Source organism: Sylvia atricapilla, chromosome 27, assembly GCF_009819655.1.
Source record: "Sylvia atricapilla isolate bSylAtr1 chromosome 27, bSylAtr1.pri, whole genome shotgun sequence".
Taxonomy (NCBI): Eukaryota; Metazoa; Chordata; class Aves; order Passeriformes; family Sylviidae; genus Sylvia; species Sylvia atricapilla.
This window is the reverse complement of record NC_089166.1, coordinates 3,111,810-3,180,379: the sequence shown is the minus strand read 5'-3', so window position 1 is coordinate 3,180,379 and position 68,570 is coordinate 3,111,810. Positions and strand designations below refer to the sequence as shown.

The 68,570-nt window shown below is 49.7% G+C and overlaps 6 protein-coding genes across 8 annotated transcripts; 3 read left to right on the top strand and 3 right to left on the bottom strand.

Annotated features, from left to right (window-relative positions):
• The first annotated feature begins 22,237 nt into the window (after window positions 1–22,237).
• Window positions 22,238–37,325, top strand: GOSR2 (golgi SNAP receptor complex member 2). Of its 3 annotated transcripts, none has more exons than XM_066336939.1 (6): window positions 22,241–22,309; window positions 23,933–23,997; window positions 26,013–26,121; window positions 27,399–27,531; window positions 30,305–30,445; window positions 34,465–37,325. In XM_066336939.1, the coding sequence occupies exons 1-6, from the start codon at window positions 22,281–22,283 to the stop codon at window positions 34,624–34,626; spliced, it is 639 nt and encodes a 212-aa protein (XP_066193036.1). In that variant the 5' UTR covers window positions 22,241–22,280; the 3' UTR covers window positions 34,627–37,325. The 3 variants fall into 3 exon arrangements, with proteins under 3 accessions (XP_066193035.1, XP_066193036.1, XP_066193034.1); XM_066336937.1 differs by lacking the exon at window positions 22,241–22,309 and adding an exon at window positions 22,474–22,513; XM_066336938.1 differs by lacking the exon at window positions 30,305–30,445 and having other exon boundaries at window positions 22,238–22,309.
• LOC136372342 (feather keratin 1-like) lies at window positions 26,040–58,984 on the top strand. The gene is made up of 2 exons (XM_066336940.1): window positions 26,040–26,121; window positions 58,480–58,984. Exon 2 carries the CDS (start codon window positions 58,501–58,503, stop codon window positions 58,804–58,806), a length of 306 nt encoding a protein of 101 aa, XP_066193037.1. The 5' UTR covers window positions 26,040–26,121; window positions 58,480–58,500; the 3' UTR covers window positions 58,807–58,984.
• LOC136372135 (gametocyte-specific factor 1-like) lies at window positions 42,497–52,444 on the bottom strand. Its single transcript, XM_066336605.1, has 7 exons — window positions 52,144–52,444; window positions 49,362–49,459; window positions 47,025–47,151; window positions 45,491–45,577; window positions 44,742–44,802; window positions 43,868–43,948; window positions 42,497–43,079 (listed from the first exon to the last, which is right to left on the bottom strand). The coding sequence occupies exons 1-7, from the start codon at window positions 52,442–52,444 to the stop codon at window positions 43,028–43,030; spliced, it is 807 nt and encodes a 268-aa protein (XP_066192702.1). The 3' UTR covers window positions 42,497–43,027.
• Window positions 55,044–55,340, bottom strand: LOC136372134 (feather keratin Cos1-2-like). Its single transcript, XM_066336604.1, has one exon. It carries the CDS (start codon window positions 55,338–55,340, stop codon window positions 55,044–55,046), a length of 297 nt encoding a protein of 98 aa, XP_066192701.1.
• Window positions 58,985–62,472: 3,488 nt separating the features above from the next.
• Window positions 62,473–65,960, bottom strand: LOC136372388 (feather keratin 1-like). The gene is made up of 3 exons (XM_066336982.1): window positions 65,936–65,960; window positions 63,107–63,144; window positions 62,473–62,799 (listed from the first exon to the last, which is right to left on the bottom strand). The coding sequence occupies exons 1-3, from the start codon at window positions 65,958–65,960 to the stop codon at window positions 62,473–62,475; spliced, it is 390 nt and encodes a 129-aa protein (XP_066193079.1).
• Window positions 62,777–66,255, top strand: LOC136372390 (feather keratin 1-like). Its single transcript, XM_066336983.1, has 3 exons — window positions 62,777–62,801; window positions 65,543–65,580; window positions 65,938–66,255. The coding sequence occupies exons 1-3, from the start codon at window positions 62,777–62,779 to the stop codon at window positions 66,253–66,255; spliced, it is 381 nt and encodes a 126-aa protein (XP_066193080.1).
• The last annotated feature ends 2,315 nt before the right edge of the window (window positions 66,256–68,570 follow it).

Genomic DNA, 68,570 nt, shown 5'->3' with positions numbered 1-68,570 from the left:
GCACTTTGGACCCTGTCTGGAGCTGTGTGGGCTGAGGAAGTGTGCTGCCTGATTGGCATGCTGCACACCCTGCCCTTCAGCTGGGATCCACAGCTTTACAGTAGGCCTCCAGTTCACAGCCATTTTTGGGCAATTAGAAAAAGAAGAGCAGAGGACAAGATTCATCCAGAGTACAGTGCTAGATCAGAGTTATATCCATGAAGTAAAGGTGGCACTCCTCATACCTTCTGGCAAGAACTTCAAGGATAATCTATTTCAAGACCTGCCATTTAGTCAGGGATCCTTCCTAAGGAGTCCTGACATGAAGAAGGAGAGGTTTAGGTTGGGTATAAGGGAAAGGTTCTTCCCCCAGAGGGTGCTGGGCACTGCCCAGGCTCCCCAGGGAATGGTCCCAGCCCGAGGCTGCCAGAGCTGCAGGAGTGTTTGGACAGCACTGCCAGGGATGCCCAGGGTGGGGCTGTTGGGGGGTCTGTGCAGGGCCAGGAGTGGGACTGGATGATCCCTGTGGGTCCTGTCCAGCTCAGGACATTCTGTGGTTCTGTGATTGTATGACACAGTGAGGGCTCTTGGTCAGAGCTTCCTCAGCTCATTCAATGGCCCCACCTGAGCTCTGGGCTCCCTTTCTGGCTGGAAGGGAAGAATCAGGCCCACAAAGGATGAACATTATCTAACAAGGGCCATGTGAGTTGCCCTGAGCCTTTTTCCTTCTCTGAACATGAGCAGAGCCCAGGGCCACTGGCTGATCCTTGACTTCCCAGCTCCAGAAGGGAGCTGAATCCCATCCCCACAGTGTCAGGCCCTGGGACTCACCTGAACTCTCCCCAGGGGGTGATGTTTTCAATGGCAAGAATTACATTAATTGAAAAAAATTTTAGCTCTGCTGATCATCTAGGATTGCTTTGGATCATAACACTTTTTGCTCTTCATCTGGGCTGATTGTAAAGCTCCCTCTCAACAGGCTCCCACCCGAGTTTGCCAGAAAAGCTGCTCAGAACATGTGCTGCCGTGGCTATTTTTATCAAGTGAGCTTTATGTATTTTGTGTGATACATGGGAAGTGTTATTCATTTACTGGAATTATCCTTTTATCAAGTCAGTTTCCTATTGCATTTCACCCTTCAGTGCACTGGCAGTTCATTCTTTTAACAAGGCTGTTTCTATTCTTGAAAGTGTATTTAAGAGGTTTTGTAATTTCACTGTGAGATACAGAGCATTTCCTTTTCTTTTAAGGAATGTGTTCCAAGCATCCTTAAATCATGGAGAACTTGGAGCAACAGTGAACAAATGTATCAAGAAATTAAAAGATAACAACCTCATGAAAACTTTCCCTAAATTATCTTTGAAGAAAATCTGCTATTGTGTGTTAATTTTAAGCCATTTTCACTTGTCAGATTTTGTTTTCTGCTTCCTGTTGGAGTCTTTGTTTCCCCCAGACCTGACTTGTGTTGGAAATCTGCTCGTGGGTCTTTTTGTAAACTTCTGGTGAGATTTCTGAGAGCCTCAAGGAGTGGTGACTGAAGTGTGCAAATGTGCGCTTTGGGGTTTGTGTCACTCACAATCCCAAATTCAGCATTTTTGAGGAATTGCCCACAAAGCAGGACATTGTGGGATGATTGATCAGACAACAGGCAATGGTAGGGCAGAGAGGTGAGGCTGAATTCTGTCTCTCTGGGGTCATAGGCCATGGGACAGCACTGAAACCATGAGCCAAGTCAGGACAGGAATCAGGAAGGGCACTGAAATCCAAGAGTGAAACCACAAACTGTCTTGGCATTTCCCAGCAGGTCGTTGGGAATTAGCAGCAGAAGTGCCCCTGCAGTGGGTGTCCATGAATCAGTGAGGAGAAGGAGTTGCAGAAAGGGCAGAGTTGTGTTCAGTACAACCCTAAACCCTCAGAAGCTCCACGGACTCTGCTGGGACCCACTGAGAGGGCTCAGAATGAAGATGTGGAAGGCTCCACATGGAGAGATTCCTCCATCACATCTGCCCTCAGCTCTTCCATAGGAGCCCCTTTTGTTCCTGGGCTCATCCTGCTCCATCACAAACTGTCATTTGAGTAATTTTGTTTTCAGGTTCAATCACTCAGAGGTCTGGGTGGGGGAGTCATTTGTGTGGGCCAAGGCTTGCCATGGAAGGTTTGAACAATTCAATTTAGGTGTATCTTCATGGAGGAATCAAAGGTAAGAGGGTCTTTTATAACCTAAAGTTTTTATGATGGATCAACATGGTAGAGAGCAGACTTTTGGAGATTTTGGGAGTGATCTTCAGTTCTGGCAGACAAACCATAATCAATGCTGTGGATCTCAATCTGTACTTTTTGCAGTCCTTCTTGGACCATGTCTGAGTTCCCTCAGCCTCCTCAAACACTGCATCACATAAGCAGAAGCAAGAAAGCTCGCTTTAGAACATTTGAACCCACAAGTAAAACTCTCACTTGAAATAAAACCTGGCTTGTAGCACAGAAGAATGCAATTATAAAAAAATTCAGCTAGAACGCAGCTAAGAATTCAATCTGTGGCATTCTTTAAATAACCAAATTAACCTAAGACAATTATTCTGCATGGGATGATGAGATACAGACAAATTTTTCTCCCAAGGACTAAAAACAACCTGTACATGTGCTTGTCAGAATAAGTTTTGTGAGTTTACCAAGCAAACAAGAACCTTACAGTTACCTTGGACTAAAAGGACACCTACAGATCTCAGGGATGAATATGTGAGCAGGGCAAGCAGGTGGGAGACTTGCACAGGTTGATCTTCCAGTCTCCAGAACTTCCAGTTGAGGGGCTCAAGGAGGAAAACATTTCTAGAGTAAGTGAAACCTTGTCATTGAAGAGTAAAAATAGATCACAATGATCAGACATGGGCAGGTGCAGTGAAACTGCCTCTGAAAGTCGATGTTAAGAACTGAATTATTCACTGGTGGTGGTCAGGGAGTGTGGAGAAGGGCAAGAGGAGATGGTTTGTATCAAGTCGTTCTGCACTTGCAGAAGCAGAGCAGGAGGTCAGCCCTGGGTCACTGGGGCTGTGTCACCAGCCAGGCTTTGGGTGAGGTTGGATCAGAGCAGCTACAACAGGGTGGGTGACCAGCTTCATTCTTGAGGTGGCAGCTGCCAGAGCAGCTCCTCATCCTGAACTCCTACTGAGGAACCTCCCCAGCAGTGTCCCAGAACAGAGGGGTTGTCCTCCCTGGAAACAACCACATGGAAATAGGGAGAGACTCATGGTATGAGCACAGAGACTTCAATCTCAGTGCAGCCATCCAGTTCTCTCTGTTAATTCAAACAGGACTCTAACCCCTCCCAGGGTGTGAGAGGGCTGTGCAGAGGGCACCAGGGTGTACCCACAACCAGACACTGTGGGGCATGGTTCACACCACGGGGATTGACTGTTCTTCTGTGTGGGTGTTTCTGGAGGGATGGGGTCCTGCCTGCAGGGACAGGTCTCTGCTCACACCTGGGGCCCTGTTCTGCACTGGCTCTTTCTCAATTACACACTCACTGCATTTATGGAGGCACCAAACTCACAGCTCCTCCTGGTTTCAGCTGGGATGGATTTGATTCTCCTCTTGGTGCTGTGTTTGGAGTTCAGTGTGAGAGTAATGTTGATTTGATGAGTAATGTTTTAGCTGCTCCTGAGCACTGCTTACCTCAAATCAAAGTCTTTTCTCCTTCCCAGGCTCTGCCAGCAAGGAGGTGCTTAAGAAACTGGGAAGGAGCAGAACTGGGACAGGTGACCTGAACTGGCCAAAGAGATATTTCACACCACAGAACACAATTTCCAGGATATAAACTGAGGGAGCTGCCCAGGAGCTGATGCTTGCTGTGGGTCATGGGCTGGGCAGTGGGTGATGAGTAATTGTCTTGTGCATCACTGGTTTTTCTTGGGTTTTATTCCTTTGTCCCCTTTTCATTACTATTATTATCATTATTATTGCTTATATTTATTTTGTTTCAATTATTAATCTGTTCTTATTTCAACCCATGAATTTTTTACTTTTTTCTATTCTCCTCCCCACTGGGGGTGTGTGTGTGGGGGGAGTGAGAGGCTCTGGGGCATTTATTTGCTGTCTGGGGTTAAAGCACAACATGGGTACCTCCTGCTACATAAATGTCCTGGCACTTTGACTGACTTCATTCTCTAATCAACTTGCTCCTGTCACCTACCTTGGGGATTTCAGCTGGGCAGAGCCAGGGACACAACACTGAGCTAAAAGGATCTTGGGCTTCATTGAGATTTGACAGTCCTATGTCCTCCTGTCTAAACCAGCAGGGCTCTGTACAGCCTGTGCATCTCTCAGCTATATTTAGGTGTAATGTACACACTTCATGTAATTCTGGGAAAAACCAGACAGCTGTCATGCTGCCCAGGATTGGATGAAATAGCTTTTAAGAACATCTAATTTGTGATGTAGTTCAGTAAACAAAACCAGTGACCAGATGAAATATATTCCACTGTGTCTAAATGAGGGTGAATGGCTTAGTTGGGAGTGAGAGTGAAAGAGAAGAGTCCTTCAACTGAATTGTATAAAAACATAAGAGTTAAAGAGAAAGTAGGTTCTTAGCAAGACAAATTGAAGCTCCCACATCTACATTTCAAAGCCTTCATTGTCCCAAGGCAAGATAAACAAAGTGGCATTTGCATATTCACTGACACTGGAGCAGTGTCCAAAGGCATCAGCCAAATGGAAGAAACTGAGAGGAGGGAGGTGAAATTACCATACAATGATTTCCCTCAAATTGAAAAATGAGATAGGAGGAGTAGGAGGGGAAGCTCCTAAGAGAATCCTTTGATGCTTGCTTTTTCTGAAAGGAAGGCATACATGGGAGGTTATGATTTACAACTGCAGTTCAGTGATAGCTAAATCTGACTTGAGGGCTCTCAGTGATCCAGACTCCTGACTCAGGGAGCTGAGCTGGAATAAACTTCTTGTGCCAGCTCAGGTTTGCTCAAATAGGGCTGATTGGTTAACTTTGTGCCAGCCTGTTTCATGTCAGCTGTGCCATCAGCGTGCAAAGAGAAGCAGAGTTTTGTTGGACCTTGCTCAGCCTGTCTGGGGGCTTTTCCATCAGCCTTTGGTGCTCTCCTCCCACCCAAGGAACCTTCAAGTCGCTGCCTCCACACATCATCACCTGCCCCAGATGTAGATCACAGCCTCCTGTGGTTTTTTTCCACTTTGCATATCATGGACCTTCCTTGTCTGTATCATGGACCTTCACATGGGCCTTGCCTGGCTTGGTGCTGCCATGTCACCTCCACTGTCACAACACCACTGACCTTCCCGTGTCCTCCCCAAGCCAGATTGCCACTCCCAGCCACAGTGAGTCCCACTGTGAGCAAAACACCCCTCTTTCACCTCCTGCAGACAGGATTCTGCTCCCTGATGGCATCTAGGCAGTGTCTCATGTGTGGGTGCTGCTGTGGGGCCACACTGGAGAAGTGCAAGACCAAGGTGGAACCTGTGGGAAAAGCCTGTAGGAAAGACAAGGATACTGGTGGCCCCTCATTACTGTCTGTGCAACAAGGATCTTAGATGGAATTAGTGACAGGGTGGAGATCTTGCATGGAGAATGTGTGGGAAGCCTTGCAAGCGTGTTAACAAAACTGCTTCCCCTCCATGAAAGAGTGGCAACCCGGGGAAGAGTGCGCATCCATGGGAAAGCAACTCTCAAAAAAACTGAGCCATAGGTATCAAAACAGTGCTGGTGGAAAGAGAGCCTTGGAAGTGTCCAGCCCAGCCTTCCCTGGAGCAGGACGAACCCAGGACCAGATCAGGATAACCAGGGCTCTGTACAGCTGAACCCTGTAAACACTGGGGGATAAAGACTCTTGGCAATGGGCCCAAGGCTGCACCACCCTCCTGGACAGTGAGTGTTTCCTAAAGCCTAACTTGAACCACCTAAGCTGCAGTTTGTGTTTGTTGACCCTTCCTATACTGTCTGGCATCAGTGACAAGAGTTTGGCTCTGTCATCCTTGTGTATTGGCCCTTCAAAAGGTCACAGGCTGCTCTAAGACATTCTGAGTTTCCTTTCAGCCAGCAGAAGAGGTGATGCCTTCCCTCCACCTCTCTGCCAAACCACTCTCTGCTTCCACCTCTCCTGGCACATCATGTGCCCCAGGCTTTGACCATCTCATTGTCTTGCCTGATCCTCCCCAGTTTCTGCCCATTGTTTCTGAACTGGCAGCTCACAACTGAACGCAGTGTTCCAGGGGCACTGAGCACTGACAAGAACTTCCTCCTGCTTTCAGCTGCTCTCCTCCACACAGATTTCAGCAGGCAGCTTGTCTTGTTTGCAGTGAATGACTGCCAGCTCATTTTCAGGCTGGCATCCTCCATCACCACCAGCCTTTGGCAGCAGGATTGCATCTCAGCCAGTCTGCTCCAGGTTCAGCTGAGTTTTCTGCTTTTCCTGCCCAGATTTTCCCAGACTGCCACTGCCACTGTTGGGAACGATGATGCAAAAGCCTCTTTAGTTGTTCCCAGCCAGATGTGTTCTCCTGTTTCATCATTTTGCATGCTCTGTTCAGATCTTTGTGTGCTTTGCTGCTCCCAGGGCCTGTGCCAGGCTTGGAGACTGGGCTTCTGTTCCTTTCCAGGCTTTGGTCAGGGCTGTGCCACATCCCACTGCCTCCCACCACAGTGAGCAATTCCAGACTGAGAGCACTGAGAGCTCTGCTGAGAGCTTTACTTGTCATCCTTCTCCCAGAAAAGCTCCTCTTTTCTTTTCCAAAACGTGCACATTGATGCCTGTGCACAAATGCAGGCATGGCTGCACACACACACACCCACACACACCCCTGCACGTGTATTTACACACGTGCACACCACACATCTGCACGTGTGCAGCCACTCATATCTCACATGCACACAGCACATGTCACACCACAGAATGGCCTGGGTAGGAAGGGACCTTAAAGCTCATCTCACTCCAACTCCCTGCCATGGCAAGGACACACTCCACTGTCCCAGGCTGCTCCAAGCCTTGTCCAACCTGGCCTTGGACATTTCCAGGGATCCAGGGGCAGCCACAGCTGCTCTGGGCACCCTGTTCCAGGGCCTACCCACCTTCACAGGGAATAATTCTTTCCTAATATCCCATCTAACCCTGCTGTTGGTCAGTGGGAAGTCATTCCCCTTTATTCTGTCCCTGTCCAAAGTCCCTCTCCAGCTCTCTTGGAGTCCCTTTAGACACTGGAAGGGGCACTAAGCTCTCCCTGGATCCTTCTTTTCTCTGAATAAAACCACAAACCTGCAAACCTGTGAAGTGTCCAGCAGCAATGCCCATGGGATTCCTGGGACAGGACATATTCTTATCCTGGTCATCTATTCACCATGCTGCCGTTAGTTTGGACCAGGGCCATGGCATCCAGCCCCTGGGGATCCCTGAGTGGCTGAGGTGTCAGGGCAGTGGCTGTGTGGTGACATCTGTGTCCCACCAGGGATCCATCCCAGGACTCATCCTGCAAGCACAGCTCCAAGGTCCAGGCCAGGTACAGACTTTCCCATACCTGACAGAGGTTTACCTGTTTCAGGGACATCCAAACAGGACCTGCTGCCAGCCCAGCTAGAAACAGAGCAAAAAAGGTCATGATGATCTTGTTGACTACCTGGAGGAAAGATTAGTTTCCCAAGCCATGAAGGTTCTGGTGACCCCTTTCATTCTCTTGTTAAAGACCTGTGACACCTGTGGCTGGGCTCCTGGGGATAGGGATGCCCTGTCCCAAAGTGGAGGTACAGTCTGTGTGGAGAACCTCTGGAGTAAGGAAGAAGCTGCCTGTGATGATGAGCCCATGGGAAGGTGAACCTACACTGCTTCTGGAAAAGGTGGAGGATTTCAGAGCTGTTTGAATCTGACTCAGCTTGGCCTCAGACTGTGATACAGCCTCTTATGGGATATTTCCATAGGACCATCACCCTCCGTCTCCCCAGTATCTCATGTGCCTCCCACTGTGAGATCTGGCTTGGGCTCAGAAAACAAAGTCAGACAACACAAAGCTCTGTGCTTTCATTGCAGTGACTCTTGCAGAACCCTTCAGGCTCTTTTCTCCCCTCCAGTCAACTTCTGGGCATAGCTTTGGTTCTAGCATTGCCATGACAGTAAATACCTCAATCCCATGAGAATTGAGATTATTTCTGTGACTGGGATTTTAAAAGTCACAAGGATTCAGTTGGCAGAACCTGCAGGGTTGATCCAGGGGCCTGCAAGGGAAAATACTACCTGACAATAAGAAATGTAGCAAAATCACAAGTTTATTATTTCTGTTTGCTCCATGCAAAATGTCAGGTTATGGTAGGATTCATCAGGGTGTCTCTGTAAATGACCTATAATGATTTTTCTTCCTTGTTCTCAAACCAGAGACACTCAACCACAGCTTGTGTAGTTGCTGGGAGTTATGAGTGAATTCCCTGACCCTAATCCGACCTCTTGTTTTTGGTCCTATAGTGGCACTTCAGAAGAATCACAGAATCTCTCTCCTATTCCCAAGGCAGCAGGACCATAGAAAATTGGGAAAAGGATCATGAACCCACACAGTGATCTGCAACCACAGAGAGAGGACAAATCCAGGATTTGCTTCAAGGGGCTCTTGAGGAACTGGCCCAAGGCCTGAAGCCTTGTTTCTGCTGTTTCATTTTCATTTTAATCACATTTCCTCCATGATACATCATCATGTAATGTGGTGCCTTCTTTCCCAATCATTCCTAGTGAGCCATTCACAACTCCCTTTCTGTGAAATATTTCCCCCTGAAACTCCTCGTGGAAGACACTGGGCAGAAAGCCATGAAGGCTGCTGTCCCATCAGTCCTCACAGCCACAGGATCACCACTGGAGCCCTCCTTGCCCTGTGGACACTGCTTGGCAATGGGGGACAAGGACACTCATTTTCCATCAATAGCTTTGCCCCAGATGATCAGAATTGTTTTTGCCAAGCTGAAAGTCTCTTGAAAGAGTTGAGATTTTTAAAGAAGAAAATACTGAAATGTCTGACATAGAAAAATAGTGAAGAGAGCACCAAAAGAGGGCTACTGTGAGGAATGTCTTACCTAGGAGCTCCAGGAGTTTCCAGTTTGACCAAAATATAGGCTCTGCTGCAGAGAATACTGTGAATATTTTCAGGGAATGCTGAACATCCTAAAGTGTGAGATTCTCAGGGGAATTTGAGCCCAATGGTGTATGCTAAGGACACAAGAAGCAAAATGCCTCCATTCATGCCTTCCTCGGAATGACCCAGACAGGATCCAAGTCTTCCACACTCACTGATTTCTTGTCTTTGCCAGAGCAGATGAAGCTACTGACAATGTCCAGGGCTGAAACAAATGTGGATGCTTGAAAAATCAGTTAAAAATGAATTTTTGGAGGCATCTGAAGGTATTCCTGTACCTTCTCCAACTCGGCATGGTGCTCTGGGCTGGTTTGATGGTTGGACAGAACAAGGGCGACCCAAAGCCAGGTCTCACCCCATCGATACCTGCTCAGGGAGCACCTGAGGGGCAGGAGGGCCCGGGCAGGGGGGTTAAACAGGAGGTTTGACAGTTATTGTTCACTAAAGTGAGCAGCCCAGCCTAATGCGGGTCATTCACTCCTCACTCCTGCCCGGTCAGCTGCAGTATTAGCACTGGTCAAAGGTCTCCCCAAACATTTACCATCCATTAAAAGCTAACCTTTCCATGAGATGTTTGGGCTTTGAGTGGCTGGATAGCTGCAGGCGATGCACAGGGCTGGCTGCCTCTCCGGGGGCTCTGGCTGTCCAGCCCGTGCTGGGAGAGCAGCATTCCAGGAGTGGATGTTCCCTCCGCCTCCCATCACTCCTCCAGCAGCCCCACAGCGTGAGCAGCTTGCTGGCAGCTGGACATTCCTTGTGGGCACTGTCAAGTTTGCTGGTCTTCTCCCTCCGAAAATAAACAGCAAAATGTATTTGAGATCAGAGCTTAGTAGGAAATGGTTTTAAAGGGGTTTTCTTCCCTTTGCAGGGCAGGTTTTCAAAGATTTGGAATTTTTCCCATCATATATTGTGATCAAAGCAGAGATCATGGAGTGTCAGTTTGATTTTTCAGTGGGGTGTATCAGATTTGTCATTTAAATTTAACTTGGTGGATGGTAAGCACATCAGGACAGTGCTTTACGTCCAGCAGTGAGAAGGAGAGAAAAGGAAAATGCTTATGAGAAAGATCCTAAAGGATCTGACAAAGCTGCAGAGAGCTCAGGGAGGGCTTTGTTGCACTCAAGACTGAACAAGAAACTCAAGATCTGACTCAGTATCAGAGTTAAATGTTTAAGATTAGGCTTATGGCTCCATTAAAGCCTTTTACTGTATGGGATTGGATATGGCAACAAAGCAGAAGCCTTGGCCTAAAGAAAGTTATAATAACAATAGCAATAAGAACAGTAGTTTGTTGCTATGATTGTTATTAATGTCATTGTGATGATTGTATTTCAGTCAAAATAGAAACATGGTTTAATTAAAATACATGCTAATCTCTAACCTGTAGAAACAAAGAAACCTTGTGGAGAGTCAGAATTAAGAATTTAACACTGAGTTGGATCCAGTTCCAACATTTTAACTGACATGATAAGAACTTCTGCTCAAAACCTGGGGAAATGTTGCTCTAAGGGCAGTGATTTTATCACAGCCTGTTCCATCTACACCCTCAGACAACCCCTGACTGTCAGTGCTGGGTTCCTCCTCCTTTTCTCCAACCCCAAAGTTTACAGAGCAGAAGCAGCAGCCCTGGTTCACTCTCTCATGCTCTCAGCTTTGCTTTGTTTTTTAAACCCCATGTGTAAATGCACACTACTCCCTTTTGCTTGACAAAAGGCATTCGTTACATTTTCCTCTTCCTTCTCTTTCTCTCCTATTTCCCAGTTCTCTCTCCTTTAACCACTTCTGTCCTACCTCAAGGTTTTAGAGATGCTCCTGGCATACACCTGATGAGTCTCGCTTTGCTGGCAGCCCTGCTCACCTCTGATTTCATGGCTTCTACTTTGGAGACACTTTCCATTTGTGATTTTGGCTTGAAGTGTTGCCATAACAAACCAGTATTTTCCTGAAAACAAAGCATAATATTTCCTTAGGAGTGTTTACATGGGAGAAAAGGGATTTTTTTTTCCTGACACTTATTAGTGCTCAGATTCTGGCTGCCTCTAGAGGAACCAGGGTTCTGTGCATTCCCACTATCTGATATGCAATGGTTTTCTTATTTAGGTCCTCAGACCCTCAGAGCTGGTGGATTTGGGTCTGAAACTTCGAGCTGATTATTTTCTGGATTTCAAAACTTTTGGACTTGAACTTAAACATTTCCATCTGTGAGTAGGTACAGAAAGAATGAATTGGGGTTTAAAGTTGCTGAAGGAGTGCTCCTTACACTGCTGCTGCTTTTACCTTCACAAGGAGAGAAGGCAAAACTGAATTCCAAATCCTTTGTACAAAAGCTTTCCATTATTATTGCTCTGGATTAAGTGAGCTCTATGGAGTTTAAAAAAGGATGAACATGGGAAATGGAAACTGAAAGGGACAGAAAGCTTTTTCCTGTTGAGGAAGGCTCTTCCAGGGGATCAGCACCTCCTGGGTAAGGAGGCATCAGCCAGCATGAGCATCTCTCAGAGCTGTGGCCAGGAAAGATCAGCAGAGCTTGACTGCGGGGACAGCTGAGACAGCCCCTGCATTAAATCAGCCTCACAAAATAAGTAGAAACTGCCTTAGAATGTCCCCATCAAAGCCTAATTATCTGCTGACTTCTTAGACATAAGAGAATTTTCTTTGTCTATTTAATTTCATGCTTATCATCAAACTAGTCATTAAATAGCTGAGTATTAGGGGAAAAATGCAAAGCTTTCTGGTCTGTCTTGTTTAATCCTTCAGCCCCTCCCTTCCCTCCTCCCCGTCCCACTTTCTCTCTGGCACAGTCAGGAAGAGGGGAGAGCAGGTGGGGGGTCCTGCTGGGCACTGTGGCAGCCCTGGGTGCTGGTCTCCAGGTGGACAGGGATGTGGGAGTCCTGGGAAAGGCTGGGATGGAAAATCCCCCAGTTCCCTGCCAGAGGCCAGCTCTGGTTGCTGGCAATTTGGACTTGGCATCCCATGGGATGTAGCAGAGATGCAGAAGCGACTAAGACTGAGATGAGACCCAGAGGTCTGATCATTACAAGGAAAATGAATTGTCTGTGAGTCAGGTGAATCATTTAAACAGAACTGAAATGATTGAACAGCAAATGGTGCTGGGCTTTCCTGTCTCCTAACATATTAGTGGGGGACATTACCTGAAATTGGAAAATAAAAAATTGTCAGTCACTGGGAGGCTTTTGTATGTCAGATGAATCAAGGATGTGGAATTGCTGCTTTGGGCTATATTTGAAATCAGGAACATAGAAACATTTAAGCAATGACTGGCTACTTAAACTGATGCCAGCCTTGTCTCACTGGGATGAGGTCCTGCTTTAGGTCCTGGCTGCTCCTCAGCTGGGCTGTGTGGAGGGAACAGGGCAGCACTGAGCCTGCAGCAGCTTTCTGCAGCCTGCTTGATAAACCTTCTTCTGGCCATGGCAGGATTTTGGCTCAGCTAACCCAGGACACACCCAGGGAGGAAATTCCCAGCTTCAGGAGGATTTGTGGCAATGTCCTGTCTGCTTCTCCAGTTCAGTATCTCTGCTGCTGAGGGCACATCACTGTCTGGGCAGCCTATACAGCAAAGACAATCCCATCCAAAAGACCCTTGATTAAATGTTTTGCCTTGATGCCAATTCCTGCTTTCTGCAGTTTGGTTTCTAATGTCCAGGAGGAACCATTCCCTAGCAGCAGCCTCCAAGCTGTAAACTTTTGACCTGAGCTAATTACTGAATTCACTTTATAGAAGTAATGAGGTTCTGAGCCTCTGCAATGCCTTGGAGGCTCTAGGGAGTCCGAGCCAAAACCTGAGCTCCCTAATCAGTTCTGACTCTGTTTTTTTTATTCATTTACCGAGTGCCCCGAGGCACTGCCGCTCCTTGAGCTCCCTGGGAGGAGCTGCAGCGCTGCTCTCCCCAGTCTGCCACTGGGCAAAACATCCCAGTCAGGGCTGCAGGTACACCCAGCACCTCAGTGATGAGAGGAGGAGACACCAGTGGTCAGAGCAGCAGGGCCAGGAGAGTTGTGCTCAAAGTCTTTCCTCAAATCTACTATTGAGCAACTGGGATCTCCTCCTTCTGCCTCAAAACTTCCAATAAAGAAGCTGATAGAATTTTGCTATCTTTGTGAGAGCACATTGATGGCTGTGGACAGTGTAATGATGACAGGAGGGGAGGTGTGGCTGTACAGGACCATTCATGGACACTGGCAGCAGCAGCAGCACAGCAGGAACAGGCAGTGGGAACACTGCAGAGACGTTCCCGTGCTCTGGGCAGCTGTGAAATCCCATCTCCTCACTTTGCTGGGTTCTTCCCACCCAGTACAGGCAGGCCTTAACCAGCAGTCCAAAACTAAGGCCAGAGAAGCTGTGGATGCCCCATCCCTGGATCTGTCCAAGGCCAGGTTGGACGGGGCTTGGAGCAATCTGGATATTTTGTACTGCAAGGTGTCCCTGCCCATGGCAGTGGATTGGAAGTAGATGAGCTTAAAGGTCCCTTCCAACCCAAATCATTGTAAGATTCTATCACTCTGATTGTGCCTTTCCCTAGGAACACTCAGGAGCTGTCAGCAGCTGAAGGAGAGCCAGAGACCTGCAACGCACCCCTCAGCCCCAAGCCCACCACTGGTCTCCAGTTGCTCACAGAGCTGATGGTCCCAACTTCCCCTCTCAAAGGCTTCCCCTTGCCCTTGTCCTTGCTCTGTTTGTCCCTCTCTCTCACGTGCTGAGGCACCCCCAGGGCTGACACTGGGGGGAAGGTGACGGTGTCACCCAGGTCAGGACACTGCTGACCAGCTCCACCTCCAGCAACCTCCCACCCTGGGGCTGTGTGGTGAGAGGAGCATCCCCACTGCCCAAGCTGGGAACGGAGAAGGGAAGGTGTGCTGTCCCTGGCCACCCTCATGATCAGTCTGAGGCATGAATATCTCTGCAGGCAGATGTGACCTCCTGATGTGACCTCCTGTGCTGCCATGGTGGGCTCCTGCTGAGCCCCACTGGGCGGTGGGGGACCCCAGGGTGATCTCTGCCCCACAGAGACACCCCAGGGTGAGCTCTGCCCCATGGAGGGACCCCAGGGTGAGCTCTGCCCCATGGAGGGACCCCAAGGTGAGTTCCACTCCACCTTGGGCAGTGGGGGACCCCACCCTGAATCACCCTCAGCCACATCCTGCCCACTGCTGGCAGAGTCCAGGCAGACAGAGCTTTGCCTGCCCGGCCTCTCTGTGCCCAGCCCTGCAGTGTGGGCAGGAGCAGGGTCAGCTGGGGCACAGGGAAGGCAGAGCTGCCAGAATGCAGGGATGGCCCTGCTGCTGCTTCTGCTGCTGCTGTGGATCCCGGGGAGGCAGTGCTGGCAGGAGCAGGGACAGGGATTTACATTGCAAATCCACACAAGGCTGAGCTCGAGGGCCAGTGCAATCATTATCATGGTCTCCTCGATGAGGGTGATGTGCTTGGTAATTACATAAGATTGGCACATCTCTTTCTGCTGTTCCTCTGTCTCTTTTCAGACTGAGGGCTGGTGATTCAAACTGGAGACTTTGTGAGCATCCTTTGTTCAGCCTGACAACTCAGATAATGCCATTTATCACACAGGTTTGAGGCATCACCTCACCTGACACAGGCCAGAGAAATTACCTGCAGTGCAAATGATATTTTGATTTTGAGTATAAAAATTTCCAAAAAATACATATGATAACTCTACTTTTAGCTCATAGTCAAATTTTAGCGCAAGTGAAGGCTGTGGCATCTCAAACACTCAAAAATGGAGTGTTTTAAAACAGCTGTAGCAGAAAAGTAAAGTGGCTGGGGGAAGCAAGAGTGGTTCTCTCAATCAGCTCATGCTATGGACACTGGGGAAGGGGTATTGGCAGGTGGAAATGCACCAAAGTCTTTTGCCATCACTGGAGATGGGCTTATTTTGCACCACTTGCTGTGAACAAAGAACTTACTTATTTTGGAGGCTGCAGGGATGAGATGCAGAAAATCTGTCACTGGACAGATAGAGATAAGCTGTGGGTGCCTGTTACCAACACACATTTATAACATTCTACAGTAATATAATTAGAGCATATACTTTTATAATATTATATAATTTTTATAGTTCATCAGATCATCCAGGAGGAGTTAAAACTTTATCTTGGAAAATTCAGATTGACAAGGATAGCAAGTTATAGCAAATCCAGTGGTGGATGTGGCCAACAGAGAGTGTTCTTGAATTTCAGATACCTTTCCAAAAATAAGAACAAAAAAATTATAAGAACTATGTTAAAAAAATCAATCTCTTCATGATGCATGGTCACTTTGCTATCAATAAAGTGATTTATTGATATATTTAATAAATAAGTGATTATTGATCATGCTGGCTGTAGGCAGCATGACCAGGGAAGGGAGCACTCCTGAGTAAGCTTAGGACACATTGGTTTTCCAGGGACTAAAATGATTATGGGATAATCCAAAACTCTTGGAGAGAGCAATAAAATCTTGGAGCTCTTGTGCCACCTCTCATGTCCCCAGCTGCTGCACCATCATGCTTGGGAGAGTGGGACAGTGTTGGCAAACTTGAAGGAGCTATAAAGGAAATCCATTTCATTAAAACAGGGAGGAGTGGTAGATGTAATTTTGCAGATTTCATTCGATGTTAAACGCACCTGACTTTTAGTGGGGCAGATAAAACCCTGCTGCCAGTGGAATCAGTAACTGGAGTGGGAAATGCAACTGGACCTGGGAGGAGTATGAAAAGTGAGGTAAGAGGTGCAAGGCTGGCTGCTGGAGGTAGATTTTTTGTGATTAAACCATTTAGTCTGGTCAGAAACAGCAGATAAGCTTTAGGGAAAACAAGCCCTTCTCTGAATTTGAAATAGAAGCAGCAAATTGACAGATGGCTCAGGATAGCAGGAGCAGCACGGCGGGGCCAGCTAATCACTGGAGATAAGATCTGCAGCACAGGCAGACTCCCAGCCCCCGCTGTGGCACCGTCCCTGTCCCTGCAGACATCCCGGCAGGTGGGGAAATGCCACCGCACCAAGGAGTGACCTCATGTCCCGGGGGACACGTGCAGCTCCAGCTGTGGCAGCAGTGCCTGGTGCAGCCCTGCTGCCAGGGAGGCTGAGCCAAACCACTGCCGAGCTCAGCCTTTGATGGGAGCCTCCATCTTAGGGAATAAAAAAGCTCATGAGACGCAATCTGCCTCTCCATCCCTTGGCAGGTGATTTCCAGCCCCAAGGAAATATGATTCATGTTACCCACGGGTATCAGAACCGTCTTGTGAGAAGATGGCAGAATTGAATTCCTGAGGAAAATGTTTGTGAGAGCATCAGGAGAGCCAGTGCTAGAGCTGGATCTTCTCTTCGGTGGGGTGTGTTGGGTACTGTGTGCAAGCTTGGTAAAGAGATCCACTCCAAAGGGATCCCTGTCTCCAGCTGGGCTGTGCATTCCTGAGTGTCACTGCAGCCCAGAGCTTCCTGAGCTATCAGAAACTCCTGGGACACCTCTCACAGAGCACTTGACTTAGCTGGGTGTTGGGAAATGGCCTGGAAATCAGCACCCTGCTGTGGTTACACTGAGCAACACCAGGCTGGTTACTATGGACTCACAGTAGTTACCCAGAGAAGCTGGGGCTGCCCCTGGATCCCTGGAAGTGCCCAAGGTCAGGTTGGACGAGGCTTGGAGCAGCCTGTGACAGTGCAAGGTGTCATGCAAGCCCATGGCTAGGGTGGCACTGGGTGAGTTTTGAGGTCCCCTCCCACCCAAACTATCCTGGGATTCTGTGATGCTGTGACTGGCACAGGAGCTGCCAGGCAGGACTGAATGGTGAATTCCATCTTTTATGCCTCCATCCCATCCCCACACTTTTTCCTGGTCTTCATTAACACAAGAGCCTTGGGAAAGTTTTGTTCAGATTACTGGGGACGGTTTTAGGAAAATTCCTCTATGACATTCCTGAGAAAACTCTCCCCCTCATCACTGCAGACAATCCCATTTTCCCTCTTGGGGGACTGGGGCTGGATTGACAGGAGCCGACATCCATCCTGTGGGTGCTTGCAGCTCCCGGGGCCTCTTTGTGTCAGGCTGCTTTAACAACAAACAGAGCACAGCCCCTGCAGCATCCCTGGGGAGACACGGGGAGAGGGACCCAGCACGGCCAGCTCCTCATGCCTGAGCTACCCCGTGGATGGAATGCAGATGAAAATTTTTTTCGCTTTTTTTTTTTTTTTTTTTTTTTTTTTCCATTTTAAGATCCCCCATATTGACCAAATGTGAGTATGAGGCAGATTGACATCCAGATTTGACTTGGGAAACAGTTCAGCATTAACGTATTAAGCTAATGAACTCCAGTTATCCGGATTGGTTTGCCAAAATTAAACCCAGGAAATGGCAGTTTATTCAGTGGGAAAGAGAACATAAAAGATTTGCCCCTAAAATTTCCCAAAGCAGCTGATGATGTTGTCTAATTTCAATGGAATTCTTAACCTGACACATTTCAGAGAGACTGACTATCACGGAACTGACCTCTGGAAAATTCAGGATAATGGCACATGGTATTGCTCACAGATTTTAAGATTTTTCTATGTAAGTGTTACATTATTCATCCAGTCTGGGGTTAATAGTGCCCAGACAGAATCTGCCATAATACACTTATATATCAAACAAGGTTGCCCAGTAAATAAATTCAAAAGATTTTCACAGCCAGAGCTTTTAAGGCCAAACCTCAGAGATTTCTGTGGGATTTGGAATTGAGGGGGGATGCCATTTCAATTGAAGGCAGCTGAGGCTCCTAACAGGTTCCTGATGCTGGGCAATAGGAAGGAGTAGTGGCAAGATTATTGGAATTTCATTTGTGCACTGTCTGGGGAAGGCAATGTAATTTCTTGCCCCTTCTGCCTCCTTGGCTCTGTTGGAGGAGGCTCTTTGCTCTTGTTTCCTGAATTTCATTGATAAGGTCAAACAGGCAGGATCAGCAGGGAAAAGGCACGAGAAACTCAGTCCTACATGGTGAACTGAGTTGTGTTTAATCATTATTATGATAATATAACATTTATAGTGCAGTGGAGGCGTGGGGCTACTAACAGAGCCATGAGGTGCCTGCACCAAAAATCCATCAAGGTCAGTATTTCACCTCCAGCAGCCCCGTGTGGCTGCCACCAGGGAAGGATGAAAGCATGAGGAAAATATACTCTCCCAGGATATTCTCCAAGCCTCCAGCCATTTGTGTCTCAAAGATCCCCCAGGCTGGGGAATGCTGCAGTGCTCCTCACCACTGGGTATATTTTGGTTTTATTCCTATTCCTGCCTTATTTCCCTGGCATCATTACAGAAGGGATGGAGGGAGTGAAATTGCAGAGATGCTCCTTGAGTCCTTCTTCCCTTGGCCTGGCCTTCCCCATCCTTTCCATATCCCTTTCCCTGGGATATTTGTGCAGGAAGGAATGATGGTCTGAGCTTTTGTGACTCTTGTGGCCACAGATCAGTCTCAAAACTGACTGAGATAGTCGTGCAGAAACATTATTAATTTGGGAAGATGAGCAGGAAGCTGCAATGTGTCTTTAAAAAGCTCCTTGCCCAGGGAGACCTGGATCCAGCACATCACCCAAAAGCCCAGGAAATTTGATAGATGAGTCTCCAACATTCTTGTCATGTCTCCCCTTCTCGTTTTGCCCCCTTCCCCAGGCTGGAAGTGCTGAGAGGCGTGCTGTGAGGTCTGCCTTGTGTCCGGGAGCCTGTCAGAGCTGGGACACGCAGCCCATGGCCTGCAGCTGGACTCACAGGAGTCTCCATCAAGCACTCATCCAAACGTCTCTCCCGGGCGGAATGCCCTGGGGTTCGGCACTCCTTTGTTTTGAAAGCCACAGTTATTTGTATCAGCAAAGCATGCAAAGAGTGCCCCAAAATGAGAGGGAGGGGGAAGAGAAAGAGGGAGGGGGACAGAGAGTTTCTGTGCCTGATGGGATCACACTCAGAGAAACAGGGAGGGATGCATTTCTGGGGGCTGATATTAAACAGACCATCAGTGTTTTTGGAGAGAACCCCAAGGCTGTGAGGGGGACCTGGGCTGGTGCAGGCAGAGCAAAGGAGACCCCGTGAGGATCCAGCTCTCCCTTGGGTGCTGCCAGGCTTCACAAGGCAGAGGAGAGCAATGGGGAGGAGCAATGGGGTTTGAAATCTGCTGCTGAATGCACACGTAGTCTGCAGATTGTGTGATAGAGAAAATCCCCCAGTTGGGTTTCTGGGAGAGCAGGGAATATTAAATCCTTTTTCTCCAGTAGATGCTACACAGGAATGACCTGGGGACATGAGAGACAGTGATAAGTGACTCTCTCCATCCCTTTTTATCCTGTTTACAATACAGAGGCTTTCCTTGAACAAAACCCTTTTTTTCCTCTCCATGCTTCTGGCTGTTGTGTCTAAATGAGCCAATTTGCTGAAGGACTCCTCCTGGAAGGACTTGAAGTCTAACAAGAATAGATGCTGGGTTGCAGCATGTTGTTTCTGGCAAAAATCAATTTCTTCACAAAAGAACAGAAATCTGTTCTTGTATTTCAGGGCTTGCCATTTCATCAGGGCTCCTGTGATACCTCTCACAGCCTTGGCCAGGAGGGAATCCCAGGGTCTATTTCCATTCAACCTATTTCCAGAAGTGTTTGAAAACGGGGTCTAATGGCTCAGGGAAGGGGGAGCAAAGCACGGGGAGCAAATGTGTTTGTTACTGCTGCAGTTAATGGTTTTGTTGATATGCTGTTTATCCTTGGGCTGATGTGATTTCTGGGGCTTGAGTTGCTGTTTGACATCCAGGGGATAATCTCTTGCCAGAGGCCTGGATGGCTGCATGGCAGGGCAGGGCAGACTAAGTTTGATGCATCATCTGCGACACAAGAGATGGACCCACAGGGACAGAATCTCTCATTAATTAAAGATGTGTTGTTGTTTCCCTCTTTATATCTGTGTGGTGCTCAGGGACGCGTTCTCCTGTGACAAGGCTGCATTCTTCAGGTGCTCACCCTGAACTGCAAACGAGCAACAACAGAAAGGACCCAACACTTTGGAGACTGTTCCGGCCTCCAGGTTTCCCAATTTGCCCAGTCTCACATCAGGAGGTGTCTGCCTTCAGCTTCCCCACCTCTGAAAATAATTTCTCACTTTTCCTCCAACATTTGTCATCCTTCAGTAGCCTGAATTTTTGCTGTACAGTTATTTTGGTTTTGCCTAAGTCAAGCACAGGACAAGGCTGAGGTTTCTGAAGGGAGTTTAGGATTTAAATCAGTGTATTTTATTCAACAGTATTGGAGTGTTTTATCTGGATGGACCCAGTTTAAAACATTATTCTTGTTGATAAAGCAGATTTCCCTTCACACCACAGGTGGGACAGGCAGCACAAACCCAGAAAAGGGCAGAATCAGCTCAGCATCAGGGAATTTAAAGCCTGAGGAACAAGTATAAAATGCCAACATTTAATAGAGGAAAGAAATAGTGGAGAAGGAGAGAGCTGAGTGCTTGTCTGGACCACGAGGACAGAGGCTACAGACTTTTAAATTATTGATCTTGTGGAATAGAGCTAAATGCTTTACAGAATACAAGCCTTTCCCAATTTCTCACAATCGAGCTCTTATTAGCATGAAGTTTGTTGACAAGAACCATTTTCCACTAAACAACAGTAACAAGACAGAGTTATGGTCCTAATTTGAGCTTTTTAATCAATCAGTGTTTGTACCCGTGCCTCTGATGTCCTGCTGCCCTGACAAACTGGGCTATACCTCCCCACCACGTTGGGTTTTTTAATAATTCACCTTCTCCTTGCTTTTCCCATGAAGTAAAAGGTGACAGGGATTCAGGTGGCTCAGCAGACTCTGACCATAAAGATACTGGGTGTTGTAACCCAGTATACAAGGAAGAGTTGTGGCTTCAACAGTGGTGCATTATCTGGTCCAAACAATGAAGAGTAAACTGAAAAAGCAGCTTCTCATCCAGCCCCAGAGCAAAGCTCTGTGAGACAGGAGAGGAGCATGCAGCTCCACCATGAACGGGTCACATCCTGCTGGAGAAAATTTAGTGTATCTCTAAGTATGGAGAAAAAACCAGGATTATTAAGAAAACAAAGCTTTTGCATGATGGACACCCTAAACTGACCGTGATCATGTGTGAACAAACCTGTGAAGTGCAGGCGGTTCCCTGGCAATGAAACACTGAACAGGACAGCAGGGCATGGCACAGGACAGGGGTAACGATGATGAAAGAACACGAAGAGCTGTCTGAGAAGGGGTACCTGGAGGTAGGGTTCATCCTACGAGGAAGGAAGTACCAGCTCAGTATCTGCATCTCCAAGTGTGCTGGCAGAGGTGGCAGAGGTGACCCGGCCTCTGGAGGTCCCAATTCAGAGCTGTGCCCAGCCCTGCCCCGAGCGCTGCAGCCCCTCCGCACGGAGCCGCGGTGGGACCCCGGGGCGTTCACCCGGACAAGGATCCAGGGGACCTTCCAGGGCCTAAAGGGGCTCCAGGAGAGCTGGAGAGGGACTGGGGACAAGGGGTGGAGGGACAGGACACAGGGAATGGCTTCATGGCTTCACAGGGCAGGGACAGATGGGGTATTGGGGAGAAATTGTTCCCTGTGAGGGTGGGGAGAGCCTGGCGCAGAGCAGCTGTGGCTGCCCCTGGATGCCTGTGAGTGTCCATGGTCAGGCTGGGCAGGGCTGGGAGCACCCTGGGGTAGTGCACGGTGTCACTGCCATGGCAGGGTACAGAGGCACTCTACCATGAATCCATTCCATGCTCCCGTGCGGGAGATGCAATTCCGCCAGCCCAGGCGGCTCTGGAGCTGACACCCTTCCCGCTGCCAGGGCCGGGCGGCCGCAGCCGCTGTTTGGGGCGCTGCGGACGGACACGGACACGGACACGGACACGGACACGGACACGGACACGGACACGGACACACGGACACGGACACGGACACACGGACACGGACACGGACACACGGACACGGACAGCTCGTGAGGGAAGCGCCGCCCGAGCCCGGCCCCTCACGGCCCCTCCCGGCCCCGCCCCGCGCGCGCCACGCCGGTCCTGCAGCGCCCCCTGGCGGCGGCGCGGCGCGCAGGGGCGGGACCGCGGCCTGGGGAGGCGGAAGCGGAAGTAGCGAGAGAGGGCGGGGCCGGAAGTGGCGGGAGGCGACGTGTGCGGAGCGGAGCCGGTGCGGGATGGAGGGGCTGTACCAGCAAACCAACAAGTGCGTGAGGGCTGGGGGTGTGTGTGAGGGCTGGGGGTGTGTGTGAGGGCTTGGGGTGTGTGTGTGTGTGTGTGTGTGTGTGTGTGGGCTTGGGGTGTGTGTGTGTGTGGGCTTGGGGTGTGTGTGTGAGGGCTGTACCGGCAAACCAACAAGTGCGTGAGGGCTGTGTGTGTGTGTGTGAGGGCTGTACCAGCAAACCAACAAGTGCGTGAGGGATTGAGGGGTGTGTGTGAGAGCTGTATCATCAAACCAGCACTTGTCTGAAGGGTCGCGGGGAGGCCGCAGACCGGGGCTGTGAGGAGCGGGGACCGGGCCCGGAGCCCAGGGCCGACACCCCACAGATCGCAGCGTCCTTTGAAAGCGTTTCCCCATAAAACCCCATCCCGCGGGGGGCAGAAGCCCGGGCCGCCGGTGCCACGTCAGCCCCGAGGGCTCGGGGCACCGGGAACGGCGATTCCCGTCTAGTGATGTGGGTTTATTTAAAGCACGCCCGTTTGTAAGGATTTTTGCAGCAGGGTTTGAGGGGTCTGTCTGCCGCAGTTTAAACCACCTCTTGAGGATAAATCCCACGTGTCACAGATAGTGCCAGTCTGGAGAGGGAGGAGTGATGTGGGAATTGCAGAATAAGGCAAAAGTTCTCGCGGTTCTGTTGCTAATCCACATGGAATAACTCAAGGGAAAGGGGCCAAAGGACACAGTTAAGCAAATATTCCAACTTTCCATGGTAATTTGCATCTTTGTGGGGCTCTATTAAGAGAGGTGGGGTGGTAAGAGACTTGAATTGAATCTTGTATTAAACCATCATTTCTCTGTCATTGAATGATGATACAGAGTGACCCTGTAGGGAAGAGCAGGGAATCCTGCTGGAGATCTGGGAATGCAGGAATGTGACAGCAGCTGTTGTGGGTGTGGGAACTGATGTTGTCCTGTTCCCATTTCTGTGCTGCCTTAGTTTGTGACTATTAAATGGTTCAGGTTGGAAGGGACCTTAAAGCCCATCTAGTTCTAGAAGAATTTAACAACCATCAATATTTTTTTTTTAATTTTCTTTTGCCACTGCTTGTCCAGCCACAGTAGGTTTTTTTCTTATAATTACAAGCTTTTAATTTCACTTAATTCCTGTGAATTCACATGTTGTGAGACAGTGAAAAATCATTCCTTATTTAGCTGCTCCTCCTGTGTGTCTCCCCGCTGTCATCTCCAGACCAAGCTGAACAGCTGCTGCTTGTAGAACAGCTGTTCCGTGCTTTTTGTAATTTTCATGTTGATTTCTATTTTTTAATAAAGTTACTGTGTAGGTGCAAGCCCACCTACAATGTAACTTCATTTTTAAAAATTTATTTATTATACAAAGTTATTAATTACAAAAAAATTTGTGATTTTTATCTAGATTGTTGTTTTAAAATAAAGTTACTTTGGAGGTGCAAGTACTTGAGGTGAGAGCCCAGAGTTGCTTCCTGCTGAGGACCTGGCTTGGTGCTCAGAATGGGCTGTCTGCTGACATTGAGTTGTGATTCCTGTGCTGTTCCAAAAAGGGAATTTCAGTGAAAAGTGAGGTGCTGAGAAATGATTTTATGGCTGTTAACTGACTTCTCTGTTCGTTTTCTCTTTCTCTCCTGACAGGCAGGTCCATGAGGTCCAGTCCTACATGGGGCGCCTGGAGACCTCAGACAAGGAGTCAGTGCACTGTAAGTGATGAGAGGGGAGGTTGAGTTACTTGGCATCTTTAATTTTGTATGCCTTCCCATTGTATTTACAGTCATTATGGGAACAGATTTAGCTCCTGAGTCACTGTGATCAGCTGCTGAAACACATCACCATTTCATGCTTTGAAATCATGTTGCTGTTTAACTTCAATAAGGTGATGTTTTGTATGAGGACACAGCAGAAAAGACAGGACAAGAATTTGCTTCATCTTCCTGTTATAATCCTTTAACTGACAAAGAGTGCTTGCTGTGGATGCTTCTTTAAATTCGTGGTAGAATGCCAGAATTTTGGTGCTGTTAGCTTTTTCAGCTCATGGTCAAGGTGTCTGTGCAGGCCTTCAGCACAAACAGATCCAAAGCCCCACAGTGATGCACTCATGGAGGTTTTTGAACATCTGGAATGAATGAACACCTTGGTGTGGACAGAACTGCAGATTGAGAGCATCTCTGGGCTGGTTTGTTAGAAGCTCAGGAAGCTGAGAGGTGTGATTGTGCCTGTGTTGTTACTCCCTCAGCATCCACCAACTGGCAGCTTTCCCATGAAGATGCTCAGTGCAGTTTCTGGGGAAGATGCTGTGATTTTGTGTGCAGGAACTTGAGCAGGATGCTCCTGACATTCCTGCTGCATCAGAGTCAGAACCTGTAATTCCACCTGCTTATGGGAAGTGTGTAGAACCATTAGGTCTGAAATTGCCTCAGTAAAATTGGACTATAACCCTGTGCTCATAAATGACTGTAATAATAAAATGCTCTGATATGTGTGGCAGTACTTTTTACCCCAGTGCAGAATTGGCACATGTATTTTGGACCTGTGTTTGAACCCTTAATTCCTGCATGAGTCACTAATGATGGGTTTCATCAGGAACTTCTGAGGTGAAAGGACACTGCATTGGCTGGATGCATTTCTGCACATGTTCACTGACTTCTCTTGCCTTAAACACATTCATGAAGCATGACTGAGCCCTAGGAGGGGCTGTGATAAATTTCCTATCAAAAAATAGCAACTTACTAATTCTGGTTGTGGTTTTTGTGCTGGTTGTACTACTCTTTCTACAATGCCAGACTTCCCAGACTGCAGTTCACTGGGGGTGATTCTGAAAGTCCTGAAAATTAGTATAATTTGCCATTTTGCTTCTATTGGCTGAGACCATTTCAAGAGATAGGGTTATGTAGTTTACACAGTTTACAGTTGGTTACCAGTTTACATAGTTAATGAATAAATTATATGTGTATTTTTCTCTCTGTATTAAGATACTAGTGTATAGTCCAAAATTTATGGAAAACAGGATTATCCATCGTTGAAGAGCAGGAATAGAGGCAAGGAAATCAGTTTGCCTTTTCCAGCTTTGAGCAAATAGTCCCTTCTTGCTCAGAAAAATGTGTAGTGGTGTCATTTGGTCTGACAAATGAAGTTACAGAAGTTGCTGTAAGTGTCTGTCAGCTCTCCTGTGTTGAGTTCAGCTGCAATAAATGATGCAGAGATGGATTGGGACAATTTGTTTGATTTGTCTCTGGATGTGAGTCAGTCACTCTGGCTGTGTGAGATCCAGGGGCAAAGATGAGGTGGTGTGTGCTCTTTGCTGAGTGTGGTTTCCTGGGAAGTCCTGATGTGTGGAGTATTGGCAGGTGGGTGATGATGCTTCTCTGTGTTCTTGTGACAGCAAATCCTGCTGAGGGAGCAGGAAGGGGCTGCAGGGGGAATGTGGGAAATCCTAATTCATGGAGCTGATGGGGCAGGAGGCTCAGATGTGTGGAATGAGCAGGGGCTTTCCTAGCTGCCTTCTCAGAGGAGGAGGGAAAGGTGAGAGTGTCAAATTACTGAGCTAGAGGAGTGACATTTGATTATGTTTATAGTTCTCAGTTACCTGATTATTTTCATCCAGTAAAGATTTGCATCTGTCAGGTTTTACATACTGCTTTGAATGCTTTTGAGCATTTGCCTTCATCAGATTGCAGTTGTCTAATTCAAGTCAAATCCTGTTTTTATTTCCTTGCAGTGGTAGAAAATGAGATTCAGGCAAGAATAGACAACATATTCAGCAACTTGGAACGTCTGGAAATCCTGTCCAGCAAAGAACCTCCCAACAAGAGGCAGAATGCCAAACTGTGAGTTCACTGCATTGCTGTGATTTTACAGAGTAATCTTTGTAATTATTTTAATTAAATTTATTGAAGCGCTTTACTTTCTGATTTGTGTGAAATCTTTATGCTTTGCATAACTGATCCCTGTGCTCTACAACTGCAAAATTGAGGCACAGAGGCAAAATCACTTTCCTGCATTTAACCCCAGGATCATGAGAATCATTGAAGTTGTGAAAGGCCTCAAAGATCATCAAGTCCAGACTGATGATGGGTTCATGGCTCTGTTCTCAGATGAGCAGAACATGAACTAGGATGCTCTCTCTGTGAATTGCTTTTAGTAGCATTTGTGGAGGTAGAGAGTAAAATTCCTTCATTTGGTGTCGTTTTCTCTGGGCCATTTTCCAGGTTGTTGGTGACTGAAATAAAGAGGTTTCTAAAGTGAGCAATAGTTTGAGCAGGAGGGTGGACCAACAGACATCAGAACTTGCTGTTCTTAATTAATTCTGTGACTCAGTTATTAATGTTTAGTCCAAAATGCCCGTGTAGATAGTAGGGGTGGATTTCATGTTGCCTGTATTAAAGAAGGAGGTCAGTATCTGAAATAGTCATTGATTTTGTAGAACCTGGAATGGTTTGGGTTGGAAGGGGCCTTGAAGATCAGTTCCAGCCCCTGCCATGGGCAGGACACCTTCCACTAGACCAGGATAGTCTGGTGATCAAACATTACATTTTATCAATCATTTAATCAGGGCCAGTGGAGTTCTGGATGTTATTTGTTTCAGCCTAGGGGAGATGTCTGAGGTGTCTCCTGTATTGCCCACTGACTTGTGAGCTCCTTTTAATAAACCTCAAACTTCAGAACATGATGCTAGTTAAAGAAACTGGAAAGCATCATCTTTTATGTGAAGTGGGAGGGATCATAAAACAGAACCTGTACAAATCCTACCATCTTTCCAAATCTGTGTTAAATGAGGAATGGATCCAGTTATAGAACACCTGCAGAGACAATCCATGGGATAGGATGTCCAAGACAGCTCAGGAGCTCTGCTTCACATTCTGTCATTAGCCTGGAGGCAAAATAATTGATCAAAATGAATAACCACCTGTGAAACAATCACCTGTGTAGCAGAAAAATGAGACAGAGAAGGTGTAGGTGTGGAATTTCAGCCTAGCATTGAATGTCCTGCATCGTGAGGAGAAGCAGAACCCATCATTCCTTGTTATTCCTTGCTGTTAATTTCTGTTGCTCTTTTGCTGGTGAAGGAAAAGCAGAGTGTTTTTGTGTTGCTGGTGCTTTGCAGGCGAGTGGACCAGCTGAAATACGACGTGCAGCACCTGCAGACAGCCCTGAGGAACTTCCAGCACCGGCGGTACCTGCGGGAGCAGCAGGAGCGGCAGCGCGAGGAGCTGCTGGCCCGCACCTTCACCACCAACGTAAATATCCCTGCCCGGGCTCTCTGGGCTCCTGCAGCTCACATCCAGCAGGGGGGAGGCAGGCAGCATGCAAACAGCACTCTTGGAAGCTGCTGTGAGTGTGAGGAAAGGTAGAGAGGAATTAAAATATGTCGGGAAAAGTACAGCTCTCGTGAGGAGAAGCTGGGCTCTTAAGGCAGCAGGAAAAGGCTCCAGAAGCTGCTGCTCCTGTTTTATTCAATGCAGTTCCACCTGGATTTACATAGCAGCTGTAAAAGGGTTTGTGAGTTAGGTTCCAAAGTGTGCATTTCACTTGGATTTGTGTCAAATGTGTGCCAGATCCTGAGATCTGTGAAAAGCCTGACTTTTACATGCCCTACTGGCAGCAGGTGTCAGCAAACTTCAGTATAGCCAAACACAGATCACATAGCTGGGACAAAGACCTTGCATTTTACCTAAAAATGAGTCAAAAGTTTGTAGTAACACGGATGTGTTCCACCTGTTCTTGTTAGTTATTCCATTGGGAAGTCTCCCTAGTGCAAACTCGTGGAGGAGTTTTTGCCCTGAATAATGTAGGCTTGTGTTCAGATTTCACTTTTCTGCAACTGAAAAGTTTGTCTCTTGTCTTTTTTTTGTTGTTGTTGTTTTGTTGGGGGTTTTTTTGGGTTTTTTTTGGTGTTTGTTTTTTTTTTTTTTTGGTTTGGGATTTTTTGTGGGTTTTGTTTTTTCGTTTTTTTTTTTAATACTGTTTTAAAATTTTGGTTTGATTTCCCTCCTTATTTCCCTTCTTTGTTGAAGGCATCTCACCTAACATTCCTTATCTGTGTTGTCAGTCACCGTCAGGGCAAGAAAAAAGAATGTGAGCAACCCTAATTAACTTTTATTTGGGCAGTTCAGTGCATTTCTCAAAGCCTGCCAAAAAGATAATGTCTGGTATTTTGTTGGCTATTTCAAAATTATAAACAAAGCTTGAAAGAAACGCAGCAATTTGTTGTTTTTAAACACTGTGGTGTTTCCCTGCAAGAAGGGACAAGTTTTCCTACAGGAAAATTTGCTGTTCAGAAACAAAAGGTGTGTGAGTGTAACAGTTTTAAAAAGTAGTAGAAGGCTTACAGATGCAAAATGCAGAGCAAATGGGTTATTTTCTCCTTCAGATTTTGAAAGATGTAGATGATACAATTGCTTTGTATTACTCTTTAGCTTGCTACAAAAAAGTGGTTTTAAAATGATCCTTTAATAGGAAAAGGATGATTTATTTATCATTTATCAGCCTCTTTTGGTTACAGTTTCCCACAGTTCTTATTCATATTCTCCCCTATTCTATCAGAGATGTCAGCTGAGTGTGTGAGTGAACTACTGGAACATCCAGAACAGGTTTTGGAAGCTGTAGCAGTGCTCTGAACACTTTGCATAATTCAGGGTTAAAAATGGTCTTTTATCATTAAAGCATTTCCTTGTACCTGGGGAAAATCACAAGCAGCAAAACAGAGCTCTGGTGCCATCCCATCTCCTTGGAAGGGGGGTCACAAATCTACTTCTCTGTTTTTATTGCTGCGTTGTAGTGGATAAAATACCAAAACTTTGTACAGAAATGAAATCTGCTGTTTTGAAGGTTGTTAAATATCTGGAATAAGAGCTTATAATAAGAAATCTAAGTGCTTCTGCTCAGACACTTGTGTGAGCCTTGGTGCTGTGTTCACAGGGGCCCAGTTTGTGTGCTCTGTCACAATCCCTTCATCCAGGAGCTCTGTCCCTGATTCTTCCTTCTCCACAGTGAGCAGAACCCCTGCCCAGGCAGGGCAGCACCAGGCCTTGGCTCCTACGTGGCATTTTCAGGTGTACCTTTGGGGTTTTTACCAGAGCCAGTTCACAGCACATTCTGTATCTGTGTGTGTCTGTATCTGTGTGTCACCTGCTGGACACATGGAGGGCCATTCATTCACATGACTGTGAGTTCTGCCTTTGGGTGGTTCTTGTTCTGAGCACCTGGAGCAGGTGATCAGTGCTCCCAACACCTGCCCCTTCCCAGTGCTCCAGTTCCTGCCCTAAACCATGGGAGTAGTGAGCTATTTCCTTGCCCCTCTGGATGGAGTGATGCCAGAGAACAGTGACCTGGAGGCCTTTGGAGACAGGGGTGATCCCACCCCTGCCCTCCTGTGCAGTCCACATTAGAGTTTTATCCTTTTATTTGCATTTCAAGATTCCCAGTTCTTAGTTGAGTGAATGCATCTTTTCTGGAAAAACATGAATTTTTTTTTTAATGAGCCCTGGGTGATGAGTGAGCCAGAGCTCAGGGAACCAGGCCCATGTCTGTTTGCCCTCACTGCCAGAAAGTTGCCCTTTTTTGTACATGTTTAGAATGTCATCTCCAAACATTTTTTCAGGCCTTTTCATGCTCAGAAACGTAGTATGAATTCTTCACAAGTCTTTCACTTGCAGTGATGAATGACTAAAAGCCTTCTTGGTGTTTAACAAGATGTTAAACACCTTCTGTTAGCTTTGATGTTCTCTCCTGCAGTACCCTTTCCTACTGAGATTATAAAAATCCTCTGCTTTTGCTCTTTTTATCCTTGAGATCTCATTGCAGTTGAGCAGCTGCTCAGCTTTGCCTTTTGGCTTTTACCCTATCTTCTCTAAATTACTCTTCTCACTCAAATATGAATGTTGTATTTAAAATCATTATTAAAAAACACCCTGTGAGCCCAGTCCTCGCAGTCCTGTCGGGTTCTGGCTGTGTCTGCTGGTGCATGTTGTGTTTCTGAGTGGGGTAACCAAGTCCCTGCTTTCCCCACAGGACTCTGACACCACCATCCCGATCGACGAAACCTTGCAGTTTAATGAATCCCTGCAGAGTGCCCACCGAGGCATGGATGAGCTTATTGGCAGTGGCACCAGCATCCTGCAGGGCCTGAGGGACCAGAGAGTCACATTAAAGGTGGGGGCATCATTTTTTACCAGAAAGACCCCACATTTTTCTGTGTTCATGCTGATCACGCTAAGTAAAATCAATATATGTGTTGTTTCAATACATTGCTCTGAGCTGAGGATGCTGGGAAGGCCCAGACTTCATTTAAACAACTTGAAATCTTTGCATTTTATCATCCTGTTAGTAATACCTTTAAGATCTCTTGTGGCTGCCTGGCCTTCACCTCCGGGGCAGCATCTGGAGTGCTGAATGTTATGTTTGTTTTTCTTTGGTTGACTGTTGTTCTTTTGTTCAGGTTCAGGAGGGGCAGTAACCACTGGCAGGGAGGTGTTGGTTCACATGGGCATCACTCAGAGCAGCCACAGAGCTGGTGTAGAGCACTTGTGATTAAGATTAGGAATAAGATAATGCATCTTATTACTAACCTAATTACTGAATGTTGGTTCAGATGAGCATCACTCAGAGCAGCCACAAAGCTGGTGTAGAGCACTTGTGATTAAGATTAGTAATAAAGATAATGCACCTCAACAGTCCTTCCTTCCCTGCTGATAACAGCTGCATTTCTGCATGTCTCTCCATAGAGGTATTTGTCTTTTATTTTACAGACTGCTCAAAGTGATGGTCAGTTCTGACTGAAAAGCTCAAGGATACAAAAAAACGTTTTAATAAGAAGTGAGTGGGGAGAAACTGGACTTGTGAAAAATGTAGGGAAATGCCTGTCTGTTGTATTCATCTTCTGATGGGGATAACTGCTGTTCTCAGTTTTGTGACACTGCTTTGTTTTGGGATGTATTTGCCAGATTTAGGCATTTTTAATGACATAAATCCCAGTTTTGGTCAGGTCTGTCACACCTACAGCTCCATGGTATGGCAGGCATTACAAGGCTGGTCTGCACTCCAGCTGGCACTTGGGGAGCTGAGCTGGGTGTGCACAGGCACTTTGGTGTCCTGCCCCCAGCTTCCAGGCTGCCTGGTGTTCCCTGAGCCCGGCACAGGACCAGCACAGGGTCCAAAGCAGGGCTGCAGCTCCTTCTCTGCTCCCTGGTCTGGTGACCAGGCCCTGAACCCACAGGTCCTTTGTGACCACATTAAAGCAGAGTTTGAAGCTGAGTTCTTTCCAAGATGAAGTTTAGCTTCTGGTTCAGGTCACTTGTTCACTGACCTGGTGAGTATGGATTTGTTTTAAGACAAGGCCCATTACTAGAAAAGCAGGTGAAACTTTGAAGAGAACTCAATGGGTGGTTCAGTGTTCATGGCAGAGGAATGGTATTGCTGAGCACTCTGGCCACAGGAGTGGTGGGGAGAAGGAGTTCTGCTGCCAGCTCATGAGGAAAAGGCTGGAAAGACTCATTAGTAGTGCTGGGAGAAGATTGGGCTTGTGAATGCTTTTTGGAAAAAGCACCTTCCTTGAAGTTCCTGCATCCCTGGGAGGATTGTAGACATTTGTCCACTATGTTGAGCACTGGGTTGTTTGGTAGCTGATCACATTGGCCTGGAGCATCCAATCATCAGTGTCCCTGTGCTGCACACGGGGAGTTGGAGTTGGTTCTCCAAGCTGGGAAATCACTGACCCAAGGTAATCTCTCATGAGGGACTGGAGGAAGCACATGAATTCTGGAGGGTTCCTGAGAAGAAGCTGCATCCCACCACAGGAGTGCTCACCAGTGCCATAGAGGAGCCCTGGCAGGACCTAATGCCCTGCAGGGATGAGGGAATTGTTTCTTGTAGTAGCACCAGTCCTGCGTGGCTGCTTTTGCTGGCTGAGTGACTGCCTGGCTCCTGTTGGCTCTCCCTGGGCTCTTCTCCAGCCTTTACCAGGCACGTGAGCTGTGGGCCAGCCCTGCAGCAGGGAATTGCTGGGTGTCTGTCCATGGCTGATACAGAGTCTGTGCTTTTGGGGCCTCGCAGATGAGGAAATGTCTGTTCATGTTCCTTTTCCCCTTAACTCATTTCTTACACTGACACAGACTTTGTTGCCTGGGAACATCTGGCAGAAACAGCTGGTGTAGAGACAACTTAGAAAGAGAAGTGGGTTAATGTGGAATCATGGAACATCCCATGTTGGAAGTGCCTCCCAAGAATCAATCAGTCCCACCCCTGGCCCTGCACAGACACCCCAACAATCCCACCCTGAGCATCCCTGGCAGCACTGTCCAAAGGCTCCTGCAGCTCTGGCAGCCTCGGGCTGGGACCATTCCCTGGAGTGGGCAGTGCCCAGCACCCTCTGGGGGAAGAACCTTTCCCTGATACCCAACCTAAACCTGCCCTGGCACAGCTCCAGCCATTGCCTTGGATCCTGTGCCCTGTCACTGGAGCTGCCCCTCAGGAGGAGCTGCAGCCCCTGGGGAGATCTGACCTTAGTCCTCTCTGCTTCAGCTGCTCTTCCTATGGCCCCTCCAGACCCTTCCCCACCGTCATGTCCCTCATAACTTTATTCTCTGTAACTTTGTATATATTTGCTATAAATAGGTATGGAATGAGTATTCCTAGATTGTCACTTTAACTGATCCAGTTGTACAATTCCACTGTTCCATGACTGCAAGAATTGAAGAGTTTTCACTTTCTATTGTTTGCTTTCATTTTAAAGCTTCATATTTGGTTTCTGTTCTCCCAGCAAGGTTTGGTTTTGTTCTGAAACACTGAAAGGATTCTGCAGAGACAGGAAGGTGCTGAGCCTGAGAGCAGTGTGCAGGGGGACAAGGAGGTGTGGGAACTGGAGAAAATGGATTAGGTGGCACTAGCAGAAACACAACCTGCCCTCAGTGAAGGGCCTGAACTGCCTTGAACATAAGACACTGGTGATGTAGTTTGGCATTGCAAATCTGTGTTTTATGGACCACGAAACTTCCACATGTGGGCCTAATATAGTTGGTCTAAATTCTATCCTCAAGAGCCTTCCTGATCTTGAGTCAGGTTTGCACTCAAAACAATTCCCAATTTTCACATTTTCACTCTTTTGAGACCAAAAATAATGTGGACTGAAGAAGAGAGGCTGAAGTTTTTGTTTCCAAGTCAAACCATAGAATTCAGCACTGTGCTGGGTATCTGTGCTGTTGACCTGGCCCAGAGATGAAGGAAGTGTTACAGCATCCTGAGGTGGGGTGTTCAGTCAGGGACAGTGCAGATGTCACTGTGAGGGACTCTCCATTGTCCCTGGTGTGGCAGAGCCCCTCCTGTGCACGTGTGGGTGTGAGGAGGGTCCTGGCCAGTGTCTGGCTGTGGCTCAATGCTCTGCCTGCCCACAGGTGGGTCACTGTGTCCAGCTCTCCTGGAAGGGTCCTCCTCACCTCCTGTGCCATGGGGACTCTGCAGCCCTGAGTCCTCTCCCTTCTCCCCACTCAGGGCAATATCCCACCCTGGCCTGTGCCTGGAGCACATCTCTGCGCCTGTATTTCACACTGTTTCCTCCAACCACTGCCCTGAAATAGACCAGGAGGATTCCTGTTGTGTCCCTGCTGCTGATGTGATGGTGGGATCCATGTTCCTAATAATACCAGGTGTCCTGCCTGCAGCACCCTGTGCTTTTCCGTGGAAAGATTTCAGGAAATTGCATTAATTACATGTTTATCTGCTTTTTTTTGCTATTTACCTTGCATTTGTCTGGACTTTCTTAGTCTCTGTAGTCTCTGTAGGTGTGAACTGTGCTTCAGCAATGGGAGCTCTGCACAAAACCTTGGCTGGTCAAAGGTTTTTCTAGACTGTGACTGGAACAGAACCAGGAGAACTCTTACTCCTCCCTGAGGAGTGCATTTTTCTGAGACACTTTTTATCTTGTCTCTGTCCAGACAGATTGTTTTGTGTCTTTAACCACGCTCCTGTTCATGTGTATGGATGAATTAGTCCAGACATCCAGTTGTTTCCAGGGTCCTGTGGCCACCTCCAGTGGGATTGCAGGGATGTTTGGCTGAGAGAAATTCCATGGATTAAAATCCATTACTCACCACCCATGGTGAAATACACTCGGACTATGGGATAAGAAGGCTCAGAGCACGAGGGTGATTGTGTCTTTGCTGCGTTGTTGTCCTCAGGGCACTCACAAGAAGATCCTGGACGTTGCCAACATGCTGGGCCTGTCCAACACGGTGATGCGGCTGATCGAGAAACGCGCCTTCCAGGACAAGTTCCTCATGCTGGGGGGGATGGCCGTGACCTGCCTCATCATGTTCCTCGTTGTGCAGTACCTGACATGAGCTGCTGACCTCCTGCAGGAGGACTCGCCCCAGGACTGACTGTCCTCTGGATGCTGCTTTGGATGAGCCGTGGACTTCAGAGTTTACAGATCGCACTCGGACAGTGTCACATGGGAAATGGATGTGTCTGGGGACGCTGTGCTTGAGAATGGCCCTGTGAAAATAACCCCTGCTCTTTACTGCTCCCCTCCAGCCTGCAGGTTTAATGGTCTGGTTAATAGGAAGCAGAAGTGAACATTGTGCCCAGCTGTAGCAAAGCAGGAATGTCCCTTTGGGCACACAGGGATGAGAGGATGCAAAGGCATCCTAGGAGTCTTTCCTGTGCCAGTACTGACCTGACCCCTGCATTTTGCAGTGCAAGAATGGCACAGAGGATTTCACCGTGTTCATGGGCCTGAGTTCAGCCTGTGGGACTGAATGTGCAAAAAGAGCTGGGAAGTGAAGGGCTCCCATCTGCGGTTCCATTTGCTTGGAGGAGGATGTGTGGGGAAGAGTCTTAGAACACAGTTACAACCTCAGTTAACTTCACACACAGTATTAACCAGCACACATCTCTCTGGTTTAGGCTAAAATGCTGCTGAGGGATGTTTTGGTACCTCTCTCTGCCCTGCTGCTTCCCAGGGGATGCTGAGTGCCACGCTCTCTCCTGCTTCCACTGGGATGTACATCGGGCCTGTGGCATCTCTCTAGGCCTCCTGCCAAATCCAGCCTCCAAAATAGACATTTCTAATGCTGGAGCACAGAGGTGTGGGGAGCTGTGTTCATTTCCTGAGGTGCTGGTTTGGTTTGGGGCTCTGCAGCTGGAACTTCTGAGTGGATGGAGCAGGTGAATCTCCCTGGAGGTGTGGGATTGTTCACAGAGCTGGAACAGGAAAGGTGGGATCAGCACAACAGGCCTGGCACTGAAAATCAGCTCGGTCAGGGGAGTTTCCTCAAGTGTGTGCCTTGGGATGGTGACGTCCCCATCCTTGGGAAGGGCCTTCCCTGTGGTCCCCTTTCACCTGTGCAGTCACTGTGAAGGACACTCCGATGTGTCACCTCCTGGGGGTGGTGCTGCCTCGCACTCTCCTTGGGCTGTTCCCTGTCCCAGTGAAACATTTCCAGTGTGAGATCCTTGTCCCAGTCCAGCACTGCTTCCCCTGCAGCCTGGGGTGTCTGATAGAGGGGCCATCCTGGGATTTTGGGCATCATCCATTTCAATCACCCTACAGATCCATTCCCATCCCCATGTGTGGCAAGTCTGGAGCATTCCCTGATGCCTGACAGTGGCACAGATGTCTCATATCCAGATGATGTGGCCTCGTGCTGGCAATTCCTTCCCTGTTTTCCTGTCTGGAATGGTTGTGGGTCTTTGCATTAGTAACTAATCACAAGTTCTACATTCTGTCCTCATTGTGCTGAGCTTTGCTTTCATTATGTGCCCTGTTGCAAATTGAGAGAAGGGGTTTTAATAACTGAAAAAATTTTAGAAGGAATTAGGGAATATGGGCCATGAGACAGGGCCATACTGGTGACCAGAGCTAGGGTGGGGCCCAGCCAGACACCCAGAGTGACCAGTGGTTCCTGCTCATGGGCTTCTCCGTGTGTTTTAGACTTCTGAAGTGTTTCCTGCTCTTGGATTTCCCCGTTTGTCCAGGTTTTCCAAGGAAATACTGTAGCAGGGCAAGCATGGAACTGGTTTTCATTTGAGCCCAAGGGATTAAGGAATTAAAAGGAAAAGAGGGAATCTGCAGTGATGGAGCATCTGTCTTGCTGTGTAATAGGAATCATAAATCCGAATTTGCCTGAAATTTATTTTGGATATGAAATCTGATGGATTCAGCCCTTGAGAGGGCAGCTGAGCAGCTGCAGGGGCTCCCTGGCAAATCTCTGTTCTAATGAACTGATCCAATTCCTCTGGATTTTACAGTGTTGGGCTTTAGGGTTTAAGGCTGTCATTGTTTAAAGTTTCTGTAGTTGTGATCTGGTGTAGCAGAGTCTGTCTTAGACCAAGGTGGGACTGTGGCCAATCTCTTTCCTTTTGGGCTGTGGTAGGAGCCATAAGATACTTGGAACTGGATTTTTTTCTGTTTCTGAGCCTAGCTTGGCATTTTAATAGATGTTTTCCTGTTGATTTATTTTGCCTTCTGGGGTCTCACTGTCTCTGCACAGGCTGATTTCCCCTTGGTGAGCCAAGTGTCCTTGCTACCCATGGCATCCAAAGGTGACACGTGGGGCTTGAAGGAACCACCTGGAGACCAGGCTTTGGGGACATGTGACATCAGACACGGTTGTAGTACCTGTGAAGTCCAAAGACATTTCCAAGGGCATTTGTGTGAAACCCGAAAACCTCCATTGCAGTGGGACATGGCAGGGACACGGGTGGTTCCTCCAAGCCCCACATCTCCCCTTTGGTGCAGTGGGAAATGGGCTGGAGCCCTGGTGGGATTGTGATCCCTGCCAAAGGAGATGGGCTGGTGCCCTGGAGGCTTTGCTGCTGTAGCTTGGTGGTATTTCCTTCCTCACCAAACTTCTGCTTCCAAACCGTGGCACGAGTTCCAGCTCTGGGGTGAGCTGCTCTCTCAGGAGGGGACTCGGTGGGAATTCACTTGCCTCTGGAATAAAACTTTTTATCAGTATTTTATACATAGAGGAGCAAGGGTGCGATGTGATTCATGTGATGTTCTGTGAATAAAGAATTTTTTTCAACCAAAATGAAATTTGTTTATTTTTTACCTTAGCCAACATTTTGGGACCAAAATAAACAAGCAGGACCATGTCCAGGATTGGTTCTGGTTCACTGTGGATGGAGGAGGGGTGTGCAGGGGGCTCCCGTTGGGGTGACAGTAGGAAATGGGTCCCACTATGTCAAGTTTTTGGGGTGTCTTAATTGAAAACCACAGCGATGGGAGTTGTAAAAGCAAAGTCCTTTATTGCACCATTACATCAGTCCCATGAAGGCCAAGTTATCAGAGTGTGTAGCAGTACACAGAAGCCTGATAACATAAAATCTCTAAGTCCAAGCAGAAGCAGCAGCCACAGCAGCAGCAGTCTGTAGTCTCAGTCAGTCTTTGTCCTGTGAGCATCTTATCAGTAGCAGTCCATGCAGTAGCAACAACAGTGGCATCAGTGTTTTTGTGAGTCCTCTGTGTGTGTCTTCTCAAAGAAGACATTTTATTCTAATTTGGGTCAATCAGGCTTAAACATGAATTTCTTACAATAGTGTTGGACTTGTCCTAAGCTAAAATTGATGTGTGACAATTTTCATAAATTCTTAGACAAATTCTATGAATATAGCTCTATCTGTTCTATTTAGGAATTTTCAGCAAGGCTACATTATTTTTGGTATGACTAGAGTTTAACTAACTTTGCAAAAGGCAATGCCACTAAACTTTAGATCTTAGATCCTTTTCTTAATAACTAACTCAGTCTCTTATTTGCTAAAGTACTTTAAAAATCCTTTACTTATTTTAAAACTAAACTTGCATTTCTACCTCATGTCTGTGTGGATTTATTTATTTTCATTTCTCTGAAGGTTCTAATTCAGTCCTCACATTTCTGGGCACTCCTGGGCCTGTGTGGATTTGGCCCAGGGGGATTCACACTCCAACACCTCTGCACTGGGCTTGGAAGGAGCCTGTGCTGGTCAGACTGGTGGGATGTGCCAGCTGGGACAGCCCCAGAGCTGGTGGTAAAAGGGAGCTGGAAATGGGTGGATGCTGGAACAGGAGTGGGGGCAGCTGGGGGCACATCCAGGCCCTTGCTTTGCTCTGCCCACTCCCCCTGAGATCCTCAGAGGGGCCAGACTTTCCCTTTTTACCTGCCAGTGATGCAGGTGAGGGGGCTCTAATTAAGTGAAGTAAAAGAAAAGCTTGGAGGGCAAAATGTGGCTGTTGATAAAGAGATTGTGGATTTAAAACGTGAGATCAAGGGGTTGGATTATCTTCCTCTTGCTTTTAAGTTCTGTTTTGAAGTAATTCCAGTCCCCACAGCTACAAAACATTTATTAAATGAGAAAATAGCCAGCAAAGAATGCAGAAGGTTGTCAGTGCTGTACGTATGAACTTGATGCAGAGGTGGGAACAGCCGATGGATGGGGCTGCACCAAGTCCTGTCCAGAGTGGGCCCCTGAGGGGCTTTGATACCGTGAGCAGCAGCTGGAAGTGGGACTGATGCTTCAGGAGTGTGTTTGAATGTCACTGAACATGTGGAAGAAATTCAGAAAAGGTTTTATGTCCCAGTTTTTAATTTTCTCCTCAGCAGCTGTTCCCAGGGCTGTGTTTGGGATTCAGTATGGGAATAATGCTGATAACACACCGCTGGTTTGTGTTTACTCTAAATCAAGGACTTTTCAGTTTCCCAGGCTCTGCCAGTGACCAGAGGCTCAAGAAGCTGGGAGGGAGCAGGGCCAGGACAGGTGAGCTGAACTGGCCAAAGGGATATTCCACACCACAGAGTCATTCCGAGTATATAAACTGGGAATGATGGGCTGGGAGGGGGGGTGGGGAACAACTGTACTGGCCAGCACTTGTCTGTCTTAGGTTTTATGTCTCCCCTTCTCTCCCTCCCTCATTTTTTAAAATTATTAATTATATCTAACTTTGTTTCAATTATTACTGTTCTTATCTCAACCAGTGAAATGGGTGTAAGATATGTGCAGAATAGAGGGGGAGATTAAGAGTGATAAGATGATGATTGGGTGGGACAGAATTAACTCAGAAGGAAGATGGTGTAGATAAGTACCAGAGGATGTTTGTACTTGGCCCAAGGCCAGCTCTGTGCCTGCCTCTCCCTGTTCACTCTTCCTCAGGTTAACCCTGGAATGTCTGAGCACAAGGGGATGTGTTAAAAATCCACCTCCTTCAGTGCAACACGCAGCCCATGGTAACACTGCCCAGGGCTGGGAGTCTCAGCTGGAGGAGGAAAACGTGTTGTGGTTCCCCAGCCCCGTGTAAAGGAAAAAGCTCTGTCAGCTCCTGCCTCACTTTCTCTCCCCAAGGCCTGTGGGTGATGGAGCCCTTCCCGCCCCAGCCCCACTGCACCAGTCCTGGGGCGTTCCTGGCATGGAGTTTCCTCTTTCCCTCCAGGCATCCTTGGACTCCTGTTCCAGCACTCTTGGATATCTTTGTGCCTTGGCTTGGGGAGGGGAAGGGCCAAGAGAAAGGAAAAGAGACAGGAGAATAAGGGATCAGAGTCATATCCACATTCTGGAAAGGGGCAGTAGAAATTAAAAGCCCAGAAGGACTGGAAATTATCCTGGAGTTGCAAAATACAGAGCAGGAATATTGTCAGGACACAGCAGAAGAGAGCTGCTGCATTGGGCCATTATGGGATGTCTGCATGGGGTGTGTAGGGATGGGGTGAGGAAAGCCAAGGCACAGATGGAACAGGACTTGGCAAGGGATATAGGTCACGACAGAAAGGCCAAGGAGAGTGCACCCTCCTGATGGGACAGAAGGGAGAAATGGTGGCAAGGGACATTGAGCTGGGGATGTACAGCCCGGACAAGAGAAGGCTCCCAGGAGACCTCAGAGCCCCTCCCAGTGCCTAAAGGCTTATAAAAAACAGAGGGAGTGACTTCTTACACGGCCAGTGTTAGGACAAAGGGAACAGTTTTTAACTGAAAAAAGAGAGGTTTAGATTAGATGTTAGGAAAAAATTCTTCCCTGTGAGGGTGGGCAGGGCTGGCACAGGGTGCCCAGAGCAGCTGTGGCTGCCCCTGGATCCCTGGGAGTGTCCAAGGCCAGGTTGGACAGGACTTGGAGCACCCTGGGACAGTGGAAGGGGTCCCTGCCCATGGCAGGGGGTGGCACTGGATGGGCTTTAAGGTCCCCTTCCAACCAAGTCTGTGATTTTGACTCTACATCCCATCTGCTCCTGGCCAGGACATCCAGCCTCCAGGGAATGGGGTGAAAGCTCTGGCACTGCACAACCCACCCAGCACTCACTCCAACACAGCAGTGAGTATGTCACAGCGAAGTCCTTAGTCTGTCACCAGGATGGAGTGACATACCTGAAAAATATTCTGTGGCATGTGACAAATGTAAAACAAGCAGAGGGAGCTGAGAGCCCAGTGATAGCCAATACTGGGATTGGAAACATTGCCAGTGCTGGGGGAGGCTCACCAAAGCACTGCAGGAACAGCAGAGCCACCACGGCCTCGCTGCCCTTTGGCCTCCCTGGCCTCCACAGGAGGTGGCAGGTGCAGGACATGCCCGAGGACACTGCCCAGAGGCATGTGGGATCTCAGAGCAGTCACAGCTGGGCTGCACCCACCCTACACAACAGACCCCCCTTCCCATGGAGCCTGCCCCCAGTTCTTGTGGCCTGGGGATGTTTGAAATCACACCCACAACCTTCCAGCCTGGTCCTTTCCAGAAAGGCTGGGCTATGGGATCCATCCCAGACTGGGGGAACAATGTCACCCTGGTGTTAATCACCTGGAGGAGCTCTCCTCCTCCACAGCACAGATAACTGTGAGCCCCAAAGATGAGCAGCTTTCACCCCCTGCCAATTAAAGGAGCTCAGGCTAATGGTGACCAATTATGACATTTACCTGTAAAATTGTAGTGCTCTGGCCCACAAATCCTATAAATGAGCAACTGCTGTCAAACCAGAAACAATCACAGCTGGTGTTTGTCACCACTTTCATTCCAAGTGACAAAATAAATCAAGGTGGAGAGCTTCCCAAGTCAGCATTTACTGACTCAAAAGACAGGCAGTCATATGGTATTTAAAACATTTTCATTCTAAATTGCTAACAAGAACCTTGACATAAATTGACAGAAGTTTAAAAGAATCCTAATTTTGCATATTCCAGTAAGCTCTTTGTATAATGGTAGTATACAGATGGTGGAAATCCAATCTTTAGAGGAAAATATGAAGGCATTAATCTCTTTCTAGACAAACATAATGTCTGGATTCTTAATTCTTTATGGTTGTATATTGAGATCCCATTTTGTACTTTGCATGTTTGGAAATATACTGCTTGATCTGAACACTCTCAGGCCTAAACACATATTTTTACTGATTTAAGCCATCTCTACTCCCTTCCTCCCCTCCCCCAATACAGAACAGGTACCTGAGAGCTCTCAAACATGTTTTAAGCATTAAAAAACTGCAAAATTCTAACAGAAACTGGAAAAGCACATCAGTGTCCTCCTGAAACTTCCCCTGCTTTGAGTTGTGTGGAATTCAAGGAACTTGCAGAGATTCTCTGTTAAGGTCTGCCTGAGGAAACCCCTCACACACAGGAGACAAAGGGAAGGCTGAAGGTGTGAGGGTGCAAAAGTTAAGCTCAGGATGCTCTCAAAGCAGTCTGCAAATGACAACACGGTTTAAAACCCAACCTGAACACTTGCTATATCCTGAGGGGATAAACTCAGATTTCAACAAGATAAAAACAAAAAGTGTATGCACAGAAAAAATACTTTTAAGTTTGGCTGCTCCAGATTATTTTAGTCTCGGCCTCTTCACAGACTGGAGAAACTCTCAGCACTTTGTTATCTCCAGGCTGTAACAGGCCCTCAAACACGACTCCTAGAGCCCCAGTTGCAGGGAGTTTGCTGCAGCTCCCAAAAAACCAGCCAAAACTTCTCCTGAATGTCCAGCAGAAGTTCCACATAATCCCTCTAGGCTTCCTGAGAACAGCAAGATGCTTAAGGCATAGGGCAGAAATTCCTGGAAGTTACTGTTGGATGGTTCCTGACTTCCACTGAAATGGGACTATAGCAGTTCCAGCTATACCAGACCTGAATTCTCCCAAATCTGCCATTCCTGCAGGACATTCCCCCTCCCATTCCTGCATCCCTCTGCAGTTAGCACTGAGCACGAGCACCCAAGGGGCTCTTCCATGTGCACAAAGGTTTTTAAGTGGCAAGCAAAGGAACAAGATTCTGGGTGAGTATTTTCAGCCCTGCAAACTGATCTGTTTCCCACTGTCACTTCTCTAATTAGGAACCTAATCAGATCCTACCTCACCTGCTTAAAATAACTTCCTCAGTCCCCACTCCTTAAAACCCTTCTGAAGGGTCTCTTACTGTTTCCCAATCTCTGGAGCACACAGAACAGTCTCAAAGATCTCACAGATCATTCTCTGTTACAAAAAACAGAGACTTGCCAATTAAAATGTTTTTCCTGTTCACATGGAGTTACTATGACCCAGGGATGAACAGGGAAGGTTTCTGACTCTATGTAATTTTGTCAGTCTATTTTTTCAAGAACAATAAGAAAATTCACCAAATTAAGGTGAAGGTAACTTTTGTAACAAGTGGTTGGGGAAAACATTTGGCAACCAAGGACAGTTCCACGTGTTAAAACACTGCAAGAAACACATTATGCAACACAAGCCAAGTGTAGAGTGCTGCCATCAGGTGCATGTCTGTCAGCTGCAGGAGCTCTCCTGTCCAAGTCACGGAGACACTTACTGCTGGGGCAAACCCAAGTTCCAGGGGGAGGAATTAATATTCCGAATTCTGGAAAGGACAAGATACAACTTTTGCATGAGATGGACAAAGATACAACAACTTCCCCCACTCCCCCAAGGGACAGTGGCCTCTGCAGAGGCAGCACTTGGCAACAAGGCTTGTCTACAACTGACATTTCAGTTTGGTTTGCCAGACTCAGCCCAAGACTGTGGCAATTGCACAGTCTGTGGCTGTGCAGGAACGTTGTCTGCAGTGCCCTGAGAGCACCAGGTTTAGCTGCTCCCAGTGGGAATCAGGACAATCATTCCTCAAAGCATCTTTAAGCTGTAGCTTTGCTGCTAAAGACAAATAAAAGTCTTTGATTTCAGCATTAGACACTTCCCCATGGGGAGCTCCTTCTCGCCCTCCCCAGATGGAATGTGATAGCTTCCTTCCCCAGTGGTGCTGGTTTAAGGAGCCCATTTCACCCCAGCTCTCACTTAGCTGGGCCTGAAAGTGAACAGAGCACAAGGCAAAGGAACAATTTGGTTTAAGTCAGGGGCAGGGTGGGGGGTGAAAGGGGATAACAGGGATGCTGTGGAAGGGCCTGTTTAGAGAGATGGCAAAACGTGGCCAGGAAACAGCTCTGCCTAACCTGGACCACAGGAATGGAGCAAGGAAAGAGCAGAGGACGCTTCAAAGGAAGGACACAGAGGATGATCCGAGCAGCAGATTCCCTCAGAAGCTGCTCTCAAGAAGCAGCTGTTCAGTACAACCCCTCCTGTCCATGCAGTGGGAGCCAGAGCTGTCAGGAGCTGTCCCCAGTCTGGACTGGGTGCCAAAGGCACAGTACTCACAGTCCTGCAGACACGGTGTACGGGAGGGTCTCCGGGGGCCGCATCCGTGAGGGCAGGGAGTTGTTCTGGTCACTGACGGCGCTGGAATTAAGTGACTTTGGTTACTTCTGGCAAATGCACTGGCTCACATGTATGCATTTTACTGCAGCAAGGCCCTGGGGGATGCTGCTGTGCCACCATGCTGGTGCTGCTGAGGAGAGCTGGATGTGCTCTCAACACTCAAAGGTCTTTTAGAGTCTGACAGGTGGAACCAGGCAGTGCTGCTGTCAGCCCCTATGGAAGAGCTCACACAGAACTCAGCCTGCTGGGGCAGGATAACTGATGGACTGTAAATGAACTGGTTAAATAAACCTTAAAATACCTCTGGCAGCTCTGGTGGTGCCACACATCCCATAGCCAGCCAGGGCAGCCCCTTCCTGCTCACTGCTGGGCACTGAGCTCTGAGCTCCCCCTGCCCCAAACTCTGACCACACTTTAGAAAGGGCATGAGAGGAGGATTCTGCTGACACAGGGCCCAACTCCCAACATCTGCCAGGCCCCAAGAGGCAGGAGCTCACAAGGGGTCTCTCAAGGACTCAAAGGGACCACAAGTGTGACCACCTCTCTCTCTGTACAATGCCCAGACATCCATCAGTCCCTGAACACAGGCCATGGGCAGAAAGAGCAGCCTGCCACAGACACACAGGAGCAGTATCTGTGCTCCTGAGGGTTTCCTTCTCTGGTCCAGGTCACACTGAACCAGCAGCATCTCTCCTCCCAGCGTTGTACAGCAGCAAAGGCAGCTCCTGTCCAGCCATCAGGGTGAGGCTAGGAGATGGCTGCAATATTTGTTTAAACAAACACTGTTGTAAAGAATCAAACTTGCATTCCCTACCTGTTTAGGGCAGAGTTGATCACACCCCACACAAAAGTAGACTCGGATCCTTCCACCAACTCTGTGAAAGAAAGCAGATGTTGTGGCTCAGAACTAAGAAACCCCAAAAACCACCATCAGATTAGTGGCTTAAATGGCTTCCTACTGCCAGAGGACAGGGATAGATGGGATATTGGGAAGCAATACACCTGGGAGGGTGGGCAGGGCTGGCACAGGGTGCCCAGAGAAGCTGTGACTGTCCCTGGATCCCTGGAAGTGTCCAAGGCCAGGCTGGACAGGGCTTGGAGCAGCCTGGAATAGTGGAAGGTGTCCCTGCTCACGGAATGAGATGAACTTTAAGGTACCACCCAAGCCAAACCATTCAGGGATTCTGTGATTCTATGATCAGGAATACCTCTGTCACATTTTTACATATTCAAGAGGAAGGAAAAGTTGACCTATGAGGTATGCGTCTGCTTCACTGAGGAACATGTTTCCATTGCTATCACTGCACATAAGGTACAAAAGCTCTTATGGGAGGAAGGGATGCTTGGAAATCTCTCCCCATTCTCGTTCTGGCAGGCATTTTGGATTGTTCTCTATACCAAGCCAAGCCTGCTGGGTGGAGAGATCCATATTCACATGAACAAGCATAAGCCAAGTGTCCTACAAGGCAGCCCTGAGTGAACAGCACCTCTGGGCTCACAATGTCCCCAGAGGAGCTGGAGGACATGGCCAGGAAGAAGGCAGCAGACGGGGAAGTTCCTCACCTGTTTCCCAGTCTTCACCACATGGAGGTGCCTGCCATGTGCTCCCATTCTTCTGCTGGTCCTGTGGGGGCTCACGGAACCGGCTCACTTCAGGAACAGAGAAAACACAGTGACCAGCAATCCTCAAATCCACTGAACCCTTCGGCTCAAGCTGTAAAACATCTCTAGGCTTTAGAGGAAGACCCACCAATGCAAACAGGTTGGGACAGCTGAAATCTAGCAACTTCAACCATGCCTTTTTCAATGAAAAAGAGAAGACTCTGCTCCCTGGAACTTAGAGCAGGAATGCTGGAGTGAAGAGGAACCTGCTGACACGGATGTAGGCATCACTGCCTGTGCACTTCTACAGAAGACAGAAAACTGTGTGGCCTGTGGTGTGCAAGAGTTAAAGGGAGATCAGCTCTGTAAGAGGAGCAGCCCATCCCTGTACCCATTAATGCATCTCAGTCCACCTTTGAGAGGCACTTCCTGCACGGTTTTGGGTAAAACCTTTCTATTCAACAAGCCTGCTAACAAAATACATGCAAAGCCTACCCAGAGCATCTGTCCTATCATTGCGGGTTAGGTTTGGTGTTTTTTTACAGATTTTTTGCCCCTAAGTTGATAGGAGACTAACTGCTGGGAACTTGTGGGCGCTTGACCAAACCAAAGAGGTAGCCAAAAGTCGGGAGAGGAATGTGGCACTGGGCTACAGTTCTTTTATCTCTGAGAATTGGAGGGGGAAGATAAGGAGAGTTTTGGGGGCAGGGAAAGGAAGGGGCTGGGGGCAGCTAGGCTGTCTCTTGCTCTTAGCATTTCGGACAGAGGATGGTCAGGCTGTTGCTTGCCGCAGGAGGAGCTCACTGTCACCACCAAGTCCGGTCCTGGGAAATCTACCACCACTCAGGAATTCTGAGCTCACCTTCCCCTGCCCTGCTGGAGCTGGGCTGGCTCTGTCCCACCGTCCCAGTTTCTTCGGCACTTCTTTGAGGCTTTTTGCTACTCTGTACCCCCGCCCTGCCCTGCCGGGAGGTCCCTGCCACTCCAGCTACCCTCAGAAGCAGAGCTTCTGATACATCTCAACCACCAGCCCGGGATTTTCCACCGTTCCAGCTCTCAGAGTCCTGCAGGGGCACTGAGATCAGACTGCCCCGGGCTTTGTGAAGCAAAGCCCCTCGAGGTTCCTGGTTCTTTTTTGTTGTTAATGCTGTAGTTGTTGTTGTTTGTTTGCCTTGTTATACATACTAGTAAAGAACTGTTAATCCTATCCCCGTATCTTTGCCTCAGAGCCCACTTAATTTTCAAAATTATAATAATTTGGGAGGAGGAGGTTTGAATTCTCCATTCCAAGGGAGGCCTGTCCTCCCTAGCAGGCACCTGTCTTTCAAACGAAGACACATATTTTCAAGAAACTGGCCAATAAAGTTAAACAAATGAGATTAAGTTTTCCTAAAGCTGCTGTGTCACACAAAACTACAGGCAACCATTTGCCTCTCAGTTTTGGGTTATTCCACGAGGAGACCTCAGTCCCCAGGGAGCACAGGGGTTCTCTTACCCACATCTTGCTCCATGAAGGCCTTGTCGTTGCACTTCACAATGTGGTCGCTGAGGTCAGCCCGAGGAACCAGGTGACGAGCGTTGAAGGGGCACGTGGCCAATTTCTTTGCAATTTCAGGGTTGCTCTGGTCAAGGGAAAAACAAAATTATGTGTTACATCTCTCAAATTCACTTACCTCTTGTTGATACATAGGAAAAAAAGACTGGGATATTTGTGGTGTTGCTTTAAAAAATACAGTGATAAACAAGAAATTATAATGTATTGATCAGACAATCACTAAATACAAAAGGGGAAATGAAAATGGCTTTTCTTCCAAACACAATTCGCAGACACTGAGTCACCCTGACTGAAGTGGAACAGACTCTCAGCAAGCTCTCTACAGTTCCCTGCAGTGCTGGTGATACAACTGCACAGCTTAAAGCACAACCAAAACCATTTTAAAACCAGCAGGGGAGAGACATCAGGCAAATCTAAACCCTTCAGATGTATTGTAACTAAGTGGGCACACAGGCAGAGAAATTCTGTAAACCTTTTAGAAGAGCCAGGGAGCTGGCAGCATTCCACCTGGGCTTCCATTATGGCAGGCACCAGTTCTCATGGCAGAGCTCTGTTGCCATTACACTGAATTCTCTCCTGCAGGTGATAGAGCATCACTGGGAAAACCCCAGCTCTGCCACTGGACCAGTGCTTGCCTGGCTCTGCTGCTCAGGGATCAAGACTCACACCCAAGGAAGGCAGAAGTGCTGCTCCTGGCAGTTCCTCCTCCAGCACTGCTGATCCCTGGCTTCAGCACAGCCAAGGTGTGGTACAGCCACATGTCCGTAGGTGTCCACTGCTGCAGCGGCTTCCCACTGCGGGAGGGCAGGGGTACACGGGATATTGAGCAGGAATTCCTCTCTGTGAGGATGGGGAGGCCTGGCACCGGCTATCCAGAGCAGCTGTGGCTGCCTCATCCCTGGAAGTGTTCAAGGCCAGGTCAGACAGGGCTTGGAACAACCTGGGATAGTGGAAGGTATCCCTGCCTATGGCAGGGGGGGTTGGAATGGGATGAGCTTTAAGGTCACTTCCAACCCAAACCATCCTGTGATTCCATGGTTCTAACACAGTTCCAGCCAAGAAGATTCAACATGCTCTGCTTGCAGTGTCCATGTTTGGGTCAGTGCTGTGTTCTCCACAGAGCAATGGGAGACTGAGCCAGGTGGAAGCATAAGGGACGCAAAGGAAACTCAACAAACTTGTCCCAAGCAAGAGGGACAACTCCACCCAAACCCTTGCCACTGCAAATAACACCCTGGCATCTTCAGATGGACCACTGACAATCCCCAAGCTCTTATGTTAATCAGCCCTTCTTCTGCTAATTACTTAAGACACTGGCTTTATCTGTTTGATGATCACTATCTCACCTCATCCTCCTAACCAGGAAACTTCCTCAAACTCTCTGGTCATAAGTTAGGCAACATCAGGACAAAACCAACAAGCTTTAAGGTTTACTTGGTCACACTGTTCACCCAGCTCACACGCACACTCCTGCCAAAATGTGCAGGGGTTCATCATGGAACATATCAGCCCTCTCTGAATGTTTGGTATTTGCCACATAGCTCTGCCTCCCACTTTCACTAGCTAAATAATACTTCTAAGGCTCTAGTTTCACCCAAATGAATTTATTGTACTGATGTCAGGACATGCTGTCTACAACTGTAACTCAAGTGGAAGGCACAGCAATGCTGGACCGTTTTAAAAACATATTGGCAAACTTAAAAAGGAGACAATTAGGTTTTCAAAAGTCTCAGAAAAAAACCCCAAAGCTCAGGTTTAAAGAAACCCAACCATGAGGACAACAGAGAAGAGAGGAAGGAGTGTGTCGTATGAAATGATTTGTAATCAAATTCTTAATTAAAGATGGAGAGGGGAATAAATCTGTCCCACACGTGCTGAGCCCAGGATGTGCAGTTTTGCCCATGAAACAGCTGTTGGCAAAACCAGACTGCCCAGCCCTGCAGTGAAAGAATGAACTGCAACATCACAGCACTTGTGCTCTGAGGGGCCCAGAGGGGTGCACGATGCTCCAACAGAGTGCTTTATTCAACTTAAAAGTGGAAAAAATGAATATAGCCTCCCTGTGAGCTGCTGAAAAAGACCAGAGTCTCCCACCTGAAGTAGCCATGAAGGATCTGCCTCCTTCCAACAGAGGCAGACCATGAATGGGTGAATTCCTGCGTGCCTGAAGCTATTACTAAACAAATCCTGAAGTTATATGAAACGAAAGTTAAACAGGGCTACTTGTGAGGGAACACAGGGTGTATTTGCATGCAAGTCACTGCTTGCCCAACTCACCTCCTTACACTTCACCAGGTGATAGGGAAACCTCCGTGCTCTGATCTGATGGTGTTTAACCAAAGGGCACTGGATTAACCTCTCTGGGTCCAACACATCTGATGGAACAGAAAAGGGAAGAGCATCTGCTTAGGGAGACAAGAATCACTCACGGTGCACTGGGGAAAACCCCACACCACCACATCAGGGTTGTGGTCTGAGGAGTTAAACCAGTTGCTCTTAGTTTGAAACCATTCATTAAGGCAGGCACCTGCTTTGGATAACCAAATCAATTAAACTTGAAGTTCTCATAACTGGGACATTAGTTAAAACAGAGGAGAGTCAGCACCACTGAGCATAATAACTCTTTATGTTACCTTATTAGGGAGGCAACCACCCTTACTCCAAGGGAAAGCCAGCAGCACTTTCCAGCTCTCCTGGAGAAGGATCACTGGGATCATGTCACATCACACCCACCAGCACCTTCAGCAGCTGAACCAAATCTTTTTTCCATCAACAGCTTGTTTTGCTGGAGGCCGAATGTGAAGGAACTGAGTTACATTCTGGAGCGTGCCTAACACGGTTCATGAGACTCTGAATGAAGCTTTTAATCATGTAATTATTTAGGAGCTGAGGCATTACTAAAGCAGCAAAAACACTGAGGAACAAACATACTGAACACGAGGCAGTGTGAATCCATGCATACATAATTGTCTATAAAATATATTAAAATATAAATATTAATAAACACGCATATTCTCAGGGAAGAAGAGAGGCAGCCAGAAGGAGACAAAAGGCCCCACTACTGCCAGTAGGTCTGTCTGTGGGGTACACATCAGGGAGCCTGGGCTGCTTCCATCATTTCTGCTCTGCCACTCTTGTTGCCCAGGCTTTCAGCACATTTAGGATTTGATTATGCAGGAGCTAACCCAGCTCTAGGCACTGGCTGCTGCTGCCTCTGCCCTCCTCTCTCACACTCGTGGCTCCATCAGGCCCCAAGCTGGCAGCTGTTACAATGCTGTTCCAGAAGTGCCAACGACCAGAATTCATGCTGAGAGCTACTTGGAAAGAGAAGGGACAGACAAGATCTTCATTTCTATCTGGACTGTGCAGTGCTGCTGCCTCTGAGCACCTCTCACCTCAACAGCCCACTCGGGGCATTAGAGCAGCTGAAAACCCACCCGGCTTTGCAGTGGCCCAGCTGCCCCTGGAAGAGCAATCACAAGTGGCTTTGTCACCGAAAATGTGAAAAATAAAACACTCTAACACTGTAATTTCAGTATTAGAAGGCAGCATCACTCTATTCTGGCCTTGGCTGTGTGGGGGATGCTCCTCCAAGCATCCCGTCCTCCCTTCTGAGGAAGGTTTCTTCTCCTTGAATGCATTCCAGCTAAGGGGTCTGGCCAAGATACGCCCTTTATCAGGCACACAGTCTAGTCTCACGGCCAGCATACTCACTTGTGCACATAAATCACTGATATACATACGTAAATACAGCATTAAGCACTGTCCGCTTAAGGAATTCACAAGACTAAACACTATTTGTTAGAGATTTTTCCAAGGGCTTTTCTCTCTGAACTGGCTCCACACAAGACCAAGTGTGCTGTCAGTGAAGGAAAGGGGACAGAGAGCAGCACCAGAGCCCTGAGCACCGCACGTCCAGCACCAAACACCAGCAGCAAGCACAGAAGCGGCTCGGGCAGCCGAGCCTCTGTAATTTTCACACGTCTGAACCCACCAAAGGCACCACAACAATGCCATGTGCAGTGAGATTCTTGTACCCGTCCCTGTCCACACTGCATGGAAACGGGTCCCCAAACCGCCTGGAGCGGCAGAGCCGGGAGACACGGGTGGAGGCCATGTGCGAGCCAAACCAACCCGCGTTATTATTCAGAAACGTCCTTCAGGCCGGACCTCACCCGCACCAGCCGCACCTGGTGTGGCGACCCGGGCTGGAATCACCGAGAGAGGGCCCGGGGCCCGCCCGGCTCGGGCACTGCGCACGGGGACGGGACTAGAGGGGCCAGGCCCGGCCCGAGAGGGGACACACCCGGCCCGAGGGGGGACAGACCCGGCCCGAGAAGGGGGACAGACCCGGCCCGAGGGGGGACACAGACCCGGCCCGAGGGGGGACACAGACCCGGCCCGAGAAGGGACACACCCGGCCCGAGGGGGGACACAGACCCGGCCCGAGGGGGGACACAGACCCGGCCCGAGGGGGGACAGACCCGGCCCGAGAGGGGGGACAGACCCGGCCCGAGAGGGGGGACAGACCCGGCCCGAGAGGGGGGACAGACCCGGCCCGAGAGGGGGGACACACCCGGCCCGAGAGGGGGGACACACCCGGCCCGAGAGGGGGGACACACCCGGCCCGAGGGGGGGGACACACCCGGCCCGAGGGGGGACACAGACCCGGCCCGAGAAGGGGACACAGACCCGGCCCGAGAGGGGGGACACACCCGGCCCGAGAGGGGGGACACACCCGGCCCGAGGGGAGCGGTACACGCGGCCCGAGGGGGGACACACCCGGCCCGAGAGGGGACACACCCGGCCCGAGAGGGGGGACACACCCGGCCCGAGAGGGGACACACCCGGCCCGAGAAGGGGGACACACCCGGCCCGAGAAGGGGACACACACCCGGCCCGAGAGGGGGACAGACCCGGCCCGAGGGGGGGAACAGACCCGGCCCGAGAAGGGGGACACACCCGGCCCGACGGGAGCGACAGACCCCAGGCAGGTGTGGTCCCGGCCCTGCCCGCAGCCCACCAGCGCTTTCCCCGTCCCTCCCCAGCCAAGCCTCACCCAAGTCCTCCTCGAGCTCCATGCCGGGGCCGGGCCGGGGCCGCTCCGGGACGGCGTGGGGCCGGCTGTGGGTCCGAGTCGGGCCGCTGTGGGGCTGGCCGTGGGGCTGGCTGTGGGGCTGGCCGTGGGGCTGGCTGTGGGGCTGGCTGTGGGGCTGGCCGTGGGGCTGGCCGTGGGGCCGGCTGTGGGGCTGGCCGTGGGGCTGGCCGTGGGGCTGGCCGTGGGGCCGGCCCGGGCCGCCCTGCCCGCCCAGCCGCCTTTGACGGGCACTGCCGCGCCCACGGCGCCATCGAGCGACCATCCGCGACCCTGGAACCGCCCTCGGGTGCTGGGGAATGTTCAGCCGAAATAAACCCATTTAGATAGAATGTGTGGGAATACACAAGACAGAGAGTAAGACAGACTTAATTAGCATGACTGGTTTGATAACCAGGATGCCGTGGCAGGAACAAATAGACCTCTGAGATTACAGAAGATGGGGTTAAACCTGTTTATGGGAAGAGGAGAGATTCAGACAACCCCCTGCTGCGAGAAAGGTGTTGTAGAATGCGTAAGTTGTTTGTATGATCTTTTAACCTAATAACTGTAGTGGGAGTTACTAACCTTCCTGAAATGGTATAAAAGCTTTTGGGAAACCTGAGTAAAATCGAATTCTGATCACCGAATCAATTTCCCCATCTCTCCTCAATCAATAAGAATGTGCCAGGCTTAGACTCATTTATGTTTTGACTGGCACTACTGCAGCCTTAGGCGCTGGTTATGAACTGACCCTGAACAGTGAATCAGAATTGTCGAGGTTGGAAGACGCCTTGTGGATTGGTCTTGAAAGTATATAAAGGTCATACATCAAAGAACATAATTTCTTAAGAAAACTTTACGTTCTCCACGTTTTGCAGCAATAACACACCGATGGTTTGGGTGCTCAGTGATGTTTATGTTGTGTCTGGGGTTGTTTTAGTCCTCGCTGGTGCACCAGAAGCCAGAGCAGGAGATCAGGGAGCTGCAGCTCTGTAAGCTCAGAATGCCTCCCTGCACTGACTTGGCAAAAGAGCTCAGCAAGGTGTTAGAACACCCCAGACCAAAACTTGGACCAAGAGGAGCACACGTGGGGGGGCAGGTGCCCAAGTCACAGGGATATTATTGCCTTGAGCTCACCCACTGTGCACCGCTCTGTTAAATTATTTGACACTCTGTGTGGGAAACCAAGGCTTGGGCCCATCATTCTGCCTCTGCTTCACAGAATCACAGTCAAGGTGGGAAAATCCCTCTAAGATCATCAGGTCTAACTATTCCCCCAGCAGTGCCAAGGCCACCCATGTTCCCAAGTACCACATCTGCATGTTCTGCGAGCAATTGTGGGGATAGTGACCCCAGCACTGCCATGGGCAGCCTGTTCCAATGACTTACCACACTTTCAGTGAAGAATTTTTCCAACCTAAGCCCCTCCTGGCACAACTTCAGGCTGTTTTCACTCACTTTGTCCCTGTTCCCTTGGAGCAGAGCCTGAGCCCTACCTGGCTGCACCCTCGTGTCAGGGAGTTGTGGAGAGTGAGAAGGTTCTCCTGAGCCTCTTCTCCAGGCTGAGTTCCCCCAGCTCCCTCAGCTTCTCCTCATCACACTTGTGCCCCAGTTGTTTCTTGTCCTCCCTGGACAATCCACACTCACAGCCGCCCTCTCCTTGGGGCAATGACCCTCTTTTGGAACTGACTTTAAATGAGGAGTCTCATACACATGTGAGCAAAAGGCACTGATGTTCAATCCTCTGTTTTCCTTTAGGGGAAAAAGATACACTAGAAGGTTTCCTGCTGTTCTAGTTAGGAGTTATAGGAAAAAGTTTTTCTGGCAGTAGCTAGAAATTCATCTAATGTAATTCCAGCAGGTGATTGAAGGTTTACCAGTGCTCTCTGATAACAGCAAGAGCAGAATCATTTTATGGTACAAGAGACAGTATGTTTATAGAATCATAACTGTATATTAGAAAAACAATGTAGGCTTCCCTTGAGTGGAAATACTAACAAAAGACATTTTCAAGCACAGACAAGCTTGCCTCTTCCTGTCCTATCTGGAAAAATATGTAAAAAACTGTTTCCAGAAGCTGAAGATGGACTAAACCTGTCAAAGGATTGTGTCTCCCTGCACACATGATCTGTAATGGGGCTTTAGTCATTTGCAAAGGCTGAAAAGGACTTAGTATACACTGTTCCATCCTTCCTAATGGGTATAAGGAAGGTTCTTCATATGCCCCATGCCCCCCAAAACTTCCCTGAGAAACATTCTTCCTCCTGACTGTGTGTGTCTGGAGTAACCACAGTGGCAGAGACCCTGCACAGAGAGTTAGCAGCCATTATGTGAACAATCATTGTACAAACATCCCTGAAATACCCACCCAGAACCACCCCTGGTCAACACTGCTCTGTCTGGGCATCTTGGGATCATCCCTATAAGGGAAAGGATGGCACAGAGGCATGGGCTGGGATGCAACAGAAATTTAATGTGTCACAAGAGATAAACAGGTCAATCCAAAAGAGGAATCCAGTGCAGGAAGGAGCAGGGGCAGATGAGAGTTTGTGTGCCATGGTTGTGGCAGAGATCCCAGCAGATGTTATCTCTCTGATCCAGAGAGGGAGCATGACCAGCAAGTCCTCCCCAGGATGGCTGTGTGGGGCTCACAGCCCCTGGGAGCACAAGGGAACAAGGACACAGGAGGGAAAGGAGGGAGTGGCAGAGGACAGAGGCAGGGATGGGCTGTGCTTGCCAGGAGCCCAGGCTGGCCCCGTCCCTCTGCAGGGGCTGCTGGGGCTGCTCAGCCCCTCAGGAAGCACCAAGGCCATGCTGCGTCCCCAGGGCGGTTCCATCCTGTGAGTCCCTGGGTTCCTTCCCCAGGGCCATGGCCAGCAGCTTTAGCAGGGGAGGCCACAGAGGCCACTGCCCAAGCCCGAGAGGCCAAAGCCCCCAGAGCTGATGGGCACTCCCTGAGAGCTGAGGATGCTGCCAACAGCAGCAGAGGTGGAGGATCCCACGGCGGTGTTCTGTGGGAAGGAGCTGAGGATGGGGCCGGGCAGGGTCACCACCACGGGCGAGGGCTGGATGGCCACGGTGGAGTCCTGGCACTGCCTGACACAGGGCTCATTGCAGCTGTTGGCCAGCGGGGTGGGGCCGCAGGGCTGGCAGGGCCGGCACGGGCTGTAGCAGGACATGGCTGGGGGCTGCACAGGCACCTGGCAGAGAGAAAAAGGGGAAGCAGAGGACAAGGAGTGGGTGAGGATCAGCCTGTCACTCTGCCATATGGATGACCATGTTTCTCTCAGTGCAAAAGACTCCCCAAATCATGACAAAGTCCATAGAGATCCCCACCCAGCCCACAGCTCAAGAGACCCAGTGCCTGTCTCTGCCACACCTTCTGCCTCTTTCCCTCACCCATGGCAAGGAGCCCCAGTGCCCAGCTGGAGACAAGTAATGTGCTTAGAAATGCATTTGAAGGAGGACAAGGAGGAGGAGAAATGCTCCAAACTCACCTTATTCCCAAGGAGCAGAAGATGGGAAGAGTGGATGAGAGAGTGAGGAGAAGGAGCTGCTTTTATACTGCCCCTGCACTGCCCCAGGCCCACAGTAACTGCACAGGGCAACAATTTCCCTACAGACTCATGTCCAAAGCAAAATGTGCTCCCTAATGCCACAGGGTGTGTTTTGGTTTCCATCAAAGCTGTCATTTAATTTCCTCCTTTCTGACATCCCCAGTAGGTCATGGAGATCCCTTTCATGTTCAAGGATGAGAAGCCAAATGATTTTTCTTGTAGGAACACATGAGTAATGGTTGGAGTCAATAATCTTGGAGGTCTTTGCCAATCCTTGTGATTCTGGGATTCAATAATTCCCTGATCATTGGCAGTGATGAAGTCTCAAACAGAGCCCTGTGCCACTGAGTTCCTCCTCAGTATGTGGAGGAGGTGTTGGGTGTCTGGACCGTTCCTTGTTCCTCCCTCTCTCCTCACCCACCATGCCCTTTGGCTGCACAGTGTGGAGCCTGACCTGGATGACACACCAGCACAGGCCACTTCTCCAGCACATGCTGTCAGTGCTGAGGACACATGTGACATGTGAGGGAGCTGCCAAGCATCCCTTTTTCCCAGGGCCAGGATGGAGCTACGCTTGCTGGAGGGGGATTCAGCTGTGCCTTGGACAGGCCTGCAGACATCACACCCTCCTGGCTTGGCCTCACACCAAAAGGCTGACACACGGCCAAGCCAAAATTGGAGCGTGACTTGCCACTGGCATGAAGAGTCTCTCCCTGGAAATTTGCCTACTGAAGGCATTCCCTTGTCCTACTGGGTCATGTCCCAGCTGCCTCCGTGTCTGCAGGGCAGGGAAGTGCAGCAGTCCGTGGTGTGTTCTCAGAGCAGGTTTTGTCCCAGGGCTTTTCTGAGCATCCCCAGGCCTGTGGCATTGCAGTTTCCCCAAATCACTGTCATGCTGGGAGAATGGAGGAGATTTCCCTCCCTCTCCGGTGGTGCTGGGTTTGTTCTCTAGGCTGAGGAGGCATTTGCAGCATTGGAAATTGGAAAGGCATCAGTCCCGATGCCCTGCAGAAGCCATAGAGCTTTGAAGGCCAGGATGTGACCAAGCAATGGGGCCGGGTTTTCTGAAAGCCCTTTTACAGCTCCTCAGCCTCCACGAGAGCTCCCCTCCACAGCCAGGTGTCTTTGACCAGGAAGAGGAGTCCTTGTGTGCATTCTGTCCCTCCATCAGCATCTCATCCTGTTGTCCTGTGGTTTGCCTTGACTTTTTGTGGTTTTGTGAATCACAAGGTGCCCCTTAGTTGCTGCCAGCTTTTCTGATCTCTGGCTCTTCATAGGTGCCCGTGAAGGCACATCTGATGTTCCAGAAGCCTGAGTGGGTGGAAGAGTCGGCGTGTTTGAAGTCCAGAGTCTGTACATTTCTATTCGTATCCTCCCTAACCATCTCCTTGTGTCCCCATCTGCATTCCCTGACTGCCAGCACCTCCCAAGTGGTGTTTGGAGGTGTTTTCACTGACACCAAGGCTTGTGTGCCCATCAGCAGGTTGCATACACTCATGTCAGTGCAGTCTGTTTAAATGTTCCCACAGCTGATCCTCCTCCTCCTCTGCTCTGGGCAGGTTTTTCCTACCCCCTGTTTCTGAGGAATATCAGAAACCTTATCCTGTGATAGGAAATGTTGCCACTGGACACCAAAGCCAGAAGCCTTGGAGAACGTTCCCCTGTCCTGTAGCCCCTGACCCCAGGCAGCCTTGGCTCAACCTTCCCTTTTGCTGTTCCCTTTTGCCCTGTGTGGAAGATTTTGTTTGCCACCACAAGCTTTGCTGATTCAGCCCCAGGTGGGCTTTGGCTTTCCAGTCCCAGCCCTGGAATACTCAGCCTGGGAAACGTTCTGCATCAGCACAGGGCATGAAGAGGAAGGGAGAGGAAAGCATTTCCCTGGAGAAGCAGTGTCCAGTGGGCATTGGAGTGAGGTGAGAGGGGGGAGAGCAGCAGGTAGGACGTGGTGGGAGGAGAGGAGCCTTTGGCTGCTCTGCTGCTCTGTGCAGGGCAGGGCAGAGCTGGGGCTGTCCCTGCAGAGGCAGCTGCCAAGAATGGCAAGGCACTGCCCCGAGCCAACATCCCCTGCCTGCACGGGACCCTCCGGCATGGGGGGCACATCCTGTGCCTGCAGGGACACGCTCTGAGCCCAGCTGTGCTCAGGCCTCGCAGGGCACACGTGGAAGGAGCTGCAGCACAGAGCAAGCAGGTCAGAAATGAGGAAATGAAATGGCAGCGTTGATGGAAATCAAACCACAACGTGTGGCGTTAGGGCGGATATTTTGCTTTGGAGGTGAATGGGTTGGAAAATTACTGCCTTTGTGCACTGCCTGTGGGCCTGGGGCAGTGCAGGAGCAGTATAAAAGGGGGACCTTCTCTTTGCCCTCTCATTCACTCTTCTCACCTCCATCTCCTTGGCATCAAGGTGAGTCTGAAGCCCTTTCTCTTCTTCTGCCTTTGGGCTTTCTAATCACATTCTCTGCTTTAATCCCATTGGGTTGTTGAGAACAGCTTGTTCTGGGAGAGGGAAGGGACAGAAGGTGTGTATGGAGAAAGGCTGGGTTTGTCTGAGATGTTTCCTAAGCTGAGGCCAAGGTGTGGGATTCCCTGGCCTTGGTCACTATTCAGGAGATTCTTGGGGAACTCAGCAACCAGTGAGGATGCTGGGCCTCTCTAAGCAAAGAGGCTGGGCTTCTCTTTGCTTTTGTCTGTCATGGGGTGCCAACAGACGGCTCTGACACAGCCCTTTCTCAGCTCTGCTTCCCCTCTCCCTGTCTCCCAGGTGCCTGTGCAGCCCCAAGCCATGTCCTGCTACAGCCCGTGCCGGCCCTGCCAGCCCTGCGGCCCCACCCCGCTGGCCAACAGCTGCAATGAGCCCTGTGTCAGGCAGTGCCAGGACTCCACCGTGGCCATCCAGCCCTCGCCCGTGGTGGTGACCCTGCCCGGCCCCATCCTCAGCTCCTTCCCACAGAACACCGTGGTGGGATCCTCCACCTCTGCTGCTGTTGGCAGCATCCTCAGCTCTCAGGGAGTGCCCATCAGCTCTGGGGGCTTTGGCCTCTCGGGCTTGGGCAGTGGCCTCTGTGGCAGGAGATGCTTCCCCTGCTAAAGCTGCTGGCCATGGCCCTGGGGAAGGAACCCAGGGACTCACAGGATGGAACCGCCCTGGGGACACAGCATGGCCTTGGTGCTTCCTGAGGGGCTGAGCAGCCCCAGCAGCCCTTGCAGAGGGACGGGGCCAGCCTGGGCTCCTGGCAAGCACAGCCCATCCCTGCCTCTGTCCTCTGCCACTCCCTCCTTTCCCTCCTGTGTCCTTGTTCCCTTGTGCTCCCAGGGGCTGTGAGCCCCACACAGCCATCCTGGGGACCTGCTTGGAATACACACCTTGGAGAACCAGCAACTGGTGTTTGCCCCTGGTGCTCTCTGCATTGGCATCTCTGCTTGGATTGACCTAATTTTCCTGGTTTGACTCATTAAAGTTCTTTTGCATTGCAGCCCATGTTGTCATCTCCTTTATTCCCCTACAGATCCTCTCCCAACATGCCCAGAAAGAGAGATGATGCCCAGGGCTGTTTGTGGGGGGGGGGGGGGTTATGCACCGGGATTGTTGGGAATGGTTGTTCACAGGGTGTTAACACAGGCTCAATTTAAATTTTCTGAGTCATGCAATAGGTAACTCTGTTTTCTAATTTTCTCCACTGACCTGTGGTTGGGCAGCATGGCCTAATGATCTTCAGTGATGAGAAAGATGATTTTTGGTCTCTCCTAAAGCATTCCCTTCTCTACACTCAGCAATGGGCCTTCCCTACACTTCCTGAGCCTTCAGCTTCTTCTCTCCAGCCAAGTGCTCTGATCTCCTCACCATCCTGTTCACCCTACACCAAACTCACTCCCCTTGGTCCAGGTTGTTCTTGCATTACAGCCCGTGCCCAACACGGGGATGGCCCCAGGCGAGTGCTGAGCAGAGCGGCATCGCCGCTCCCACCCATCTCCTGGTGCTGCTCCTGCTGGCACAGCCCAGGATCCTCCCAAAGGACAGCACAAGGAGACAGGGCATGGTGCTTTTGGGTCAGTTCACCACCGATGTTTTCTTCCACTGCTCTTGAAGAGGAGTCCTTCCCCTCTGAGGCCGTGGGGTCCCTCCAACCAGAGACAGTTCTCATAAAGCTCTCTGGTCTGGGTCCATTCTCACGAGCAGCAGGACGACAGCACCTGCTGCAGCATGAGTGCCTCCCATAGGCTAACATTCCCCCCTAAAATGCTTCAGCATTGGTGTCTCTTTCCATGGAGTGCAGCCCTCCAAGGACAAGCTGCTCCTGCTCTGGAGCAGGGCCACTCTCTCCACGAGGTTATCTACTGGAGCACAGCCTCCTTCAGGCTTCCACCTGCTCTGCCATGGGCACCTTTCTCACAGCCTGCAGGTGGATCTCTGCATCCCCTCTGCATCCCCATGGTCTGGGCGTAGATCTCTGTGTCCCCTGTGGATCCCCATGGGCTCCAGGGGCACAGCTGCTTCTCCATGGTGTCATCACAGCCTGCAGAAGGATCTCAGCTCTGGTGCCGGGAGCACCTCCTGTCCTTCCTTTCCCACTGACCCTGGTGTTGCCATGTTGTTTTCCCCCACAAGTTCTCACCTCTTCCTCTTGTCAGAGTCTCTCCAAGAATGTGATTTGGCTCACAACCGTCTCTAATGACTGAGGACTTAGACCCCAGACTCTGAAGGGAGCACTGGCCTGGCTGAGGCAGAACATTTGCCCAGTCTCGGAGGACTGGTCTGCATCTCCATGAGAACCGAGTGCAAGAGTAATGGAACAGGTCACAGTGGACTGAGCCAAGGCTACTTGCCCAAACTGGTCCGCCTGTACCAGAGTACAGCACGTACAGTGTGCAGCTTGTCCCTGAGCAGGTGGCTCCAGCTTTGGCTCTGTGACTCTCCTTTGTCCCAGCCTTGACGCAGGTGGCTCCTGCTTTGGCTCTGGGCCCCTTGCTTTGCCTCAACACAGGTGGCTCCTGCTTTGGCTTTGTGCCACTCACTTTTGTCCCTGCCTTGACCAACCTATAAAATCCTGGAGACCCCTGCTCACTTTCGTTTACACCCCACTGGAGAAGATCATGTCTATGGGCATCTCGGCCTCGAGGACTCATCCCTCCACATTGGTAGCTATAATCCCCTTACCTTCTTTTCTATCTTTCTTACTATTCTCTATTTTCTCACCCACTATTGCATTTTGGTGGCACTAAATAAAGTTGCATTTTTGTTGTATTAACTGAGTTGTTCCCTGCTGTGTCTTTTGTGCTCTGAGATCCTAAAACGAACCATCAGGTTCCCCCACATACGTTTGTGGACGCTGACACCTCTTCTCTGACAAGAAGCAGAACTGTAGGACTTTGTTTTGATTTCCTTCCTAAATATATCATCACAGAGGCGTTCTCAAGCTCGACTTGGTCCAGTCTTAGCCAGCAGCCATGTCCATCTTCAATGCCATTAGAGACTGGCTCTGCTGGACATGGTGAAATTTTCCAGCAGTTTTTTCACAGGAGCCATCGTTGCAGCCCCCAGCTACCAAAAACAGGCAGTGCAAAAGCAATATATAGAGTACTTATATTCTGTTCTTGTTGTTTTTCTATTCTATTCTATTCTATTCTATTCTATTCTATTCTATTCTATTCTGTTCTGTTCTGTTCTGTTCTGTTCTGTTCTGCTCTGCTCTGCTCTGCTCTGCTCTGTTCTGTTCTGTTCTGTTCTGTTCTGTTCTGTTCTGTTCTGCACCATTCTATACTATTCTATTCCATTCTATTCTGTTTTGTTTGTTCTGTTCTACTCTATTCTAAGCAGCCCTGCAAAGGAGGACTTGGGGCTGCCTGTGGGATGATTGGCCTGCCACAAAGCACAACTGTGCTCTGGCAGCCCAGAAAGCCAGCTGTGTCCTGGGCTGCATCCAAACCAGCTCGGGCAGCAGGCCAAGGGAGGGGATTCTGCCATGCTCAGGTGACACCCCACCTGCAGAGCTGCCTCCAGCTTGGGGCTCCCAGCACAGAAGGAAATGGAGCTGTTGGAGCGAGCCCAGAGGAAGCCAAGATTATCCATGGGATGGAGCAGCTCTGGCAGGAGGAAAGGCTGGGAGAATTGGCAATGCTCAGCCTGGAGAGGAAAAGCATTGGGGTGAGGTGATTGTGGCCCTGCAGTACCTGAATTTATGGTCAAGATGGGGAGAGCCTGTTTATAAGAATCTCTAGTGACAGGACAAGGGGAATTGGCTTCACTCTGACAGAGAGTAGATTCAGAGGGTGTATCCAGAAGCAATCCTTTATTATCCAAGGGTGGTGAGGCCCTGGCACCCGTTGTCCAGAGATGCTGTGACTGCCCCTGGATCCCTGGAAGTGTTCAAGGCCAGGCTGAGATGGGGCTTGGAGCAATGTGGGATGCTGGAAGGTGTCCCTGCCCATGACACAGGAATTGGACTGGATGATGTCTAAGGTTCTTTCCAAGCCAAGCCATTCTGGGATTTTATCCTTCCTTTCAGATCCATCAGGACAGGGAAATTCAGAATGCAGAGGATCACTCAGTGCCCACTGAGCACGACCAATGCCAGCCTGTGCTGACAGCCAGTGCAAAACCAGCCCCAACAACCCCTCCCAGAAACAGCCCTGGGCAACCTCTGTGCCCTGGGAGAGTGTCTGCAGGGCAAAGGATGACACAAAGGCAGGGGCTGGATTGCAGCAGAATTTAATGAGTCAAAAGAGGGAGAAGGAGGCCACAGTGCAGGGAGCAGCTTTAGCAGGGGAAGCATCTCCTGCCACAGAGGCCACTGCCCAAGCCCGAGAGGCCAAAGCCCCCAGAGCTGATGGGCACTCCCTGAGAGCTGAGGATGCTGCCAACAGCAGCAGAGGTGGAGGATCCCACGGCGGTGTTCTGTGGGAAGGAGCTGAGGATGGGGCCGGGCAGGGTCACCACCACGGGCGAGGGCTGGATGGCCACGGTGGAGTCCTGGCACTGCCTGACACAGGGCTCATTGCAGCTGTTGGCCAGCGGGGTGGGGCCGCAGGGCTGGCAGGGCCGGCACGGGCTGTAGCAGGACATGGCTTGGGGCTGCACAGGCACCTGAGAGAAAAAGGGAAAGCAGAGCACAAGGAGCGGGTGAGGATCAGCCTGTCACCCTGCCATATGGATGACCATGTTTCTCTCAGTGCAAAAGACTCCCCAAATCATGACAAAGTCCATAGATATCTCCACCTCACCAACAGCTCAAGAGACACCTCAGCCAAACCCCAGTGCCTGTCTCTGCAACACCTTCTGCCTCTTTCCCTCCCCCATGGCAAGGAGCCCCAGTACCCAGCTGGAGACAAGTAATGTGCTTAGAAATGCATTTGGAGGAGGACAAGGAGGAGGAGAAATGCTCCAAACTCACCTTATTCCCAAGGAGCAGAAGATGGGAAGAGTGGATGAGAGAGTGAGGAGAAGGAGCTGCTTTTATACTGCCCCTGCACTGCCCCAGGCCCACAGTAACTGCACAGGGCAACAATTTCCCTACAGACTCATGTCCAAAGCAAAATGTGCTCCCTAATGCCACAGGGTGTGTTTTGGTTTCCATCAAAGCTGTCATTTAATTTCCTCCTTTCTGACATCCCCAGTAGGTCATGGAGATCCCTTTCATGTTCAAGGATGAGAAGCCAAATGATTTTTCTTGCAGGAACACATGAGTAATGGTTGGAGTCAATAATCTTGGAGGTCTTTGCCAATCCTTGTGATTCTGGGATTCAATAATTCCCTGATCATTGGCAGGGATGAAGTCTCAAACAGAGCCCTGTGCCACTGAGTTCCTCCTCAGTATGTGGAGGAGGTGTTGGGTGTCTGGACCGTTCCTTGTTCCTCCCTCTCTCCTCACCCACCATGCCCTTTGGCTGCACAGTGTGGAGCCTGACCTGGATGACACACCAGCACAGGCCACTTCTCCAGCACATGCTGTCAGTGCTGAGGACACATGTGACATGTGAGGGAGCTGCCAAGCATCCCTTTTTCCCAGGGCCAGGATGGAGCTGCTCTTGCTGGAGGGGGATTCAGCTGTGCCTTGGACAGGCCTGCAGACATCACACCCTCCTGGCTTGGCCTCACACCGAAAGGCTGACACATGGCCCACCCAAAACTGGAGCGTGACTTGCCACTGGTAGGGAGAGTCTCTCCCTGGAAATTTGCCTACTGAAGGCATTCCCTTGTCCTGCTGGGTCATGTCCCAGCTGCCTCCGTGTCTGCAGGGCAGGGAAGTGCATCAGTCCGTGGTGTGTTCTCAGAGCAGGTTTTGTCCCAGGGCTTTTCTGAGCATCCCCAGGCCTGTGGCACTGCAGTTTCCCCAAATCACTGTCATGCTGGGAGAATGGAGGAGATTTCCCTCCCTCTCCAGTGGTGCTGGGTTTGTTCTCTAGGCTGAGGAGGCATTTGCAGCATTGGAAAGGGGTGGGCATCAGTCCCGATGCCCTGCAGAAGCCATAGAGCTTTGAAGGCCAGGATGTGACCAAGCAATGGGGCTGGGTTTTCTGAAAGCCCTTTTACAGCTCCTCAGCCTCCAGGAGAGCTCCCCTCCACAGCCAGGTGTCTTTGACCAGGAAGAGGAGTCCTTGTGTGCATTCTGTCCCTCCATCAGCATCTCATCCTGTTGTCCTGTGATTTGCCTTGATTTTTTGTGGTTTTGTCAATCACAAGGTGCCCCTATATTGCTGCCAGCTTTTCTGATCTCTGGCTCTTCACAGGTGCCCGTGAAGGCACATCTGATGTCCCAGATGTCTGAGTGGGTGGAAGAGTCGGCGTGTTTGAAGTCCAGAGTCTGTGCATTGGTATTCGTATCCTCCCTAACCATCTCCTTCTGTCCTCAGCTGCATTCCCTCAATGCCAGCACATCCCAAGGTGTGTTTAGAGGTGTTTTCACTGACACCAAGGCTTGTGTGCCCATCAGCAGGTTGCATACACTCATGTCAGTGCAGTCTGTTTAAATATTCTCACAGCTGATCCTCCTCCTGCTCTGCTCTGGGGAGGTTTTCCCTCCCCGTTTCTGCGGAATATCAGGAACCTTATCCTGTGACAGGAAATGTTGCCACTGAACAGCAAGGCCAGAATCCTTGGAGAACGTTCCCCTGTCCTGTAGCCCCTGACCCCAGTGAAGCTGCCCCAGGCAGCCTTGGCTCAACCTTCCCTTTAGCTGTTCCCTTTTGCCCTGTGTGGAAGATCTTGTTTGCCACCACAAGCTTTGCTGATTCAGCCCCAGGTGGGCTTTGGCTTTCCAGTTCCAGCCCTGGAATACTCAGCCTGGGAAACGTTCTGCATCAGCACAGGGCATGAAGAGGAAGGGAGAGGAAAGCATTTCCCTGGAGAAGCAGTGTCCAGTGGGCATTGGAGTGAGATGAGAGGGGGGAGAGCAGCAGGCAGGACGTGGTGGGAGGAGAGGAGCCTTTGGCTGCTCTGCTGCTCTGTGCAGGGCAGGGCAGAGCTGGGGCTGTCCCTGCAGAGGCAGCTGCCAAGAATGGCAAGGCACTGGCCCGAGCCAACATCCCCTGCCTGCACGGGACCCTCCGGCATGGGGGGCACATCCTGTGCCTGCAGGGACACGCTCTGAGCCCAGCTGTGCTCAGGCCTCGCAGGGCACACGTGGAAGGAGCTGCAGCACAGAGCAAGCAGGTCAGAAATGAGGAAATGAAATGGCAGCGTTGATGGAAATCAAACCACAACGTGTGGCGTTAGGGCGGATATTTTGCTTTGGAGGTGAATGGGTTGGAAAATTACTGCCTTTGTGCACTGCCTGTGGGCCTGGGGCAGTGCAGGAGCAGTATAAAAGGGGGACCTTCTCTTTGCCCTCTCATTCACTCTTCTCACCTCCATCTCCTTGGCATCAAGGTGAGTCTGAAGCCCTTTCTCTTCTTCTGCCTTTGGGCTTTCTAATCACATTCTCTGCTTTAATCCCATTGGGTTGTTGAGAACAGCTTGTTCTGGGAGAGGGAAGGGACAGAAGGTGTGTATGGAGAAAGGCTGGGTTTGTTTGAGATGTTTCCTGAGCTCTGGCCGATGTGTGGAAGTCCCTGGACTTGGTCACTCTTCAGGAGATTCTTGGGGAACTCAGCAACCAGTGAGGATGCTGGGCCTCTCTAAGCAAAGAGGCTGGGCTTCTCTTTGCTTTTGTCTGTCATGGGGTGCCAACAGACGGCTCTGACACAGCCCTTTCTCAGCTCTGCTTCCCCTCTCCCTGTCTCCCAGGTGCCTGTGCAGCCCCAAGCCATGTCCTGCTACAGCCCGTGCCGGCCCTGCCAGCCCTGCGGCCCCACCCCACTGGCCAACAGCTGCAATGAGCCCTGTGTCAGGCAGTGCCAGGACTCCACCGTCATCATCGAACCCTCACCCGTGGTGGTGACCCTGCCCGGCCCCATCCTCAGCTCCTTCCCACAGAACACCGCCGTGGGATCCTCCACCTCTGCTGCTGTTGGCAGCATCCTCAGCTCTCAGGGAGTGCCCATCAGCTCTGGGGGCTTTGGCCTCTCGGGCTTGGGCAGTGGCCTCTGTGGCCTCCCCTGCTAAAGCTGCTGGCCATGGCCCTGGGGAAGGAACCCAGGGACTCACAGGATGGAACCGCCCTGGGGACGCAGCATGGCCTTGGTGCTTCCTGAGGGGCTGAGCAGCCCCAGCAGCCCTTGCAGAGTGATGGGGCCAGCCTGGGCTCCTGGCAAGCACAGCCCATCCCTGCCTCTGTCCTCTGCCACTCCCTCCTTTCCCTCCTGTGTCCTTGTTCCCTTGTGCTCCCTGGGGCTGTGAGCCCCACACAGCCATCCTGGGGACCTGCTTGGAATACCCACCTTGGAGAACAAGCAACTGGTGTTTGCCTCTGGTGCTCTCTGCATTTTCATCTCTGCTTGGATTGACCTAATTTTCCCGGTTGGACTCATTAAAGGTCTTTTGAATCGCAACCCATGTTGTCCTCGCATTTATTCCCCTACAGATCCTCTCCCAACATGCCCAGAAAGAGAGATGGTGCCCAGGGCTGGTTGTGGGAGGGGGTTATGTGCCGGGATTGTTGGGAATGGTTGTTCACAGGGTGTTAACACAGGCTCAATTTAAATTTTCTGAGTCATGCAATAGGTAAATCTGTTTTCTAATTTTCTCCACTGACCTGGGGCTGGACAGCATGACCTAATGCTCTTCAGTGATGAGAAGGATGATTTTTGCTGTCTCTCCTAAAGCATTCCCTTCTCTACACTCAGCAATGGCCCTTCTCTACACTTCCTGAGCCTTCAGCTTCTTCTCTCCAGCCAAGTGCTCTGATCTTCTCACCATCCTGTTCACCTTACACCAAACTCACTCCCCTTGGTCCAGGTGGTTCTTGCATTACAGCCCCTGCCCAACATGGGGATGGCCCCAGGCGAGTGCTGAGCAGAGCGGCATCGCCGCTCCCACCCATCTCCTGGTGCTGCTCCTGCTGGCACAGCCCAGGATGCTGCTGACAGCCCTTGGTGCCAGGCCACAGTCAGGGCAGTCACCCCTGTTCTCATAGTGTGATGTGCTGCTTTGAAAGTGGCATGTCAGTCACTCTTTTGTACATTTCTGTTGTGAATGTTGCTGAGGTTATAGTTAATTGTCTTATCTGATCCCTGTAAATTGTAGTTATCTGATCCTGCGATCTTTGCTTTTTGTGCTTCCAGTTCTTCTCTTCAGCCCCCAACAGTGGAGAAAGAGAGGAAGGCCTGAGAGCAGCACATGGTTTTATTTGGAACATTAAACTGAAGAATACCACTGTCAAACCAGGACAGAGATCTTTCTGTACTTTGCAGCCTCATCAGCAGGAAAGGAGACCTCACCAGTGGAACAGGCAGCAGCTGCCTCCCCTAGCCAAGGACATCTGGTCATTAATAAGCCTTAAAGATGTAATTGTCATGGTTTGGCCCAGGTAAGCGTGAAGGGGCATGGGCTCTCAGGTTTGGGTTTCTGTGCCCGAGATTCAGGTGGCTAAGAGTTTTTTGCCTCTCAATGCCCTGAGCCATGTCACAGGAAAGAAGCGGAGTCTTCAAGGTCTTGTTTTCTCCATTTCCCTGTTGTTTATTATTTCATATCTCGCAATGTTCTCTGTGCCCAGCCGAGATCTGAACAGCAGCTGGTACACGAGGTGACTCCTCCTGCAGTGGGATGTCACAGCCTCTTTATTCAGAAAACCACATTTCACTTGTTTACAGTTTTTTTCCAATACCTCTCACCTACAAAAAATGTTCAACTCTGCTCTGACCCAATCTCCTTAGACTCCTTTGTGGCACTGTCACCAGAAGATGGAGGTCAGGGGAGAAGAAGGAAGAACCAAGAGGCACACCCTAAATCTTCCATCTTGTCCCCCATGTACATACATTCTAAAAACTCAAAACTACATAATTTTTCATCCTACACTAAGCTGAACTACTGTTTTCACATCTTTGTGGTTTGTAATTCTTCTCTCAATGTTGGAAGCTGTTCCCATGGACTGAAGTCAGAGGCAGTGTCCTCCTGGGCCTCTGTGCCAGGGTCTATTACCCCCCTGTACAACTCCAAGACCCCCCTGGACAGATCCAAGAGCCTCTTTCTCGAGTCCCAAACCTCTCTGCTGAGGTGGGTGGCCTTCCAGGGCACTCAGAGGAATGCCCTGGACTCCAACAATGGGCAAGACCTTCATGTTCATTGATCCCAGCTCATGTCCCTCCCAAGATGGGGGAGAGGAGGACTCTCTCTCACTTCCAGGAAGAAGGCTGCTCCTTCCATAGGGAAAAAGCCTTGGGGGGTGAAGGCACATGAAATTGGTTTACTTTCCATGTAAATAGTTTCTTTGTCTCATAGGTTTTCCTATTAATATTGTGGCTGTTAGTGTTTGGTTTTTG

Coding starts and splice junctions, on each gene's coding strand:
- LOC136372342 (XM_066336940.1), top strand. CDS start 58,501: ATGTCCTGCTACAGCCCGTGCCGGCCCTGCCAGCCCTGCGGCCCCACC.
- LOC136372135 (XM_066336605.1), bottom strand. CDS start 52,444: ATGGTCGCTCGATGGCGCCGTGGGCGCGGCAGTGCCCGTCAAAGGCGG. Junction 43,949..44,741: donor ATCAACTCTGCCCTAAACAG/GTAGGGAATGCA, acceptor ACTTAATTCCAG/CGCCGTCAGTGACCAGAACA. Junction 43,080..43,867: donor TACACCGTGTCTGCAGGACT/GTGAGTACTGTG, acceptor TGTCCTTTCCAG/AATTCGGAATATTAATTCCT.
- LOC136372134 (XM_066336604.1), bottom strand. CDS start 55,340: ATGTCCTGCTACAGCCCGTGCCGGCCCTGCCAGCCCTGCGGCCCCACC.
- GOSR2 (XM_066336939.1), top strand. CDS start 22,281: ATGGAGGGGCTGTACCAGCAAACCAACAA. Junction 23,998..26,012: donor AGACAAGGAGTCAGTGCACT/GTAAGTGATGAG, acceptor ATTTCCTTGCAG/TGGTAGAAAATGAGATTCAG. Junction 26,122..27,398: donor AAGAGGCAGAATGCCAAACT/GTGAGTTCACTG, acceptor GGTGCTTTGCAG/GCGAGTGGACCAGCTGAAAT.
- LOC136372388 (XM_066336982.1), bottom strand. CDS start 65,960: ATGGCTTGGGGCTGCACAGGCACCT. Junction 63,145..65,935: donor TTGGGGCTGCACAGGCACCT/GGGAGACAGGGA, acceptor CTCCTCACTCTC/TCATCCACTCTTCCCATCTT. Junction 62,800..63,106: donor TTCTGCTCCTTGGGAATAAG/GTGAGTTTGGAG, acceptor TTTTTCTCTCAG/GTGCCTGTGCAGCCCCAAGC.
- LOC136372390 (XM_066336983.1), top strand. CDS start 62,777: ATGGCTTGGGGCTGCACAGGCACCT. Junction 62,802..65,542: donor TTGGGGCTGCACAGGCACCT/GAGAGAAAAAGG, acceptor CTCTTTGCCCTC/TCATTCACTCTTCTCACCTC. Junction 65,581..65,937: donor TCCATCTCCTTGGCATCAAG/GTGAGTCTGAAG, acceptor CCTGTCTCCCAG/GTGCCTGTGCAGCCCCAAGC.